The sequence below is a fragment of the Engystomops pustulosus genome, chromosome 6 (assembly GCF_040894005.1).
Source record: "Engystomops pustulosus chromosome 6, aEngPut4.maternal, whole genome shotgun sequence".
Lineage (NCBI taxonomy): Eukaryota > Metazoa > Chordata > Amphibia > Anura > Leptodactylidae > Engystomops > Engystomops pustulosus.
The window spans coordinates 154,943,132-155,015,220 of NC_092416.1; the positions used below are offsets into that span (position 1 = coordinate 154,943,132).

General features: G+C 42.5%; 1 protein-coding gene, 2 long non-coding RNA genes and 3 other non-coding genes across 6 annotated transcripts in view; 4 read left to right on the forward strand and 2 right to left on the reverse strand.

Moving 5' to 3' along the window:
* Positions 1 to 4,770: 4,770 nt before the first annotated feature.
* Positions 4,771 to 11,653, reverse strand: LOC140066140 (uncharacterized). The gene is made up of 3 exons (XR_011848129.1): positions 11,273 to 11,653; positions 5,864 to 5,927; positions 4,771 to 5,601 (listed from the first exon to the last, which is right to left on the reverse strand). It is a non-coding gene; the product is annotated as an uncharacterized lncRNA (long non-coding RNA).
* Positions 11,654 to 22,333: 10,680 nt separating this feature from the next.
* On the forward strand, positions 22,334 to 29,323 carry LOC140064754 (uncharacterized). Its single transcript, XR_011847804.1, has 9 exons — positions 22,334 to 22,348; positions 22,438 to 22,514; positions 22,604 to 24,092; positions 25,136 to 25,192; positions 26,781 to 26,842; positions 27,030 to 27,080; positions 27,615 to 27,638; positions 27,957 to 28,019; positions 29,019 to 29,323. It is a non-coding gene; the product is annotated as an uncharacterized lncRNA (long non-coding RNA).
* LOC140066607 (small nucleolar RNA SNORD65) lies at positions 26,886 to 26,957 on the forward strand. Its single transcript, XR_011848446.1, has one exon. It is a non-coding gene; the product is annotated as a small nucleolar RNA SNORD65 (small nucleolar RNA).
* LOC140066609 (small nucleolar RNA SNORD65) lies at positions 27,430 to 27,500 on the forward strand. Its single transcript, XR_011848448.1, has one exon. It is a non-coding gene; the product is annotated as a small nucleolar RNA SNORD65 (small nucleolar RNA).
* Positions 27,812 to 27,886, forward strand: LOC140066587 (small nucleolar RNA SNORD49). Its single transcript, XR_011848427.1, has one exon. It is a non-coding gene; the product is annotated as a small nucleolar RNA SNORD49 (small nucleolar RNA).
* A 20,524-nt stretch (positions 29,324 to 49,847) lies between the features above and the next one.
* ST6GALNAC2 (ST6 N-acetylgalactosaminide alpha-2,6-sialyltransferase 2) overlaps positions 49,848 to 72,089 on the reverse strand; it is a 29,036-nt gene continuing 6,794 nt past the window's right edge. Inside the window, exons 2-11 of the mRNA XM_072111962.1 lie at positions 70,797 to 70,883; positions 63,076 to 63,159; positions 62,946 to 62,994; positions 61,501 to 61,684; positions 56,618 to 56,780; positions 55,557 to 55,695; positions 53,311 to 53,414; positions 52,240 to 52,323; positions 51,568 to 51,667; positions 49,848 to 50,666 (exon numbers count right to left, since the gene is read on the reverse strand). Coding sequence (XP_071968063.1) covers positions 50,499 to 50,666; positions 51,568 to 51,667; positions 52,240 to 52,323; positions 53,311 to 53,414; positions 55,557 to 55,695; positions 56,618 to 56,780; positions 61,501 to 61,684; positions 62,946 to 62,994; positions 63,076 to 63,159; positions 70,797 to 70,883 — 1,162 coding nt within the window. The 3' untranslated portion in view covers positions 49,848 to 50,498. The remainder of the gene's footprint in view (positions 50,667 to 51,567; positions 51,668 to 52,239; positions 52,324 to 53,310; positions 53,415 to 55,556; positions 55,696 to 56,617; positions 56,781 to 61,500; positions 61,685 to 62,945; positions 62,995 to 63,075; positions 63,160 to 70,796; positions 70,884 to 72,089) is intronic.

Below are 72,089 nucleotides of genomic sequence, written 5' to 3' on the forward strand. Positions count from 1 at the left end.
GGTAGCAAAAGGAGGTATTTCCATGTAACACCTTGGAAAACTTATTTGCATTCTTCCTATGATGTTTCCTGCACACAGAACACACACATAGAAGATAAACTTTCCAATTTCTCTGTAGCAAACTTGCAGAAGCAGCAGCATGGAGGACATTATACAGCAATAGGGAAAAATGTAACTGTGAACATCCAGATGCAAAGTCTTGTAGAAAGCCTGATGATATGATAAATCTTCATATTTTAGTTATGTTTATGTGTTCTTTATCTAAAGTGCAGGTGGAAAGGACAGTCCATTGGGAACTTTTTTGTTTCACATTTCATGTGCATAAGCAGTTTTGTTTCTTCCATAGCTCACTTTCCCTGAACTCAGCTACAGAATCGGCATAGACCACTTCCTATGATGTCTCCTGTACATAACATACACACAGAAATTAAAAGTCCCGTTTTTCTATCTCTCTTTAGCACAACCATAGTAGGAGAAGCAATAGCAGCATGGGGGACATCATACTTCATTACTGAACAATGTGGCTGTGAATCAAGCAGTGGTGTGAGGCAGTATCTGTAACTGCAGTAATGTAACTTGCAGATCATTATTTTAGCAGTGATTTCAGAGTGATTGATCAGAGTAGGAGGACTGTGACTCTTCTGGGGGGTTATGTAATTTATGTTTCAGTCATCTGCCTCCTACTAAGTTACTCCATATTACAGTGTAATAGTCATTGGCTACTTTCTATTAAGTTGCTGTCTCCAAGGGGACACTTGGATTTTCTCTTCTGCTAATGGCTGTGTACAAGAGGTGTGATCCGTGGCTAATCCCATTTGACCTTTTTCACTTTGATACTTTTAGCCATTACGTTTCGAGTTTGTGTTCCAAGAGGTTTTGATGTCCGGATGAATCAGTGTTGAACTGGTCTAATTCAATGTTTCCAGGCAGATAAAACGAGTCTAGTCACTGAATATTAATGGATGAGTACATACTGTCGTCAGGAAGACCATGTTTTTGGTTTTCACTTTAGAGTTTTTTATGGTTTTTTTTTATTATTTATTAAAAGGAACCTGTCACCAAGGACCTCATTTTCACTATAGACAGGTTGCAGAAGCTCATTACACCAGCAGTGCACATCTGCCTTTCTGCCTTTTCTAAGCATTTGCATTACAATATAATTGTGTGTTATAACTTACCTTGCACCCTGACGAAATCCTGGGGTAGTCACAGGGGCTGGGCTTTGGTTTGGATGCATTTCAAAAAACAACATGTGACTTGTCTGTGTTACTCACTCCTCAGAGCTTGGCCCCCACCTTTGTGCTCCTGTACAGCCCCAACAGTTTGGGCAGCTGGATTCCCTGGTACCTCAGTGTCTTATAGCATGGCCTAGCGCCAGTATTGTGTCCCGGGTGGCTCATTCTAGGTGAACAGGTCTTATCCACTCTTATCAGGGGCCAGTGAGGGGATGTAAGAAGAAAGAGCGACCGCAATATAGTGGAGGGTTCCCCCTGCGGCAGGCAGATAGTGAAGGGGATGCACTAGATGTTAGCAGCAGCAGCCAGCTACAATTATCTAGTATAGCTTAACAGAGTTGGCCAGACTCCATTAGCTCACCAGGAGGCCAACTAGAGAGAATTCATTTGTAATGCTCCATCCTGCGGGCCATCACAAGCATACCTGCTTCCATTGCTTCATTCACCTCCACCATAACTTCTATCCTAAAATGCCTGTTTACAAAAGCTTTTTGTAAGTTACCAACAGGCACTGCAACACCCTTGCCCCCAATGGGGACATTGGATGGGGTGTATCTGTGACATACATACAACTTTCCTGCAGATATCAGCTTTCTTTTTAGGAGAGACCCAACAAAGGAGATGGAGAAAGCAACAGTAGAATCCAGGGTTGAATAAATATCATCAAATATGTTGACTCCTATATTACATACACAAGCGTTACACTTATAATGGTTTTCAAAGAATTCTGGAAAACCTTGTGGTGTCCTGGGCAAGGATGGCAAAATAAAATAAAGCATATGTACTCTGCTCTATCAGTTTTCATACCTGCATCAGGCCATAAGTGCGGCAGGGAGGGATCTGACAGGACACGCTTCAGCTAATGTGTAGCCAAAGACCTTGGACAACAAAGGAAGTGATGTCTGAAGGTCCAAGGAGACCACTACCCAAAGCCTGTCCCTTTAACCCTCAACCGGAATTACCAGAACGACATGGGAATGGGGGGGCCAGAGCAGGGTACTTTGATGATTTTATTTGCCCCACCCACCACCACCACCACTGGAATCTCCGGAAAACCCCAAAAAAGTTTCCTTACATATGTCTTATAGAAGGAACCTATTTGGGATATAACAGTGTCTTCAGAAGACGAATGGGTAGATGTCAACTTGACTTGACCAATTGCCCAATTACCTCCAATAAGGAAGCAGGTAGAGGGGTGACATAGTCTGCCAATGGCCCTTATACTTCTCAGGGAGGTAAAGAGAATTTAGATCCCATGCTTCCATATCCTAGTCACAATTTACTCCAATGTTGCCCCTAAAATCATACCATATATCTAGGATGATGGGCAGTGTTTCCAATGCAAAATGTGTTCCAACATATGGGTGTGACCGCTACCTGTGGCCGCTATACAGTAAGTAGCTAATAGTATCAATACCACGTACTATTGATTTTCTGTGTTTCTCACATCTCTGGTTACAGAATATAGTAGTAATAGTAATAATTCACATGATATTGTTATGGTGATGGAGGCTTGTTATTTCAGCTTGTTCTCTTTCTTTGAAAGCTCGGATACGTAGAGTATTTATAGAGCAGCTAAAAACAGAATTCATCATCACAGGGTAATATGTTAATTGAGATGTTATTTTTACCAGCTACTTCCCCATCGCCATGAGCTGTTTTAGTGCTCGGCTGGAAAAATCAATTTGATGGGAATCTCTTCATCATAAGGCTGAGACCAATACAGAGCAGTCAATGCAGTCTGTATGTATTCCGCTGGTATTAATAATCAGTTTTATTCTTACAGGAATAGAAAGACCTGAGCAAGTGGTGGGCTTGTGCTATTACACAGAAGCCAATCGGAATAAGCAGGAATGCAGCTGGCAAAATTAAGTAACTGGGGTTCTTGAAAGGGGTTTTACAGACAATGGGGCACATTTACTTACCCGGTCCCTGCGCGATCCCCGATCCGGACTGTCCGACGCTGAAGAACTCTGCCGCGATTCATAAAGAATCCTGCATGTGTCGCTTCCCCGCTCAGGTCCACCGGAGTTCACCATCTTCCTCCTGGTGTATGTAAGTGCATGGCATGCAACACAATTTTTAAGTTAAACCCCACAATTTGTCCGAATCCGTCGGATCGTCCAACAGCCCCCCCCCCCCCATTTTGTGTCGCATGGAAGCCAGTGCGATTGCACTAAAATACGATCACGTGCACCAAAAACCCCTTTTAAATCCCTGTCCCAGCGGCGCAAAACGGAAATTGCCGGGATGTCCGACTGAAAGTGCGGTCCGTGGGGCCCTTAATAAATGAGCCCCATTAAGTTTTTCTTGAAATACACGCACAGCATAAAAAGAGCATCCTCTCAATACCATGCAAAACACAGAAATAGAAAAATAAGTACAGCTGCAAAACTTAGTCATACGACTCCACCCTTCTCTGACATCACTTCCTGCTCTGCAGCTGTTGGTGGAAGCTAAACTTCATAGACTTCCTGCTCCACCCACCGTATGCAACATTCATGAGTAATGGTAGCTTTTTTAACTAATTCTGCATATTTGGACCAGAGAACGATAAATGATTACTATACTCGTAGCATTGAGCAGCCCTGCAAGCCCGGAGGCGTATAGCCGTTGGGCTAATGACTGCACAAAGGGTGTCTTGGTTAACGGGGTTATAATTACAGAAATAGGCCCTCTTTGACTGAGGTGGTTTTTCCTTTCCTTTCTGTTTCCCTGCATATGCCAGGCTGGTGGGGGCTACGTGACTAGGGGCGGGCTTGAGTCGTGGGTGGTACAGGAAGTGAGCATAGCTTAAATAGAAGCTGCAGACGTCACTCACCCTCTTTCTGGATTGCGTTTCCCACCCGCCCTCCCTTGTAAAAGGTATTTTCGGCGTTACGATTGTCACAGCTGGCGGTTAGTTGGGTTATTTGGCCTACATGCCCATTGGCTGGCCGGCATACAGGTGGGAGGGGTTTGTTGCACTTTGTTTTTTGTTATTTAAATTTGTTTACCTGTTTGTTTAAAACAAATTATGTTTTAAGATAATACAAAAAATATTATAAAAAAAAATAAGAAATGTTTATAAAATGGTATAACCTATATAAAGCTGTGGCCGACCCTCACGTCAACCCACATGTTCAACTTTAATACAAGTCTCTGTGTCTTTTATAACAGCGAATATCGGTTCAGGGTTAAAGGGGCCCGTGCTCCCGGTGGTTTGTGGCTTAACTTTATTTGGGCAGTCTGAATTAGCAGGATTATATTATTATGTTTTTGGAGATATCACAGTTTACTTAGGGTATGTGTTTGTTATTAAATAGCTAAATACAGGCGGTCCCCTACTTAAGAACACCCGACTTACAGACGACCCCTAGTTACAAACGGACCTCTGGATATTGGTAATTTACTGTATTTTAGCCTTGGGCTACAATAAACAGCTATAACAGCTATTAAAGGCATATGTAATGAAGCTTTATTCCTAATTGTGGTTCTTATGAGAAAAAAATTTAAAATCCAATTGTCGCAGAGACAAAAAATGTTTTATCTGGAGTTACAATTATAAAATATACAGTTCTGACTTACATACAAATTCAACAAACCCACAGAACCCATCTTGTACGAACCCAGGGACTGCCTGTATCCCAACCCATTGTAAAATTTTACACCGTGTAAGATCACTATGGTCATACAGGAGGTTCAGTATGTTGGAATAGTTTTTTTCCTCATAGCTTAGGAATCTGCATTCTGTTACATATCTCTACATATGTTACTGGTTTAGCATTTTCTAACATTATTTAAGGAATGTTGTGAATCATTAGTTTCAGAGTTGCTTATTAAGCATAATGGGAATACAGTAATCTCTGGAGAAGATAGAAAAAACCCCAGTCCAAGAGGAAGAAGGAATCTGATCAAAGATCATCATAGATCAAACCACTCCACACATAGAACCAATTACCAATCATGGACACATCCAAGAACAATGTTTCCGGATATATGCAGTTAGATTTTTTCTATTGTCCTAAAACACAAATTCACAAAATCAACATCTAATGGATCTTAGGGTAATGTGTCCACCTTGGCAGTTACAGAAGAATTGCATGAGGTCATGATGGTATGCTATGTTATAGACGTGGCAAACTTAAAACATACAGTCGTTTTTCATGATGTGAAGATTCTTGTATATCCTCTAGCCACAAGTATGATTTCCTTTTGTGCAGATTGCAAAAGAGTCCTACAGATGAATCTGAAATGTCCAGAAGTTCTTTGACCTGCTCCGTACCAGAAGGACTTCCTTTTTTCTGCTGTCCAGGAAGCTGATCCAGAACCCTCATAGTAGTCAATGAAAGGCAGGATGGGTCAAGGGATTTCGGGGCTCTTTATTCTGCGGATTTCAAGAGTTCTAAGTTGTCAGAATCATACATGTATGTATTGTATTTGATACAACCCTATAAGTCCTATTCCAAAGGCTGTTTAATGACTGATTTATCTGTTATTGAATAGGCTTACCCAATAATAACTTTATCACGATACCCATAAAGCAGTGATGCCCAAGCTCAACCATTAATCTATTCACTTACATTGGACTTCACCAGCAGTTCCATACAGGTAAATAGAGTGGTGACCAAGCCCACACGCCATCATACCTTTCATGTGGAATTCTCTTGATCGATGGGGGTTCCAGCAGTCAGATCCAGTGTTTGGAGCTTTCTGTGCATAGAGAGAAAGCTGTCAATTGATGGTGTTTGGGGAGCACTGAGTCAGTGTATACTAAGTGCATGCGCCAAATATATTCCGAAAACTATATAATGTGACTATTTTGCCTAGTCATTAATACACCCCTTATATCTGTCAACCTTTACCTTTCGGTTAGGACTGTTACCTTTAGGCCAGAAATCAACTTTGCTTGTGTTATATGGCCAGGTCTTTCTTTGATCAACGTGAATGGGGTTTTATTGTAACTAAATGCAGTCTATGAGCCATTTTTGGATGAAATTCATTCACTTTCAGTTGGAGAGAATTTCATAAAAGGAAATACATTCCCATTAAAGTCATTGGGGTCCATAAAGGAAAACACTAGTGAAATACAGAATATCTAATTACAAGAACTCATTAGGGAGTTCACTTTTCAGTGAATGTTATTGACAGAACCAGGCTTCCTAAGTAACATCTGGATAGGTTTGGGAAATTGTCCTGCATAAGGCCAGAGGAGACAGCACTATTGGTTATTCCACTTATTTTTTTTACATTGGGGGTATATAAACCCCTCCTGCTAAGCAGTTATATCTAGAGGCTCTGGGCTGGTGATATATCAGGCGGACAGTGTGTGGTGGAGCAGTTTGATGCCATGGGAAAATTTACTAAAGGAAACCTACCACTACGGATCCATCAGGTATTAAGGTAGATCCGGTGGCAGTTTCCCCTAATCTATAGTAGGATAGCCCTTTTTAGGGCTAATGCTTTAGTCTCCAAAATATGTTAGAATTTTTAATGGCCCTTATATGCAAATTTACTAAAGAGGTACTGGAGTGTGGAGTAGCTGGAGCTGAGGCTACTCCAAACCACGCCCCAGTAGCCTCTGGCTGCGCAGTCTTGGCTCTGAATCCGGAGCTACTGGGCATATTCAGAACTCGGCTTTGCGGACAAGTGCATGCAGCTCCTCATAGCTGTGCGCTGAATATATATTGGTAGGCATAACATAAGAGGATACTGGGGCCTGGAGAGGCTACTGAGGCTACCGTCAAGAGGCTACTGGGGCTTCGGACCCAAGACCACGCAGCTGCCGGCTGCACGGACAAGTGTGCACAGCTCCTCATAGCTGTGCGCTGAATATATATTGGTAGGCACAACGTAAGAGGATACTGGGGCCTGGGGAGGGTACTGAGACTGCCGGGAAGAGGCTACTGGGACTTCGGAGCCGAGACCACACAGCCGCCAGCTGCATGGACAAGTGTGCACAGCTCCTAATAGCTGCGCGCTGAAGCTGAAATGGTAGGTGGGCCTCAGTAGCCTCAGCTTTGGCTACTCCATGCCACAGTAGCCTCTTTAGTAAATATGTATATTGGGGCCATTAAAAATTCTAAAAGATTCGGTGTTCCTAAAAAGGGCTATCCTACCATACATTAGAGGAACCTGCAACCGGATCTGCCTTATTAGGTAGATCCGTGGTGGTAGGTTTCCTTTAAGACTGACATTTTGAATTACCCTCTGTTGGTGCACTGTACACTGGATTTCCTAAGAGGCTCCGACTTTTTAGGAGAGGTCTCCATCAAGTAGACCAGGTTATAACTAGTATAGATTTTAGTTTTAGTCTCCGCTGGTTTTCCTTTGGAGATTATAGTAAATAAGGCAGACCGGGTTTTTCACGTCACTCATCTGCTCCCGTTAGCTTTTTTACATTCAGTTTACAGGTGGATATTGAGTATCTAGAGATACACCCATTCAGTAGATTCATACATTTCTCTAATTCATAAAGAATGTATCTATAAATTTATTTGTATATAGGGGATCGGATCTCTGGATGAAAAGAAATGTAACGTTATTATATTATTATAATGCAAACATATTTAGATAAAAAAAAAAAACAACATAGTAGACATTCCCTTTAATGTTGGGATAAGAAAAAGCAATCTGCTAGTACGCAGGTTTTCACTAAGTCTCTGTACTCGTTCCTGCCTCAGTAATCAAAAAAGTGAAAACCTCACTTGCATTTCTGCTTTCAAAGCGTTGCGATTTCCACTTCAAGAGCGTCCATGCTGTGTTAACTGGAACGAAGGGATTTCTAATGTAGAACTTGGATGCTGATCACAATTCTTTACGTTCATGAAAGGTTTTGATTTTATTTTGAAAGGAGTTAAAGGAATTGGTAGGCGGGGCGGTATTGATAAGAAAACGATTTCTCATTTGGTCATTCCATGAATTGATGTGGAAAAAAAACATGGGATATGAAAGGAAAATAAGATTTTGGAAATGATGAGGTCTACATAAAAAAAAATTCAAAGGGAAGCGGCACCTGTTAAAGGAGGTAAACTGTTGGAAAGATGGTAAAAAATCCTGTTTAAAGGGAGTCGACCACCTCCACCAAGCGTTAGAATTTGATTTTGAAGGCAATGGGGCAGATTTACTTACCCGGTCCATTCGCGATCCAGTGGCGCGTTCTCTGCGCTGGATTCGGGTCCGGTCGGGATTTATTAAGGCAGTTCCTCCGCCGTCCACCAGGTGGCGCTGCTGCGCTGAAAAGCATCGGAACGCGCTGGAGTTCACCCAGCCGGGCTGAGTGAAGGTAAGTGCAAGCTCCGCAACAGATTTGTTTTTAAAAATACGGCGGTTTTTCCGAATCCGTCGGGTTTTCATTCGGCCACGCCCCCCGATTTCCGTCGTGTGCATGCCAGCGCCGATGCGCCACAATCCGATCGCGTGCGCCAAAATCCCAGGGCAATTCAGAGGAAATCGGCGCAAATCGGAAATATTCGGGTAACACGTCGGGAAAACGCGAATCCAAGATTTCCCAGTTTATTCCGTATGCTAATAAGGCCGTTGGCGCCACCGGGGCACGTCCTAAGAACTCATAGCACTGCTATACACACCTGAAACACTTACCTCTTCTTCCAGTGTCGCCTCATGCTTCCCACAAGGCAAATCTCTCTCTTATTTGATGAAGAATCTAGAACTCGAGGCATGGATAGCAGTTCTCTGGGTGCTAAGGACAAGCCCTGGGTGCACCATCTGACTCATTAGCATATGGATTTAATTGGGAATTTCTCAGAAACTATATAATGGACAGAAATAACAATTAATTTTTTTTTAATATTATACAGCATATTGCCAGCATATTATAACACTTGGGGGAAATGGTAGACTTCCATTAAGAGGGTTTTCCATTTTGATGGATAATGAAAGTGGGAATGTAAGTCAGAGCTGCAAAAATCATACATTCTTTTCCTGACTTGAACCTTTTGTAATTATTCCATCTATTTGGTGAGATATATTTTATCAGCTATATTATGTATGAGTAACTCACCCACACACATGTATGGACAGAAGTATAAATCATCACATTGCTGGTAAACTCCTTTACTGGAGGGAAGTCTAAAAATGGAAATCTACCATTTGTTTTTATGCATTATGAACCCAATATACCTTGAAATTGCTGTAACTACACTGAGGCAGAGACATATAGGGGCAGATTTACTTACCCGGTCTGTTCGCGATCCAGCAGCGCGTTCTCTGCGGTGGATTCGGGTCCGGCCGGGCTTCACTAAGGTAGTTCCTCCGCCCGTCCACCAGGTGGCGCTGCTGCGCTGAAGTTCCCCGAAGGCGCGCTGGAATGCCCTGAAATTCACCGGCCTATACCTGGTGAAGGTAAGTGTAATTTTCGCAACACATTTTTTTTCTTAAATGCGGCGGTTTTTCCGAATCCGTCGGGTTTTAGTTCGGCCGCGCCCCCCGATTTCCGTCGCATGCATGCCAGCGCCGATGCGCCACAATCCGATCGCGTGCGCCAAAATCCCGGGGCAATTCAGGTACAATCGGCGCAAATCAGAAATATTCTGGTAACACGTCGGGAAAACGCGAATCGGGCCCTTAGTAAATGACCCCCATATTGTTTAATCCCCGATTCAAATGGTTTTGCTCAAAAAACAATTATAAAATTTGGAAAGCTGGGTGCCGACATAAACAAATTACACACAGAGCTTTCTGAACTGTCCAGACAGGACTTATCAACCTGAGCTGGATGACACATTCACAACAGCTGGGGGATGGTGCAGCGATTGATTACTTCTGCCTGTCAGGGACAACACGGTGATTACATAATTCTCTGAAGTAGTGCATAATTAGGGTAAGGGGAGAAGCGCTGGGGAAACCATAGGAACGACAGAGCCACATTATCATAATTTTATAATAGTTTTTTCATCAAAACCACTCAATTCAGGGATTAAACAAGATATGATCCTGTATCAGTGTAGCTACAGCATTATAAAGGTATGTTTGCTTCATAATGCATCAAATGGCAGATTTCCTTTAACATCTCTAAGAAATTCAAGCCATGTAGGTTCTGCAGGTATAGATATTTATCCGTACATATCCATACATATACACTGCCACCACCGCTCGCTATACAGACTAAGGCTATATTCACACTGCCGTTGCCCGCCCGTACCGTACCGTAGCGGGCAACGGCAGTGTACGGGGAGAGGAGGAGGAGGTGAGCGCAGCTCACCCCCGCCCCTCTCCATAGCAACCTATGGCGCACGGCGCCGTATTACGGGAAAAGATAGGACAGGTCCTATCTTTTTCCCGGGTACGGAACGGTACGGTGCCGCACGTGTGCTGCACCGTACCGCTCCCGTAGGGCGCCGTGCGCCCATAGAAGTGTATGGGGGACGTATATCGGCCGTATATACGTCGGCCGTATATACGTCCCCCATACGTTAGTGTGAATGTAGCCTTAGGGCTATTACATTACTAAACAACAGAATATAAAAATGATTAACAAAATTCTGTAAAATATATCCTCACATTATTAAGAAACATTAAAATATGATATATGATACAATCCTTAAGGTAATCAACCAAACTTGACAATTCCTTTACCCTCTTCCTGAAGCACAATGTACGACATACAAGCTCTATTATCCATTGTCAGTTTTTATCCCCTTAGATTTGGTGGTCAGTATTGACTATGACATCTAATGGATTCCAAAAAGTGTAAGTGGCCTCATCATCCCTTTGTGCTACTATCACAGGGTGTCAATGAGTTGTCATAGAAGCTGAGGGCCTGATGAAGGCAACTTTACCTGAACCCACCATATGTCCTTCAATAGATAAGTGCATCATATCTGAGATTAAATAAATTAAAAAATCTATAAAATAAAACTAAGATTTTCTCCATCAAATAAAAGAAATCATAGAAAAGTCTCAAGAATACAAGAATGTAAGTCACTCCCACAAACAAAGACTTCTCAAAGAGGTTGGCCAACTTTAGGAAAATTTAACAGGGGTAAGTGGTCGACCCATATAGGTCACTATGTCATATTTAACCTGTTAAACCTTACCAGAAGCCGCAGGGAGGGCCGGGTGCCGGCCAGCAGCATTCAGGATTCCTGTTACATTCTGTTTCCTGTTGGATTCCAGTGGTTGGAGGGGGCTATACAATTATTGCTATCTGCATGGTAAACCATATCATATATATCCAGTTAAACCTTCCTTGGACCTGCCTGGTGACTCTGAGAGCGGCAGGTCATGTGACCATCAGCCTGCAGATTTTGGGACTTCCTGTCCCGTCTCTTATGGCTTCCAGCAGATGATGGAGCTGTGTAGTCATTATTGTCGGCGTACCCTTCTGTCATAACCTCTACCCTATGACATCTGCACACCCTTCCATCCATTCTTAGGGCAGTAGTTTTGAGAGAGGGGCGTACAGACAGTAATGACTCCACAGTCCCCTCTGTCCCCCAGAAGCCAGCAGGACACAAGACGTCACTGGAAGTCACGAAATCTGCAGGCCAATGGGATCAGGTGACCCGATGCACTCGGGGCTTCCAGGTGGCTTTCCAAAAGGTTTAATAGGGTAAGTATAATACAACTGACCCTATTTGGGTCATCTTCTTAGTCTGTTAAACTTTCCTTCAAGGTGACTAACCCCTTTAACTAGCTTGATTGTTAAAACTTTTATAAGATATTTATGCCATTTGGTAATGGCCCAAAATCATTATATTAAAAAAAATGTCAGAATTTGGGTTAATAAAATTGAGTCAGAAAGCTCTAGGCAAATAGGCACAAAACCATAACTCTTTTAGTAAAATCTATAACCAGGATACTGAATTGACAGCAAAAACTGAAAAATAATCCGTGAGGTTAGGATATTGTATGGTATGACAATGGGGGTAATTTACTAAGGGCCCGATTCACGTTTTCCCGACGTGTTACCCGAATATTTCCGATTTGCGCCGATTGTACCTGAATTGCCCCGGGATTTTGGCGCACACGATCGGATTGTGGCGCATCGGCACCGGCATGCACGCGACGGAAATTGGGGGGCGTGGCCGAACGAAAACCTGACGGATTCGGAAAAACCGCCGCCTTTAAAAAAGGAAATTGTGTCACGGAGCTTGCACTCCCCTTCATCCAGGATAGGATCGTGAACTTCAGTGCATATCAGGGAACTTCAGCGCAGCAGCGCCACCTGGTGGACGTTGGAGGAACTGCCTTGATGAATCCCAGCCGGACCCGAATCCAGCACAGAGAACGCGCCGCTGGATCGCGAACAGACCGGGTAAGTAAATCTGCCCCACTGTATTGTTTTCTGTTTACGCTAAGTTGGGGGAAATGTAAACTATTACATGTGTGTCCTTTTCAGTCCATTATAATATCCTGTTCTGAAAAGGACAAACATGTTTTTACAATTAGTAAGTGACCCCAGACCGTTCAATATTTTCCTAATAAACACCCTTTGGCAGAGAAAAAAAAACATCCTCATGGTTTATTTCTTAAGATTATATCAATTGCCAACAAAAATTATTTTAAACAACTGTCTGAAACCAATTCAATCAAATTCTTGTCCAAGATAAATGCTTGGCAACGGGGACGTAACTAGAAATATTTAGGACCTCCGGCCAAAATGTGATAATGATCTCGGAGCTGCAAACACCACTTAGAAGTCATAGTTGCTATTAGGAAATAGGAACTTGTTGCGTGACTAATATGTGATTCTAATATATGAGTTTAATCATGGCCATTGAGATAATCATTGTTAGAAAAATATATGGAAAGGCTGGGACGTCAAGTGGAGTAGTGAAACCCCACTGAGATTTGTAATTGCACTGATTATGGGACACTATGGTCATGTGACTGCTATAGCTAATCAAATCTTGGGTTTCATAGCACTAGATTACTTAATTTTGTGAAAGGTAAAATAAAACTCATAAAAAGCCAATTTGACTACTGTATATTCATGTGAATGTGCCGATATGGGGCTCATTTATCTCACTGACCCATTCACTTCAAAGGGTAAATCAGGTCTCAGAGGTTTGGAGATTGAAGAACAACGTTTGTTGATCAGAAGAATAAAATCTTATTTGTTTCTATCTTGTTTCTCCGATCCAGCAGTGGTAATCCGTTCACTACAACTTCCTGTCTCTTCCTGCCAATCCGAGAGTGATGACTTCCTACGCGTGTCATTGGACAACTCCAATCATTTACCACAGTGATGAATGAACAAAATTTGACTGACTGGTCTCACCAGTCATGTGCCAGCAGGAAACACATTTTAGCTGGCCACAAACATTAGACGACGGTCAACCAAATCTGCATTACATCAACTGTTATCTTGCCTTGTTCTCACGTACATTCATGTTCAGCTTGACCAATGCAAATTTCTTTTGAATGGAGAGGGGGGAACATATCTGCTGTACCAACCTCTAGTAGTGGCCTGTCTTTCAGAGAACAATCTTAAAAAAATTTGAACACAATAATTAACAAATTTGCCTTTGAGGGATACTTAGGAGGATCTCATATTTATAAAATGATTGTCCAATGGTGACAAAATGAGCTGGTTTGCCCAACAATGATCTAAAATCTGCCATAACAACCTCCTGAGGCAGAGAGTTCCATAGTCTCACTGCTCTTACAGTAAAAAATCCACGTCTATGGTGATGGTAGAAACGCCTTCCCTTTAGACATAGAGGATGCCCCCTGTCTATAGTGATGGCAGAAGCAATCTCTTCTAAACGTAGAGAATGCCCCCAGTCTATGGTGATGGTAGAACCTCCTCTCCTCTAGGTGTAGAGGATGCCCCCAGTTTGTGTTGATGGAAGAACTAATCGCCTCTAGATGTAGAGGATGCCCCCTGTCTATGGTGATGGCAGAAGCAATCTCCTCTAGATGTAGAGAATGCCCCCAGTCTATGGCGATGGTAGAACCAATCTTCTATAGATGTAGAGGACGCCCCCTGTCTATGGCGATGGTAGAACTGTTTCCCTTTTAGACGTAGAGGATGCCTCCTGTCTATGGTGATAGTAGAACCGCCTCTACACTAGGTGTAGAGGATGCCCCCTGTCTATGGTAATTGTACCATCACTGATCCTATAGGCGTAGAAGATGCCCCTGTCTATGGTGATGGCAGAACCTTCTCTTCTCTATGCATAGAGGATACCCCCTGTCTATGGTGATGGCAGAACCATCTCTCCTCTTTGTGTAGAAGATGCACCCTGTCTATAGTGAAGGTAGAACCACCTCTCCTCTAGGTGTAGAGGAAACACCCTGTCTATGGTGATGGTAGAACCGTCTCCCCTTTAGACATAGAAGATGCCCGCTGTCTATGGTGATGGCAGAAGCAATGTCCTCTGGGCATAGAGGATGCCCCCTGTCTATGGTGTTGACAGAACAAATCTCCTCTAGATGTAGAGGATACCCCCTGTATATGGTGATGGCAGAACCAACTCTCCTCCAGAAGTAGAGGATGCCCCTTTTTATAGTGGTACAACGTCCTCTCCTCTAGGTCTAGAGGATTCCCCCTGTCTATAGTGAAGGTAGAACCACCTCTCCTCCAGTTGTAGAGGATGCCCCCTGTCTATAGTGAAGGTAGAACAGCCTCTCCTCTAGGTGTAGAGGATGCCCCCTGTCTATGCTGATGGCAGAACCTCCTCTCCTCTAGGTGTAGAGGATGCCCCCTGTCTATGGTGATGGTAGAACCTCCTCTCCTTTAGGTGTAGAGGATGCCCCCTGTCTATGGTGATGGTATAACCTCCTCTCCTCTAGGTGTAGAGGATGCCCCCTGTCTATGGTGATCATAGAACATCCTCTCCTCTAGGCGTAGAGGATGCCCCTTGTCTATAGTGAAGGTAGAACAGCTTCTCCTCTAGGTGTAGAGGATGTCCCTTGTCTATGGTGATGGTAGAACCTCCTCTCCTCTAGATGTAGAGGATGCCCGTTGTCTATAGTGAAGGTAGAACAGCTTCTCCTCTAGGTGTAGAGGATGTCCCTTGTCTATGGTGATGGTAGAACCTCCTCTTCTCTAGGTGTAGAGGATGCCCCCTGTCTATAGTGATGGTAGAACCACCTCTCCTCTAGGTGTAGAGGATGCCCCCTGTCTATGGTGATGATAGAACCTCATCTCCTCTAGATGTAGAGGATGGCCCCTGTCTATGGTGATGGTAGAACCGCCTCTCCTCTAGGTGTAGAGGATGCCCCCTGTCTATGGTGATGATAGAACCGCCTCTCCTCTAGGTGTAAAGGATGTTCCTTGTCTATGGTGATGGTAGATCCTCCTCTCCTCTAGGTGTAGAGGATGCCTCCTGTCTATGGTGATGGTAGAACCGCCTCTCCTCTAGGTGTAGAGGATGTCCCTTGTCTATGGTGATGGTAGATCCTCCTCTCCTCTAGTTGTAGAGGATGCCCCATGTCTATAGTGATGGTAGAACCATCTCTCCTCTAGGTGTAGAGGATGCCTCCTGTCTATGGTGATGGTAGAACCGCCTCTCCTCTAGGTGTAGAGGATGCCCCCTGTCTATGGTGATGCTATAACTCCCTCTCCTCTAGGTGTAGAGGATGTCCCCTGTCTATGGTGATGGTAGAACCATCTCTCCTCTAGGTGTAGAGGATGCCCCTTGTCTATGGTGATGGTAGATCCTCCTCTCCTCTAGGTGTAGAGGATGCCTCCTGTCTATGGTGATGGTAGAACCACCTCTCCTCTAGGTGTAGAGGATGCCTCCTGTCTATGGTGATGGTAAAATCACCTCTCCTCTAGGTGTAGAGGATGCCCCCTGTCTATGGTGATGGTAGAACTTCCTCTCCTCTAGGTGTAGAGGATGTCCCCTGTCTATGGTGATGGTAAAATCACCTCTCCTCTAGGTGTAGAGGATGCCCCTGTCTATGGTGATGGTAGAACCGCCTCTCCTCTAGGTGTAGAGGATGTCCCTTGTCTATGGTGATGGTAGAACCGCCTCTCCTCTAGGTGTGGAGGATGTCTCCTGTCTATGGTGATGGTAGAACCACCTCTCCTCTAGGTGTAGAGCAGTGATGGCGGACCTTTTATGTATCGAGTGCCGAAACTACAAGCCAAAGCCACTTATTTTTCACAACGGGCCAAATGTCAATTTAAAGTAATAGGTTTCAAACGTATTGACCCCCTGAGGACACTAATACAGGAGAAAGAAGGAGAAATTCATATTATTATTGTAGTTTCCCTCTAAAGTCCCCTTAACAGGATGAATCACAGGTACAGAGAAAGGGCTACAATGATAATCAAGCTCAGTCCACACCTACTTGATTCAGGTCTTGAGTCCTGAATGGAGACCTTTGTTCTGGGTGATGGCCTTGGTGCCCAAAGAGAGGACTCTGAGTGCCACCTCTGGCACCCGTGCCATAGGTTCGCCACCACTGGTGTAGAGGATACCCCCTGTCTATGGTGATGGTAGAACCCCCTCTCCTCTAGGTGTAGAGGATACCCACTGTCTATGGTGATGGTATGACTGCCTCTCCTCTAGGTGTAGAGGATGCCCCCTGTCTATGGTGATGATAGAACCCCCTCTCCTCTAGGTGTAGAGGATACCCACTGTCTATGGTCATGGTAGAACCTCCTCTCCTCTAGGTGTAGAGGATGTCCCCTGTCTATGGTGATGGTAGAACCTCCTCTCCTCTAGGTGTAGAGGATGCCTCCTGTCTATGGCGATGGTAGAACCACCTCTCCTCTAGGTGTAGAGGATGCCCCTTGTCTATGGTGATGGTAGATCCTCCTCTCCTCTAGGTGTAGAGGAGGCCCCCTGTCTATGGTGATGATAGAACCTCCTCTCCTCTAGGTGTAGAGGATGCCCCCTGTCTATGGTGATGGTAGAACCTCCTCTTCTCTAGTTGTAGAGGATGCCCCCTGTCTATGGTGATGGTAGTACCTCCTCTCCTCCAGGTGTATAGGATGTCCCTTGTCTATAGTCATGGTAGATCCTCCTCTCCTCTAGGTGTAGAGGATGCCTCCTGTCTATGTTGATGGTAAAATCGCCGCTCCTCTAGGTGTAGAGGATGCTCCCTTCTCCTGGCCACAGGCCTAAGTATAAAAAGATCTTTGGAGAGATCCTCGTACTGCCTGTTCAGATATTTGTACATTTTAATTAAGGTTTCCCCTTAGCCGCTTTTTTTCTAAACTAAATAACCCCAACTTCAGTAATCTATTTCATGTATTATAATCCCCCATCGCCCTAATAATCTTGGTTGCTTTCTGCCCTGATTTTAGTTCAACTTTGTCCTTTATATACACTGGTATCCAAAACTGTACACAATATCATCTATTGTGCATGGGACCTCCCAACTCTCTGCAGATGTTAAGAAGGATAGGGATCGGCCATGTTGGAATTTAACTGCCTGATCCTTTTGTTCCTTGTAGATAAGCCACTATCAGGCTGCGTCTCTTTCCATTAAAGGGATTTTCCAGTTATAATTTGAATCAGGAAAAAGTTGACAAATTGTCCTTTTCATCTATCCAAAAAAGTCAAGAAAAGTCTAGCCACAAGTCTGGTGCGCTCCCTTGATGCATATTAGTTACAGCTTTTGTTTTTTGGATGCAGAATGTTCTCAGATGGAGAGTTTACAACAACACAGTACTGACCTGTCATATCAATCACATCAGGTGAAAAAGGTCCTTCCTACTTGACAGTCACACACTGGGCTGCTCAATTTCAGACAGGACATTTCAGCACTGAAGCAGAAGATCAATCCAAAAAGTCTATTTGTGATCACTGTGCATAAAATATACATTGTGCCCCCGGCATGGCAGGAAATCTCAGCCAAAAGGGTGGAGGGGGCAGTGCAGACATCCTGGGGCAAATGACTGCAAACATCTATTACCATTACATTGCAGATATTATATCTTGCTGATCAATGGGATTCCAAACCCTGTAACCCCCACCCCCCAATAATATGAATAAGGGTTGTGTCTTTTTGCTGTTGATACCTGCATATAATAAAAGCTGATAACCTGGTCCTAATAAAAGAAACACCCTAATAGCTTCAAAATTACATAAAAAGAAATGTACAGCTAAAGGGAACCTGTCACCATATTTTACCACAATAAACTACTAGCCCCCTCAGGTAGAGTATGAAATGACCTATATAGAATCCATCTTTTATGTAAAATATTCCCCATTTATATATATATTAAAAAAAATATCCTCCAAAGTCATGTGAAGACGAGCAGAGAAGTGTCAAGTGTAGCCTGAGATGAGTCACTCTTAGAAGCTGGAGACAAGAGTCACTACAGACTCCCTAACTTCAATCTGATTTTGGTGCCATATTAAAGATATGAATCTCATCTTTCAGATCACATCAGGCTTGTGGTTCTATGAGTTACAGAACCAGAGCAACAGATAAAGGCCACAACTGGATTTCTTATCCAGAAATCCTTATCCTTAGCTCACATTTCCTACTATTTCTATATTTGCCTGTATCTCCAATTCTGTTCTGTCTACAGAACCACAAACTTAAAGTGATCTGAAGGATGAGATTCTTATTTTAATATGACTTCATATACGACACAATCTAAAATAGAAAATAGGGGCTTCTGAAGTGACATTTCCTCTCCAGCTTTTGAAAGTGACTCATCTCAGGCAACAAATGACTCTTTTCAGACTCTTTTTCACATGACTTTGAAGGACATTTTTTCACAGGTAAAAGGGAGAGATTTCCCATAAAAGAGCAAATACCTGAAAGGATATTTCATAACCTACCTGAGCGGGCATGTAGTTTAGTTGGGACAAGCTGGTGACAGGTTCTAATTTAGGACCCTTAGGCCTAATAGTTATTACCTGAGGAGGATTTGGACTCTGTCTATGCATTGTATGGACTTTTGATTTAATTGAAAAGGTGTAATGCTTTATTTGCCCTGCGGGGGTGCTGCAGTGAGATGGAACACTCATTGTTGGATTCCTCCATTGAATGTAGTTGATTCCTTTGATCATTTCATCAGAAGGGGATCATTCAAAATGTGATATTATAGCCTGGAAGATAATTTTCACTGTATTGACGCATTAAAGTGATTCAACATCTGCCCCATTTATCCAGACTCATTTAAAGCACGCGTTGAGATATGACACTTTCCTCCATTGTGGATGCCCTGTAGTCTGAGCTCCTGCTCCACCTATTATTTCTGGGATCTAAAGATGTTAGATCAGCAGAGTTAGTCGAATGTGTTGCCCTCTAGGGAGACTGAATCATTTGTCTGTGCCAAACCTGTGGCTCATTGTCTTCTTAACAAAGCCAAAAACTTATCAGCATCATTCATATTTTCCATGATTCCCTCTGGGGTAGGACCTCCGCCTTTTTCCAGGCTCCATGGTAGACACGCACACTGTTATTGCCCTATGAAGGGCTGATGACCCGAGATGAACAAAATGGAATAACAGAATTGGGGGTATAATATGGGGGCCGAATAGGGGCGGGTTCTTCTTCTTCTTCGCTTTTGTATTCTAAACTTGTACATTTACTAGAGATTATCCAAACTGATTCTTGCTTGTGTAAATGGGTTGTCTAGATGTAGTGTAGATGTCTTGTGTCATTTACCTGACACTATTAACCCTTATAGGATGTTGTCAGCATTCGCCACTTTAGCCCAACACCTCAGTGTACGTCAGACTCTATCACAATAGCTCAAGAACATATCAACATATCGGTGTCACCATGGTGTCCCCACTGTCTGATGACATTCAGTTTGCTCAATTCTTCCATCCATGGATATTTTGGCCAGGGAAAGCAATAACAATGTAGTAATACAGTCATGTTCTGAAGGTGTCCATACCTGATGTAATGGGTCAGTGTCTGTTCATGGATTTTTTTGGACTAAACATGGACAGACATCACTGATTTTAGTGAACAAGGCCTGAAGCTTAGATGTACAACTAGTCAGGATTAGTGTTTTCCATTTACGCTACATTCACATTGGGGCACATTTACTTATCCTGTCCGCGTCGTTCACCGAAAGTGCATTGTCTGATGATAATGCACTGTGCCAATTCACTAAGATTGTTCGCCCGATATCCTACTTGTGTCGCTTCCCTGCTCAGGTCCAACAGAGTTCACCTTCTTCTTCCTGGTGCGTGTACAGTAAGTGTAGCTGCGCCAAAATTTGATCGCATGCGACATTAAATACCTGTCAAAGCCGTCAAAACCAGAAAATATTGGATAATCCGAGGAAAGTGACGCTGCGGACTCTTAGTAAGTAAGCCCCATTGTGTTTTTTTTTTTCATTTGAGCATATTCAAGCATATACCCCATATTTCCTTGTGTCCCTCTAACAATCTTTAGTCTGAACCATACAGAAGGTGAAAGCATTTTGTTAGTTTGCTGTGTGAAAGCCATGCTCATAGAGTTTTTAAGCCAACAACCTAAGGCCGGCGGCACACGTGGCGTTTTGAACTGGTTTTTGGGCCGTTTTTAAGCAGTCCGTTAAAACTGGTCAAAAATGGATGCGTTTTGTTAACGCTGTAACACATTTCCTTTTGTGGAACATTAGGTCCCCAAAACACCTACTGTTCTGTTTTTATTTTTTTTAAGATGATATTAGTGTTTCAAGGTGAAAAATCAGGTGGTCTATTCCAGTGATTTTCAACCTTTTTTGAGCCGCGGCACACTTTTTATACTTTTTATAGAAAATCCTGGGGCACACCACCAACCAAAATAGCCCAAAATGATACTAAAACAGTCATATTATACATATAGTTAATAATATAGATTCTAAATTTATTTTACTCACTCAGTGTGAAACCTGGGCCTGTTTCGATAAACACAAAAGGGATATCCTGGCAGGAATGGTGGAAAGACATGACTATAGTATTTCTCATTTTACATTTCTCATTGTTATATGCAGTATACTGCTAAAAGTACCAGCCCATATGCTGAGTATTCTGCCAACAGTTCATATACTCAGGTAAAAGCTCATATAGTCAGCATTATTGGTGGGCATTACCTTGGCAGTGGGCAAATGCGAGAGTCTCTCCGCTCTCAGGATGATGCGCTGGCCTCGGAGACGTCATTTTGTCGCACGAGGTTCAAAGCTTGCGCATGTGTTATTGTACACGTCTCCTAAATTGTAAGAAGCCGAGACTGCGCATCGCTGCACATTGCCGGGAAACAAAACACAGGGGGCACCATAGTTTGGGGAACTTTCCCCGCGGCACACCCGACCATGTGTCGCGGCACACTAGTGTGCCACGGCACACTGGTTGAAAATCACTGGTCTATTCCATGGCCAAGGAATAAATCTACCTGATTTTTCATCCTTTTTTAGCTTTATTTTGAGGAAAATACAAAATATAGGATATACTGTATATACATATGTACACAATTTCTTTACATCAACTTTTATGGACAATTCATCAAAAATGTATCATTTACCCACCCTATCTCTCCCACCCCTCTCTTTATTATCTCTATAGGTCAGTAACACACTTGGTAGGTGTTTTGGGTGGTCTTCTAGCAGCCTTGGACCTGGGTTGGCCTCCCAAACCGCCCTGGTATTGATAGAAGACCCACAATCTTTGCCAGCAAGTAGGGCACAAGTATGATGTCAATACACCCAAGTCGTCTGTATACGTGGCAGAAAAGAGGATTTTTAAAAAAAATTTGATTAGGAAAATTTACCAAAATATGCCATATGCACATGCCCTAAGGACTCAGGGGGATCTATTTGGCGCAGTCCTGGTGTATTTCATGATGCGACACTACCACCAAGTGTGCGCCCGGCTAATAGCCACCATAACATCAACGTCTTGTACTATGTGCTGGTGCCGCATTGTTTGGACAGGCTTCCAGTGTTACTCTGCTCGCTTACGTCTTCTCTATGTTTAGTAGTAAAAATTATTTATTATTGGAAAATTACACCCTAAGGCCCAGATATCAGGGGGATGGCATCATAGTGTTCTAGAGAAGGATTTCTCAAGGGCATGGCAGCCGTCCAGCAGCCAAACCCAAACTGCTACAAATTCCAAGTTACTCTTCACAAACAAACTAGCGATGGAGGAAGTCAGCGCCGGCACTGGGATATCCATTACCATTAATAACGGGCTGGGGAGAGATATCACAGCGGTGAGGAGGACGTACACCATGTTACAGATGCAGGACTTGATGATGCCTTTATCTCTAGATAGGAGGTTAATCTTCCATTTAATTTCTAATTAACTGTCTGCTTAATGGCCCAGCAATATGCAAAGCCTGAAATCTCATTATCTCTCCATATCAGCGCTTCAGCATTGAGGCCCCTAATGTACCATCATGCCACCAGCAAGATCCCTCTGCATGCCAACCTCCCTTATACAGGTGCCACTTGGTAGCATTTCACGTTGCTTTGTGTATATTGTCCTTTCTGTTGCTACTGACAACCTAATCTCCGGATATTTTATCCGCAGGAGTCTGACGAAGATGCTGCTGTGTGGGAACTGCATCTGCCTCCCATGTAGGGGCTATGCTTCCCCCCCCCCCCCCTTCACTGTACATTGTAGTGTACTAATCTGCCTGCCACCACCGTGTACAGTTGCCCCTTCATCAGTATTTATTTAGTGCCATAACCCATCCCCCTAAGATGCTTCTTTTTGTGGCATCTATTTATAATTCACCCTTTTCTTTGGCCACCCTATAACATTCCCCAATTTTAGTATCCCCCCTTCCCACACATAATACTCCCACTTTGTTGTTGGCCTGCACTTAAAATTTCCTCCTTTTAGTACCCACCCACCTTATGCCTCCCTTTCTGTAGCCCCCACATTTTGGCTCTCTTTCTATAGACCCCTAAACTTTTGTCCCCTTTCGGTAGCTCCCACCTTATGCCTCTCTTTCTGTAGCCCCCCACCTTTTGACTCTATTTCTGTAGGCCCTCCACCAAATGCCTACCTTTCTGTATCTCCCACCTTATTCCTCCCTCTCTGTAGATTCCACTTTATGCCCCCCTTTCCATAGACCCAACCTTATGCTTCCCTTTCTGTAGCCCCCCACCTTTTTGGCTGTCTTTCTGTAGGCCATATACGCCATATATTATATAGTGGTCATGTCAGGTATTGCAGTTTACAGCAATATACCGTACTGGAATGGAAATGATGAAGGTGACATTGTCCACATCACACCCCCTACAGTGGTGACAACGTGGTTACATAAAAAGACCTAGGTGGATTGTGAGTAAATTGGGGGAACATTTGAGTGGACTGACCTACCCATGGAAGTGTACATCCATGCAGGAGGCCTCTGCTCCTGAATTTCCATCATTCAGTGGAGGATTCATGCCGAAAATGGGATTTGCTGTAGTTTTCCCAGTATTTTTCAAAGCCCTGTTTAATAAAGATACATCAATAATCTTTGTGAATATTGCGTCATCATATTCTGTAACACTTTTAAATCTGTGTCATTATAGTCCATGCTGTGGGGTTTCAACCATCTTCATGACAATTCAATGGTGTCAGGTGGGTGAAATTTGGTAAAACATTCTAAAAACTGTCCTATGATTAGTTGCTACGGGCAACTTTACGACACCTTTACAATTCTCCTAAATCTTTCTGGGCCAACACTGTGCATGGGACATAAATAGCTAAATAGCGCCACTGAGTGGTCACACTGCAGCATTACATGTATGTAGATTGTACAAACGTAAAACGGTTAAGTTTTTTCTACATTTTGATCAACAGATTATAAGGTAGAAGGACTGAAGTTTGTTTCTTTATCTATAAGAACGGTAATTAATCGTCGAGGTCGGTAACTGAAGTGGGCATGCGCCAGAGGCCTTAGGAACTACATTTCCCGACAGGCTCCTGGTGGTATCGCGATAACTGTTGCAGTGATTTGCGTGGTATAAAAGCTCGCTTTGCGTCTTGCTTAGGTCTCTATCATGGCAGCGGCAGAAGGAGAGAGGTAGGTGTTGTAATCCGATGCCATCCTCTGTAGCCGGGTGGCGGTGGGCTCAGGGGTAAGCTCAGGTAACCTTTGTATTAGATGTTTGTAGCTCTCCTGTGGTTACATGGCGCTGGGGTGTATGTATAATACCGGTCCTACACGTGTCTCCTGTTGGTCCTGGAGTACAACTCCCAGCATGCTATGGGAAGAGGAGCTGTAGCCTAGTAATTGCAGGGGGATATGGGGCTGGAGTACATCTGATCGGTCTGTGAGTGGCACAATCTGATCATTGGATTTTTGGAATGTTAGGGTTGTATATGGGGGAACATGGCTAGAGCTGGGGCTGCCCCAAGTCTTTTATTTTTTTTGCCTTGTATATATGGACTTTACAATCTTGAGACCCAAAGTTGAGTTATTATAGGGTTATTCACAGCAACAAGCTATGGTAGTCTTTTTTTAAGTGGGATCTTCAGTCCTCTAGGTTGGTTTGCTGTACCCCCTAATGCAGTGGTGGCGAACCTATGGCACTGGTGCCAGAGGCGGCACTCGGAGCCCTCTCTGTGGGCACCCAGTCCATCACCCCAGCATGAAGTTCACCAGACAGGACTCAAAGAATCTTCCTACAGAATCTTCCTACAATGATAGGCGAATTTGCCCTCCTCCTTTCAACTGCGTTGGTGTCCTAAGAAGACTGAACGATTGAAAGTTGTTAAAGAACAAGGAGAAATAAATTACTGCTTAAATTGCTGTGCTGGCACTTTGCAATAAATAAGTGGCTTTTGGTTGAAGTTTGGGCATTCAGGCTCTAAAAGGTTCGCCATCACTGCCCTAATGCATGGAGTGGTAGGTTAATAAGTGAATGTCCCACCCTTGGATTTGAGCTCCTGGCAGCTGTGCTATCCATTTGTAGGTATGATGACCTGACCTAATTGGCAAGCTGTTCTTTATCCTGGGAATTACTTGGTTAGATCCGTCATCCCCTTTAAGTGTGACAACGTCTGATGGGAAACCTTCCTGGTGCAGGTTTAGATTTCTAGTAACTTGTATCTTTGCTATTCCAGGCCTCTGGTGCAGATGCCGATCATGGAGGGTTTGGATGTTGGCTGACACTCAAGCAGGTGAGTTCCTGTGGAAATTGTATTGGATCTGATCTATTCTCTTGTATTGGGCTTGAGTTTCTTCGTGTAAGGCTGCATTCACACTACCGCAAGGAGGACGTATATACGGCTGATATACGTCCCCCATAGACGGCAAAGGGCACACTGAGCCCTGCGCGAGCGCTATGCGGCACCGTACTGCTCCGTACCCCGTGAAAAAAATAGGACATGTCCTACTTTTTTCAGGGCATATGGCGCCGAGCGCCATATATCCCTATGGAGAGGGGCGGGGGTGAGCAGCGTGCTACGCTACGGCGGGCACCGGTCGTGTGAATCCAACATAAATATACCAATGGCTCCTACAACCTTCCTCCCTACCCAACACATGTACTGGTGTCCATGATGCAGCATGTCCCTATGGGAAGGGAGAGTGCTGCTTAGCATTTGTTCTAAGTCTCATGGCTGATATCTCCTGGGCTGTAGGGGTACTCCATATTTGTTCCTATTAACTTTTTCAGTGGTTGTGCCAACTTTGCAAGATATCGCTTATCTACAGGTTGGTTGGATAACCAGCTTATCATTGAGGGTCTGAGTGCTGGACCCCAACTATCTGCACACTAGGGTCCCGTTTACACTAGGGGTCTATTCAAACATTCAGTTTTTCAAATGCAGTTTTTGAACAGGTGAGAACAGATCATTGAGAGAAGCTGCCACTCCTGTGTTTTCACTCCACTCCTGGTTCAGACTTCAAAAAACTAAACACGTGGATGCACCTTTAGTGTGTGGAGATTGCTGAGGATGCATGTCCAGGCTGTTTCCCACAGTTGTAAGAACACGCTCTGTATTCTGATTGTTTAGGCTCTTGTGATCAGTAGTTGTCACAGCAGTTGTGGTCCCCGCTGATTATTTTTGGATCACGTATCCTGTAGTGTCAAGTTAATATAGCCTATAGAATATGTTCCTTCCAAAGCAGTGATGGCGAAGCTTTTAGATAGTGCCCAAACTACAACCAAAACCCACTGTCGCAAAGTGCCAACATGACAATTTGAGCGGTACCCTATTGATCTCTGCTGTATCACAAGTTTTAATCGTATTGGCGTCCTTAGGACGCCAATACAAAAGAAAGCAGGAGCCATTTGGATTGTAGCCTTTCTCCAGGGTCCCCTGAAGAGGAAACTGTAGCTCCAACGATAATCCATCTCTGTCCACAATTTCTAGCTCCTTTTGTAGTCCTGGCAGCCAAGTAGGTGTCACTTTAAAATAGCACTGAGTGGGGGGCACCCTGGGCAGTCTTGGACTGGAGGTGGTAAATTCTGTGCTGGGTGCCCACAGAAAGGGCTCTGAGTGCCACCTCTGGCACCCATGCCATAGGTTTGCCACCACTGCTCTAAAGGTTAAGTGAGTCTTTGGCTATGCATTGTTTACCACACTCTACAATATTTTTAGCTCTGTTTGTAGGACTTCTGAGTGATTTTTCCTTACCCTCTGTGTATGAGAAGCCGATGATGCTTTGTTATCCCTGTCTGAACTAATGAGGGACACAGTACAAACTGAGGCTTCTCCATGCTCTCCAATATTTGGACATGTCTGATTCTTGTTTCTTTTACAGGCGCTGCAATGCATTGTGGGATGACTCCAGGATAACCCAAGCTTATCCTAATGCTGCCAGAGGTAAGAATCTGGAGTGTTGTTTGTGACTGCTGCTTATCGATGGCAATGATGAGATTAACCTGTAAAATAGCTGGAATTACCGACAGATTGTTGGTGGTGACACAGGTCTCTGAGCACATTATGAATGTCATGTTGGATGATATGGAGGGGATGTGCAGTGTATTCATCATGCTTTTGTATTTTCTAGGCATGGCATCTGCACTCTGGACAAAGGACAGTGACACCAATGACTAGTAAGGTAAGTGCATTGCTGAGAAATCTCTGCTGCCAGCATGGCAATACTATAGATGTAATACAGAACCCATTATTTGGGATTCATGCGATTTTACAGTGGTAATTGTGACCCAGTTCTACTTGGATGCCCAGTGACTGGACCATAGTTCTCGGGACACATCTGCAATTCTTTCCCATCCTGACATGCGTCTTGGTAGATTTTTGCTATCCTTTCATTTTCAGGAGGGATAACTGGTATTGGCATTGCTGAGCTCCTTATCCTAAAGAATCCTTTCATGGTGCCCACATTTAAAGGATACTAGTTAACATATATATAGTGTCCTAGATGAAGTGTGTTCTGGTCTTGGTTTGCGCAGTGATGATGCCAACCCTAAAAGCTGGAATTACCGGCAGATTGTAGGTGGTGATGTAGGTTAATCTGAGCGCTCTAGATGACCTTATGAGATGTATGCATTTACCATAGTCCTGGATTGTATAGTATATACAGTTTTACACTTGTCCTATGTTACAAATCTAACTGAACTTTTTTGTATTCCAGGTGTGATGCTGATCCTGTACTATGGTAAGTACTAGCCTAATGCTTTACCTAATGTACAGCCGCTAGTCATACCCTAAAGTAGAGCAGTGGTGGACACTGGAGCCCATGACTGTACATCCTTCAGTTTTCTGCTGGAGCAGTCCACTGGCAGACATTGCATGTTATAATGGTTACATTGCCCCAGATCCCCATTGGTGACACATGATGAGACCAGGATTATAGGAAGTGCCGTCTGATGCGAAAGCTGACGAGGTTTTGTTCCAGTTCTGACTGTCACAGTAATCTTTCCAGAGGATGAATCTTCATCTGCTGCCTCTCTGATGCATTATATTTGCCTTTTAGGTGCCTTACACTTGGCTTCCTTGATGTCATTTGGATATAGCAAGAAGTTGTGTGGATGATCAGGTAAGCATATAGATTGTATACTGCTGTGTGGAGAGCCTGTGATGCTTGTTATCCCTGTCTGACATGTTATACATGGAGACACATTTACTACTGAGGCCTCCACACACTTGTTTTATATAGAATTGAAGTTCATACGGTCAAACTGCCTCTCCTGGTTTAAGAAACTGCCCTGAGAAGCGCTAAGTATCTCAGACTTGGCACATGGCCTGCCTCAACATGTGAATATGTTCACAAACACTGATCCAACAACTATAACCCTTAAGGTTCATTTTTAAATGCAGCCACAATGTTCATGGTTCAGACCAGATGTTTGCCCTTGTGAAATCTTATAAAACATTTCCCTCAGTTAGCACAAACATAGCATTGTGCCGACTAATATCTGTCATTCGACACTTCTGTTTAGTGGTAGATCACATGAGCAGATGCAAAATTTAGAGTTTAGAAGGTGAAAAGGAACCTGTCACCACCTGTCTTACAAATGCAGCTAGTGGCAGGTTTGCATAAAGCCCTATTAACTGGCACCCTGCTTTTAGATAAAAATAGTTTCCCTCCAGCATCTAACAATCCTAGCATTTGCACACTGTACCCCATGCATTTAGTTGATCAACCTACATGGACAGCAAACTTCAATTCCTCCTCTCCATGCAGGCTGATCATAAATATGCATGGGGTACAGTTTGCTAACATTTGGAGGCCAAAGGACCTGAGATGTCATCCTTGTCACATGATGTTGCTGGATTTGGCCTGAGACTATGATCCCTCTTGACTATAAATATCCCTGGATACCATGTAAAATTATAAACCCATTTTACCTAGAAAGCTGTCATGAGCTAGTAATTGTGAAAAATGTGGCCATGGGTTCCCTTTAAATCATCCTTGCTAGGCTGACAGTCCATCCACCTTTTAAAAGTGGCTCTAAGACAACACCTTCATAGGGATGTATCAGCAATAGAACATTATCTATCATTTGATTAACACAACTTTTTTTTTTCCTCCTAGAAGAGAATTTCTTGGCAGTGTCCATATGAAGTAGATGGTCTACAAGCAGAAAAGATGAATCCTGATGGCCCAATATTTCCACCTGAACAACTTTGTTAAACCTGCGTGTTAGATTTGTGCAAAGGAAATGTAAAAAATTTCCATAGAATTGCAATAGATCAGGTGTTTGCATACTTGTATAACGTTGTCAGTGTGATACATGGAGACTTTGGATGCCCAGTACATGTGATTACAACTTGTTTGGGAAAATTTGATTATAGGTGACCTGAAGGCTGGATTAATAAAACAACTTGTTTCAACATAAACCTTGCTGTAATTCTTTTAGACAATGCAAACTTGAATTGTATTTATGCCATAGACTTTCTATGGAAAGTACTAGAGGATGCAAACAGCATTTGCTTGAGGGGTATTCCCACAAATTTAATTCAAGATGACCTCCGTCACAAGAGCTCAGATACTGCCTGCAAGAAGTGTGCAGATTTGCTCTACAAGCTACAGAGAAGATATTTACAGCAGGGAAAAGGGTTAGCAGAGCTGATTCTGTGTAGCTGTGGTGTAGCATCCTACCTTGTAGAGCTAATCTTTGAGCTGTAATTTTTTTCCGTCAGATGTTGGTAGAAGGGAAGCTAAAGTGTAGATAAACCTTGCACCCTGATAATCTAAGCAAATTGTCAGCACAGAATCTAATATCACAGGAATCAGTCTACTCAGTACCTACCCACTCCAGAATCCTGCACTGACATCCCCTGAGGTGATGGGAGCTAAAACTGCAATTGTAAAGTTGGGGTTAAAAATGATCCTTGTGTAAATTTTAGAAGTTCTTTTAATGGGCAAATGTATTTGCTTTTTTAAAGCCTCTCCAATGCATAGTGTTTCCACTAGGGGAGATTAATTTTAAGTTTTGTCCTGGGTAACAAGTTGTATGCAAACCCTACTTGGTAGTGGGTAGTTCTGCAGGCAGGGGTCAAATTGTTTTGGTTTTCACAACAAATGTTACTTGTTGTAAAATGAGATTGAGGCTAAAGTGATGTCTAAACCAGATCAACACTTGTATATAAAAGCTGCTACTAGCAATGTATGTGCTCCCTGGTATACTGGTAGTGCGGAGTGTAATATACTGTTGCCTTAGATTAGTCTTTAGTCCACTTGTATTAAAGGGGTTGTCCAGTATTTTTTATTTAGACCCCCAAGCCATATATAGTTCTTACTTATGCTATCACTCCCATTCTAGAGTGCCAAGCACTGCCTACAGTTTGAGTATCATGCACGACTGCAGCTGTATAGTCTCCCCAGCCTCTGTATACAGTAGTTGGTGGCAGTGCACATCTACAGCTTGTTTTCAAGCAAACGTGAGGTCTATAATGTGGAGCTCCTTGAGATGTGACCTGAACCTTATCTACCTAGTTGGCCCCTTGGGTCACACCCTCAGTGGGCCCCTTTGCAGTCAACTCACATTGCTGAATTAAAAATTCAGATGCCAAGTCTCCTGTTCCCTAAAATCAAGTTTTATCATCCCAAACAGCCCCTCACATACATCCTTATGTGGGCCCTGGCACTAGATGTATATGCCAAATTAGATGCTGGTTGGGCTGTGGGTAAGGAATGGTCACAAAATATTTATGGCGGTATGTTTTGAAGGAGTTTGACATACTGTGTTAAGATTTAAAATTTTATTGCAAAAAAAAAGTGTATGTTGCATGTAGTCACCACTAGGGAGCAGCACTTTCCTATGAAATCAAACTATAGCAGAGCCAAGGCTTGATTTTGGCAAATCTGCAGTGTTCCATCTCTGAACATTTTGATATGAATTTTACCCACTGCTTTGACAAAAATGTACAGAAAAATCCCTAGGCAAATATTTAGCAGTAACTTGTTGTGATTTCAAATTGCCTAAAGGGCAGTGCCCAAGTAGCGGGTATAGCTCTGTATATTGAGTCATATATGAAAGATGAGGCCCATGTGCGCTGTCTACACTTTTGACGTTCTATTTTGTAGGACCCATAAAATGTATACAGCATTCCCTGTACAGATGCACTTGATCAGCTTTGTCTGTTTTAGGATGGAAATAACAGGTAATTCTAACACTTCCATCCATTTCCATATTTTACTTCCCATTTTCCAAAAGCCACAACTTAACTTTCTGTACATAGAAAAATAAAAAAAATTATGTCCTAGTGTCATAATATTCCATGAAATGTACTGTACCCACAAAAAAAAAACACATTTGTCATTTTCTAGAGAAATTTTGCCAACTAACTTCTGTGTATGGTGTCTTTTTTTGTGGGACTAATACTATTTTGGGGATTGTACAACCTCTTGATCACTTTCTATTCATTTTACCTTCTATTCAGAGGTAAAATGGAAAAAGAAGTTGTGAGTTGGAGACTTTTTTTTTCTGTTAGTATTCACTATATGGGATACATATTTTTATATTTTGATAGGGCAGAGTATATAAGTATATGATTATGCTTATATAAAGGGGATGAGGCCGGTTATTCTAGTGATCACTGACTCCCAAAGGCTCCCGACTGTTACAGAAACTCCTCAGCACCCCTGATGACATCACAAGGAGGTGACAATTGTTGCCAAGTTGGCACCACCCATGTTCCCACTCAAAACACTGTACAGGCGGTCCCCTACTTAAGGACACCCAACTTACAGACAACCCATAGTTACAGACAGACCCCTCTGACCTCTGGTGAAGCTCCCTGAATGCTTTATCATAGTCCCAGGCTGCACTGATCAGCTGTAATGTGTCTAATGAAGCTTTATTGATAATCCTCGGTCCTATTACAGCAAAAAATGTTTAAACTCCAATTGTCACTGGGGCCAAGATTTTTTGTCTGGATCTACAATTATAAAATATACAGTTTCGACTTACATACAAATTCAACTTGAGAACAAACCTTCGGACCCTATCTTGTACGTAACCCGGGGACTGCCTGTACATGTATGTACTTTGTGTTAAGACTTTGGCTGCATTCACACTGACATGTGCCTTTACCGTAGCATGGCAGGCACACGGCACCAGGTGGGCACTGCTCACCCCCACCCCCCTCCATGGAGGAACATGACGCACGGTGCGTATTCCGCGGAAAGATAGTACATGTCCTATCTTTTCACAGGGTACACTGCCACACTTGTGGGGGACGTATATAAGTCCCCCATACGGCAGTGTGAATGCAGCCTTATACAGTATATGAGTGATGAGAGGAAATTTACCAAGAGGGAAATGTAGATTTATACTGAATTCTGTCTTGTTAGAACAGAAACTAGATAAGTTGTCCAGGGGTTTTCCAGCCACATTAAATTTTCCCCTTTCCTAACTGATCAGTCAGATCAGTCCCACAGATCACTAAAATGGGGTCTGTTGTACCACTAAATTGAACAGAGCAGACGGGTGCGCATGTGCCTGCAGACAAAGCAAGTGGAGCATCAATGGCTATAAGTCTCCTTACATTTGGCTGAGGCTACAATTATAAAATATACAGTTCCGACTTACATACAAATTCAACTTAAGAACAAACCTCCAGAACCTATCTTGTATGTAACACGGGGACTGCCTGCACATATAAAAGTGACATTTAAATAATTTTTTTGATTTTGCCATCTTCTGGTACTAATAATTTTTTCATACTTCAGTATACAGAACTGTGGGTGGTGTCATTTTTTGCGAATTTCGATGATATTTTCAATGCTGCCATGTTTAGAACTGTACAACCTTTTGATCACTTTTTATAGAATTTTTTCTATTTTTTTTTAAATGGCAAAAAAGTGCTATTTTCGGGCGCAGTGTAAAAACTTTATTATATTTTGATAGAAAGGGTATTTTTAGACATGGCGATAACTAATGTGTTTATGATTTTTACTGTTTATTTATATTTATATCAGTTCTAGGGAAAGGGGGGTGATTTGAATTTGATTTGTTTTTTTTATTATAATTTTTTTTTTAAACTTTTTTATTTTTACTATTTTTCAGACTCCCTAAGGTACTTTAACCCTAGGTTGTCTGATTGATCCTATCATATACTGCCATACTACAATATATGGGGATTTTCTTCATAGCACATTGTAATGAAAGGGTTAATACGAGACAGATTTGGGACTTCAGAAGACCCGAAGCTGTCATGGCGGCCCATGCGCCGCCATCTTTTTGAAGCTGCCGGCGGCGATTGATTACTTAGGACCCGCAAACGGTGGCAGCATTGATCGCTGGTGTTACCAGTAAGTCTTTGTTGCAATATGCAGCAAAGACTTACCTGCTATGGAGAGCACTCAGCCCGTGAGCCCTCTCCATGTACCGGGACCCGACGTGTGCTGTACTACTACAGGGTTAAAGGACATCTATCACCAGATCAAGGATTGTAAACCAAGCACACTAACATACTGGTGTGCTCCCTCGGGCAGGATCTGCTCTACTTTTAGCTTCTTATGCCCAGGATTTTACAAAAAAAGGCTTTTAAAATTATTCAAATGACCTGGAGGGGCTCTTTAGGAGTTAATGGAGTCTGGAGCCCCTCTGGCTCATTTGCATAACATTTAAAGCCCTTTTTTCTTAAAAACAAGGGCATAAGAAGCTAAAAGAACAGCACACACCAGTATGTCTGTATATTTGGTTTACCATCCTTGATCTGGTGATACAGTAGATGTCTTTTAAGCTGCGTCCCGAATGGGTTAAAATATGTATTTTAACTTGAACTTTTGAACTGTTCCTGTTTAGTTTACTCAGAAAACTACTCTGTATATTCTGTGGTAAAGCTCACCGCACTCTGCCACACTACATGTATACACAAGACACCTGCCCTGCGCACAGTGATGTCATACACACGGTAATGCACACAGCAAAGTGACAGGAAAAATAAATAGGCTATCATCAAACAGGCAGAGAGTTCTGATGTAGTCTAGATACAGGATCAAAGTACAGAGAGGTAAAAGGAGAGAAATATGGATACAGTAAATTACAGCTAAAACTAATACTCAGGATTGTCATAGACAGGGATAATACACACAGTGATGTCACAGTACAGGGATAATACACACAGTGATGTCACAGTACAGGGATAATACACACAGTGATGTCACAGTACAGGGATAATACACATAGTGATGTCACAGTACAGGGATAATACACACAGTGATGTCACAGTACAGAGATAATACACACAGTGATGCCACAGTACAGGGATAATACACACAGTGATGTCATAGTGCAGGGATAATACACACAGTGATGTCACAGTACAGGGATAATATACACAGTGATGTCATAGTACAGGGATAATACACACAGTGATGTCACAGTACAGGGATAATACACACAGTGATGTCATAAAACAGGGATAATACACATAGTGATGTCACAGTACAGGGATAATACACACAGTGATGTCATAGTACAGGGATAATACACATAGTGATGTCACAGTACAGGGATAATACACACTGTGATGTCACAGTACAGGGATAATACACACAGTGATGTCACAGTACAGAGATAATACACACAGTGATGTCATAGTACAGGGCTAATACACACAGTGATGTCACAGTACATGGACAATACACACAGTGATGTCACAGTACAGGGATAATACACACAGTGATGTCACAGTACATGGACAATACACACAGTGATGTCACAGTATGGGGATAATACACACAGTGATGTCACAGTACAGGGATAATACACATAATGATGTCACAGTACAGAGATAATACACACAGTGATGTCACAGTACAGCGATAATACACACAGTGATGTCACATGACAGTGATAATACACAGAGTGATGTCACAGTACAGGGATAATACACACATTAATGTCACAATACAGGGATAATAGACACAGTGATGCCACAGTACAGGGATAATACACACAGTGATGTCACAGTACAGGGCTAATACACACAGTGATGTCACAGTACAGGGATAATACACACAGTGATGTCACTGTCACGGTAGGCTGTGACGTATACTTGATGTGCTGTGACGTATGCTTGAGATGTGTCACTATATGGGGTTTGTATTGTGTTACATGTGTATTCGTATATAATCATGTGTGTAACATGGACCTCTGGAAGTTTGTATTCCTGGAATATTCTACCCTCCTCCAGAGGTCTCAGTGACCCCACAGCTCCAGTGGGGGATGCTGTACTAGGGTAATAAATTCCCACCATCCCTAGTAGGTGATAACCAGATAGCAAAGGAGGTGGGGGTGGATTTAGGTGTGGAGATTGTTTTGAAACTGGTTTAGAGGGGGTTGTTGATGAACCTTTTGTGAGGAGAGCAAGCTGCGGCTCTACCTGAGGACATAGCTGATATGTAACTTGTGATTATACTGGAATAAAACCTGAAGAAATATCGCTCAGTGCTTGTCTTCTCTGATCACGAGGGCCTTTCGTGACAGTCACAGTACAGGGCTAATACACACAGTGATGTCACAGTACAGGGATAATACACACAGTGATGTCACAGTACAGAGATAATACACACAGTGATGTCACAGTACAGGGATGATACACACAGTGATGTCACAGTACAGGGAGAATACACACAGTGATGTCACAGTACAGGGATAATACACAGAGTGATGCCAGAGTACAGGGATAATACACACAGTGATGTCACAGTACAGGGATAATACATACAGTGATGTCACAGTACAGGGATAATACACACAGTGATGTCACAGTACATAGATAATACACACAGTGATGTCACAGTACAGGGATAATTACTGGAATAATACACACAGTGATGTCACAGTACAGGGATAATATACACAGTGGGGCAGATTTACTTACCCGGTCCATTCGCGATCCAGCGGCGCGTTCTCTGTGGAGGATTCGGGTCTTCCGGCGATTCACTAAGGCAGTTCCCCCGATGTCCACCGGGTGTCGCTGCTGCGCTGAATTCCGTCGGAGTGCACTGAAGTTCACCAAGCCAGGCCGGGTGCAGGTAAGCGCGTGTCAAGCTACACATTTTTTTTTAAAAATACGGCGGTTTCTCCGAATCCAACAGGTTTTCCGACGGCCACGCCCCCCGATTTCCCTCGCGCGCATGCTTCATGGAAAATCGTCGCAAAACGGTAAAATTCGGGTAACCCGACGGAAAAACGCGATTCGGGCCCTTAGTAAATGACCCCCAGTGAGTCACAGTACGGAGAATACACACAGTGATGTCACATTACAGAGATAATACGCAGAGTGATGTCACAGTACAGGATAATACACACAGTGATGTCACAGTACGGGATAATACACACAGTGATGTCACATTACAGGGATAATGCACACAGTGATGTCACAGTACATGGATAATACACACAGTGATGTCACAGTACAGGGATAATACACACAGTGATGTCACAGTACAGGGATAATACACACAGTGATGTCACAGTACAGAGAAAAAATACACACAGTGATGACACAGTACAGGGATAATACACACAGTTATGTCACAGTACAGAGATAATATACACAGTGATTTCACAGTACAAAGATAATACACACAGTGATGTCACAGTACAGGGATAATACACACAGTGATGTCACAGTACAGGGATAATACACATAGTGGTATCACAGTAAAGGGATAATACACACAGTGATGTCACAGTAAAGGGATAATACACACAGTGATGTCACAGTACAGGGATAATACACACAGTTATGTCACAGTACAGGGATAATACACACAGTGATGAATCAGTGCAGGGGTAATACACACAGTGATATCACAGTACAGAGATAATACACACAGTGATGTCACAGTACAGGGATAATACACACAGTGATGTCACAGTACAGGGATAATACACACAGCGATGTCACAGCACAGGGATAATACACATAGTGATATCACAGTAAAGGGATAATACACACAGTGATGTCACAGTACAGGGATAATACACAGTGATGTCACAGTAAAGGGATAATACACACAGTGATGTCACAGTACAGGGATAATACACAGTGATGTCACAGTACAGGGATAATACACACAGTGATGAATCAGTGCATGGGTAATACACACAGTGATATCACAGTACAGAGATAAAACACACAGTGATGTCACAGTACAGGGATAATACACACAGTGATGTCACAGTACAGGGATAATACACACAGTGATGTCACAGTACAGGGATAATACACACAGTGATGTCACAGTACAGAGATAATACACACAGTGATGTCACAGTACAGGGATAATACACACAGTGATGTCACAGTACAGGGATAATACACACAGTGATGTCACAGTACAGGGATAATACACACAGTGATGTCACAATACAGGGATAATACACACAGTGATGTCACAGTACAGGGATAATACACAGTGATGTCACAGTACAGGAATAATACACACAGTGATGTCACAGTACATGGACAATACACACAGTGATGTCACAGTACAGGGATAATACACAGTGATGTCACAATACAGCGCTCCGCACCCCTCTCCTCTTTATTGAAAGACGAGCAGCTGTGGCTGTTGGCTCAGTGCGGTTAGACACAGTGGGGGTCATTTACTAAGGGCCCGAATCTCGTTTTTTCGTCGGGTTGCCCGAAAATTACCGATTTGTGCTGAATTGCCCCTAGTTTTTGCCGCACGCGATCGGATTGTGGCACATCGACGCCGGCATGCACGCAACGGAAATCGGGGGCGTGGCCGTCGGAAAACCGCCGTATTTTTTTAAAAAATAGTGTCGCTCGACACCCGCTTACCTGCACCCAGGATAGCTTGGTGAACTCCAGTGAACTCCAATGGACTTCAGCGCAGCAGCGACACCTGGTGGACATCGGGCGTACTACCTTAGTGAATTGCCGGAAGACCCGAATCAGCGTCGGAGAACCCGCCGCTGGATCGTGAATGGACCGGGTAAGTAAATCTGCCCCAGTGTGCTCTTCACATTGTGATCGGGTGCCATAGACCTCAATGGCCACCGTGATATGGCCGCGAATGTGGCCTTACGCAGGTTGTTTTACAGTTTCCTAAAAGATCTGGGAGCCTTTGAAACGTGAGGCTACCAGGCACCAAACCCGCCCCCTTGGCACTTAACAGGGTAACATGTGCTGTTAATCCAGACAGCCCTCTCCATACACCCCTGCCATAATAGTACAGTGTGTGTGTGGGTAAGGGGTGAAAGGATAGTATTTGATTGTGTAAACCGTAAACCATAAACCACTACACAATTGTCAATGGGTCTTCAGAATAGCATCTTAGTTTTATTGAAGTGAATTGAGCTGAACCTCTGTACTACATAAAATCTATGGGGGAGATTTATCAGAAGTGTCTGAGATCACGACTGTTCTAGTTGTCCATGTCAACCAATCAGAGCTCAGCTTTTATTTTCCCACAGCTGTTTATAAAATGAAAACTGAACTCTGATTGGTTTCCATGGGCAAATAGTACAGTTTTACCTTCTGATAAATCTCCCCATATGAACAGGAATTTCACTGTTTTTGATAGTGACTAGTGATGTTTTTTTTTTTGCAGGATCAAGTTATTTGTATAACTTGATATAGAAAGCAGGGAGTTTGTTTTTATGGGCCCCAGAGGTTTGGGTATTGGCAGATGTAGGGGATGGATCCTCGAGGTTGGTGAATTAGTAATGGTTTTGGTAGAGGAGGGCCCTGGGATGGAGTGCGGATGGGCTCCTCTGGTTCAGTTATCTGGTGTGGGCACAATTGCTGCCCAATCTGATGCCCCTGAGCCAGTGCTTAGTAGCAAGAGTAAACACGCACATGCAGTTGCCTGGGACCATAGGAGATGATTGGTCAAAGCCCATGCAATCCATAACACAGAATACAAGACTGTACAGTATATAGAATACATTATTATGCGTCTGAGTACTGTAAATGTGGATATATGTCACCTGTATAAACCCCCACTAATGAACCATGAACAAGAACCATTGTGCTCCCACAGAGGAGAGTAGGCTTTTATTAGGGTCCCCGGTGTACTGTTACTGCTATAATGGTTGGATGTCCATAGCAGTTGGGTTTTCCCACAAAGGAAAGTTCACGGGATACGGCCTAACTTGCTGATCAGTGGGGGTCTCAGTGCTGAGACCCCACAGATCGTGAAAACGATGGGTCAGTCGGACTGTCAGATTAATGGAGCAGACGGCCGCGCATGACCATTCTGCTCCATTATTCTCTATGGAGCTGACAGAAATTGGCAAGCGCCGCACTCATCTCTATAGAGATTAATGGAGCAGAACTGTGGTGCGTGGCCGCCTGCTCCATTAATCTCTATAGAGACGATAGACCCCTTGTTTTCGCAATCTGCGGGGGTCTCAGCACTGAGATCTCCACTGAACAAACTAAATTTCCTTTGTGGGAAAACCCCTTTAACTAAATAGTAGTTTCCTCTAAAATCAAGTTTTAAAATTATGGTGCAATTCCCCCTCCCACTGTGCGAGATTACAACAGGCAGAGGAAGGGGGAAGTGCTGAGGGAGCAGGGGGTGGGGGAGACAGTGTAGCAGCCTATATAGCTAAAGCACTATAGGATCTGTGAACCACCCAAGTAGCCTTGCAGGCTCATTAGCGTAATTGTACAAGTTGATTTTCGAAGGAAATAACAAATATAAGATTACCCCGATCCCTGGATCTATGAGCAATGTCCCTGGTCTATCACAATGGATTGTGATGGTAGATTTCTTGTAAGTTGAAATGTTCCATTAATCCACATTGTTTATGTGCAGTGACCCGCGGTTGTCTGCCTCATGTGAATACATGTATCTACTGAACATCTACGCTATTTATATACCTGTAAACAGATCTGGTAAGGGGTTTTCTTTGTTTCTGCTATTTTTAGCTTGGTAAAACATAAAGAAAATACACATACTAGCAGTGCATGAAAAACATGTATGAGCACCTGCGCTCTGCCTGGCCCTCGCCGAAGACATAGAATTGTAGGGCTGCACTTGAGCACCACCATATATACAGCTCAGGCTGCACAAACCTGAATACACCCCTTCAAAGGTCAATTATTGTCAGAATTCATATAATTCTTCTTAAAGGGATTTTCCCACCAATCAAGTTAGGCCCCGCGACAAGACATGGGTCCTATCCACAGCTTCATTCACGTGGGGGAGTGATAAGGGGTCCGACAGAGCTACCCAGTCAGATCCCCATTCTCTTGATCTGTGTGGGTCTCATCATTAAGACCCCCACTGATCAGCAAGTTAGGCGCTATCCTGTGGGAAAACCCCTTTAATGATCTTTTAGTCAGTGGCATGAACGTAGTAACACCGTACTACTGCTGAACTCAACAGACACTGGGATTTCTGATAATCGCTTATCTGCTGAACACATACAATATGACCCCCTACTACTCATATAGAATCATCTGTCTCTTCTATATACTATGACTCCTCTGTATTATTTGTATTCCTCTTTTTTTCCCCACGTTTCTGTTCCGCACGTTTCTGTTGGGTGGATGCCATTTGATTCTAGTGGCCAGAGACATAAGATCTACCAATATAATCCATCAAGATAAACAAGGGGCACTTCCCCATAGATCCCATGTGGTAATCTTCTTATATTTGTAATCCCTGGCTTCCTTCCTTCTAAAATCCATGTTTAAAATTATGCTTATGAGCCTGAAGGGCTCATGGGGGTGTTACCAGAGCCCCTCTGTGCTGTAGATTTACAGGCTGTTACCTGTAGGAGCACTTCCCTCTCCACTGTGTGCTGGAACTTCCTCTACTGCAGTGAAACTACATCAGGCAGAGGGAGGGGGAAATGCTGAGGGAGCAGATGGGGAGGGGGAGACAGTGTAACAGTCTTTAAAACTGCAACACGCAGGGGCTCTGTTTAACACACCCTGGAGCCCTTCTGGATCATTTGTATAATTATAAAAGTTGATTCTAGAAAGAAGGAGATCTTGGCTAACAAATATAAGAAGATGACCACAGTCTCGGTGCCTGGATCTATGAGTAATGTCCCTGGTTTATCATGATGGGTTTTGATGTTAATAATTGCTGTTTTTTCATGCTTTATAGGGCTATAAGGTTTTATAGCCAATGGAAGACTCTGTCTTTAAATGGGTGTGTTAAAATCATCCAAAAATGAGCAGTAGTGGTCGGTTTGTGGGATCTGGGGGCAGGTTCCATCACCAGGTTCATCACCCAATGTAGGACGTATTAAACAGTGTCCTGCTCTCTATGCACTGTCTATATCAAGTTGATTCTTATAATTTTTTGGACTGGTTTTCTTTTTAGTACAGACCATTGAAGTCTTTCATGGATGAGATCCTCGCACACAATAAAGTGGTACGTGCCGCTGCTCACTGGGGAGAATTATGACTTTAATCCAGGATGGGATGAAAAAACTTATGTGAAGTCCGGGGACAAGACTTTTGTGTTAACATCAAAGCTCTCTGTTTGTTGGAGATTTCTTTTAGATGTTTTATAGATAGTTACGCTCACAATATCCGTGAATGTATAAGACTCCACTCAATGCTTCAATTCTCCTGTGACATGACCTTATAAATTACTTGTGTGACAACCGCATTTCATATACTCATAAGCCAAGGACAATAAATAAAACCCGAATGTCTTCCACTCCAATTCTGCTGTTTCAGTGGTTACAACTGGTCAGGTTGACTTGTCGTGAAGAGATGATGTGCCAGGCCTCCACGTCGTCACTGACGCCAATCATCGCAGAAAAACATGAATATATGGTATCGAGCAAGCTATATAAAAGTAGTGATCACTTTGGGTCGACTGAAGTGTGGATTAACCCATGTATTTGTTAAGACAGCCCCACACAGGGGTGGGATGCAGCCGATTCTCCTGTCTTTAAAAAACATAGGAAGCAGAGTCAAAACAAGCAGTAATAGACTTCCTGCTCTGCTAATCAGAATGGAGAGATGCATTGTGGGCCCACAAACCTAACATTGTAATCCCCCCCACCCCCCAAAATACAGAGTAAGGTACTGGAGTAAGGCGGGCACACGTCGGGGAGAGGAGGAGGGGATGAGCGCTCACCCCGAGCCCCTCTCCATAGAGAAACATGGGGCACAGAGCCGTATTCCGGGGAAAGATAGGACAAGTCCTATCTTTCTCCTGGCTTCGGAACTGTACGGGGCCGCATGTGTGCTGCAGCGTACCGCTCCCGTACAGCGCTGTGCGCCTATTGCCGTCTATGGGGGACATATATATGCCGTGGATGCGGTATGAGGATAATAACATAATTTTATTGAATAACGGGTCTTAACGCATTTCGGGGAAAAGTACCCCTTTCTCGAGTGTAAAAAGACTGAAAGAATAAATGAATTAAAATAAAAATAGCATAATCCAAACTAACATAAAAGGGAAATTCAGACAAAAGAAATCGTAATTGTTAGGGTAACATGAAATGGCCACTATACCATGTGCAATATCAACTACTTCTGGCTCCATACACTGTATTGCAGCAGGAGCTGATGAAGGTTGGTATAGAGGCCAGGTGTTGTTCCAATATAGTGATATGCAGGGCCCGGGTTAGGCGGAAGACACATTTCAATACTCGGACCCCAGCCACTGCCGAGGTGTCATCACGTGTTGCTTATCTCAGGCTGGGATGGTAAGGTGTGGGAAACAAGTCCAGATTCAGGTACAGAGTAATACAAGCAAATCAAAGGGCTGACTTCTCCAATCTCCTCCCTGACAGGACAAGAGTACTATGCTGAGAAAAGATTTAGGATAGCTGTCCCGGCTTGTTCTGATCTGTTCCCTTACTGCAAGACTCTAGGGACGGGGACCGTTCTCTTTACAGTCTCTTACCTGTCTCTTCCCATAATATTCTATGGCAGAAAAGTTCTAAAGTGTTAAACAACTTTCCAGACAGCACCTGTCACTCCAAAGGTCAGACTGTTTACTTTTCTGGTAAACAAGTCTGTTTTTCTACTGAAAACAAAATATGTTTTCTAAAGCTGTGGAAAATTACTAGCTTCTCTTTAGTTAGAGACACACAGTCAGAAATGTCTCTCAGACCCAACCCTGACCTCACCATCTTGGTCTGTGGGATCACTATAGCACAGAGGCAGAAGACCCGGTCTTGGGGTTGTGCTGGACTCTCCTTTGCACCGTATATTCAATCTCTTGTTTGGTCTTGCTGCATACATCTCAGAAATATCTGCAGAATCCGCCTATTTCTTACAATTGAAACCTCTAAAATGCTAATTGTTGCTCTGATTCATTCATTACTCCTTACTAATCAGTCTTTCACTCACTAAACTCTCTCCTCTCCAATCTATTCTTAATGCAGCAGCCAGGCTTGTCTTTCAGACCAAACGCTACACGGATGTCTCCAGCTTGTGCCAATCACTGCACTGATTGCCTTCTCCTTCCCATTACAGTTTAAAATAATAACCCTCATCCACAAAGCTCTGCATAATGCTGCACCTCTCAATCTCTCCTCTCTCATCTCAGTCTATTACCCAACCCGTGCTCTTCAATCTGCTAGTGATATTAGATTAATCTCTACCTTAATTGAAATCCCTCATGCACATCTCCAGGACTTCACCCGAGCTGCACCAATTCTCTGGAATGACCTTCCCCAGACTATGAGACTATAATACCCAACCTCCAGAGTTTCAAACATACTCTTAAAACCAATCTCTATAGGAAAGACCATCAGACTCACTAACTGCATGAAATGTCAACTCTCTTTTTACTAATCCATCCTATGTCCTATCTCCCGTCTCTTATTCGGCAAACACCAGATAGATACCCATCTCAAGGCTTCTCCACAGTCACTTTGACCTTAGATGCCGTACCTTAGATAGACTATGTATACAAGATGGCAGCTGATGGCTGGTTCAAGCAGCAATATTTTTTATTTATTACATTATTTTACGATTATATTATATTCTTTATCACCTCCTATTTTATCACCCCTTCATCCTCATAGACTGTAAGCTCTTGTGTCACCCCTTCATCCTCATAGACTGTAAGCTCTTTTGTCACCCCCTTCATCCTCATAGACTGTAAGCTCTTGTGTCATCACCTTCATCCTCATAGACAGTAAGCTCTTGTGTCACCCCCTCATCCTCATAGACTGTAAGCTCATGTGTCACCCCTCATCCTCATAGACTGTAAGCTCTCGTGTCACCCTCTCATCCTCATAGACTGTAAGCTCTTGTGTCACCCCCTCATCCTCATAGACTGTAAGCTCTTGTGTCACCCCCTCATCCTCATACTGTAAGCTCATGTGTCACCCCCTCATCCTCATAGACTGTAAGCTCTTGTGTCACCCCCTCATCCTCATAGACTGTAACCTCTTGTGTCACCTTCTCATCCTCATAGACTGTAAGCTCTTGTGTCATACCCTCATCCTCATAGACTGTAAGCTCTTGTGTCACCCCCTCATCCTCATAGACTGTAAGCTCTTGTGTCACCCCCTCATCCTCATAGACTGCAAGCTCTTGTGTCACCCCCTCATCCTCATAGACTGTAAGCTCTTGTGTCACTCCCTCATCCTCAGACTGTAAGCTCTTGTGTCACCTTCTCATCCTCATAGACTGTAAGCTCTTGTGTCACCCCCTCATCCTTATAGACCGTAAGCTCTTGTGTCACCCCCTCATCCTCATAGACTGTAAGCTCTTGTGTCACCCCCTCATCCTCATAGACTGTAAGCTCTTGTAAACAGGGCCCTCACTCCTAATGTTCCATATGACTGTTTGTACGTAAGTCAGGAACTATTGAAGTTCAATATCATGTCAACCATGGGGAGGAACCCCAAGAGTGTTATTGGAATTTAGGGCGTAGAGCAACACCAGGGAGGGGGTGTCCATTGGACCCCTTGGAAGTCATCACTATAATGTTTGTCTCGTGGTAGTTGGGCAGCAATGAAATTGGGCTTAGGCCTTTCTAGTTACATTTCCATTCTCCATCTTATGTTTTGTGTAGGACCTGGAGAATTGAGCTTGGCTGAAGTTTCATACCCAGGGTACATTGCATACGTCACATAATTTTTATTATTTCGGGCTCATTTCCCGTACACCACATGCTTTACACTCATCTTCCTATGTCAGTGTATTGTCTTCTCGTCACAAAGCTTGCGATTACTTGAAGATTCCAGGATGGAAACAAGTGTGATGATGTGTCGCACGTGACTCCCCTCCCCATCCTTGTGTGCGTGGCCTCCCCTGACCTGGTGAAGAATCACACAACTTGAGGCAGTAATTAGGCTAAGTGCTGGCTGGTTTCAGGTTCCTGTGCATTGTACTTTTTGCCATCTGTCCCACTGAACAAGAGGATGGAAAGGGTCAATGCCTTAATGACCTTGTCTGGGACCCTGTGGACTTGTTCTAACACAGACAGTACTTAGATGGGCTGCTCTAGTTACACATGGTAACAATGACATCCTCTGACCTGTGTCTGAACAGTGCTTAAACACTATCCTGAGAAGCTGACACTTTAACGAAGAAGGGCAATGAATATTGACCTGTGTGACCAAGAATACAAGACACAAAAATGTGGAGCTTCATGCAAAAAACAAAGGATAACATTACAGTATATTAAAGGGGTTGTCCAGGATTTCTAAAAAAAATTCTACATACTGCTTGGGGTGGCTCTAAAAGCAATAAAAACCACTTATATTCACCTCCTGCGTCACTCCCATTCAGTGGCTGTGCAGTACAGGTGGTCCCCTACTTAAAGGGAACCTGTCACCAGTGACCTTATTTTCCATAAAGATAGATTGTAAAAGCCCATGACACCTGCAGTGCAAATCTGCCTCTCTGCCTTTTGTACGCATTTGCATTACAATATAATGCATCCTGTCAAAATCCTGGGGTAGTCACAGGGGTTGGGCTTTGGTTTGGATGCATTTCAAAAATTAACATGTGACTTGTCTAAACTGTAGGCTGCTCCATGTTTGTGCTCCTGTACAGCTATGTCCCTCTCCCACTGATGTCAGGCTCACAAGGCTGTGACCTCTGAGAAGGAGCAGGAGGAGGAGCTGTACAGAAGCACAAAGGTGGTTGCTAAGATCTGAGGAGTGAGTAACACAGACAAGTCACATGATGTTTGAAATGCATCCAAACCAAAGTCCAGCCCCTGTGACTACCCCAGGATTTTGTCAGGATGCATTATATTGTAATTTTGTCAGGGTGCAAGAGTAAGTTATAACACACAATTATATTGTAATGCAAATGCTTAGAAAAGGCAGAAAGGCATATGTGCACTGCTGGTGTAATAAGCTTCTCTTTAGTGAAAATGAGGTCCCTGGGGACAGGTTCCCTTTCAAGGGAACCTGTCCCCAACGCACTATTTTACACTAATAACATGTGCCAAAAGCCCATAGCATGACAAATGCATATGTGCTTTTGTCATGTTTGTGGCATGTGTACATCAGCTAATATCGTCATTATACCAATGTACCTGGCTCCCTGCCAAGGTGCCCCTGAAGTCCGAGGGGCTGGGATTCAAATTCAAACCATTGTCTACTCATCATCCTTTAGCGGTAGCCACACACTGAACCCCCCTCCAAATCACGTCACGGACGGGCGCCCGAATCGCCCTCACTTTGTGGGGGCCCTTTTGAGGGAAAAGTGATGGGGGCCCTGTGGCGCTCCCCCCTATAATCCAGCCCTGCCTTCCATGTTTTATGGTCTACAATCATATCTAGTAGCCATGAATATTGTATATATCCCTCATGACCTTTTCTAGATGTCCACAATAACAACCAGTGTCCTAACAGATGATGATATATTTTTTATGGCATTCAATACTTCCACCATTTCCACATCAAATCATGTATACAGCTTTTTACTGCAACAGGAAGGTTCCGAAAATCACCAGCTGAAGAGTTCTGTGATTTCTTGACTGAGCCTGTAAGTAAAGCTGGCATCTGAACATATGGCCAACATGGATTACCAGGTTCTCTAACGAGAAAAGCTCCACGCTGGGAACCTCTAATCCTTATCTGTTCATCTGGTTTATACCACTTTGTAAAGATCTTAGGCTGGATTCACACTGCCTTGCCCGCCGTACCGTAGCCCGGCAGGCACACGGCAGCGTGTGGGGAGAGGAGGAGAAGGTGAGCGCTGCCCATAACCACCCCTCTCCATAGGGATATATGGCGCACAGCGCTGTATGCCGTGGGAAGATAGGACATATCCTATCTTTTTACGGGGTACGGAGAAGTACGGTGCTGCACATGTGCTGCACTTTACCGCTCCCGTAGGGCGCCGTGCACCCATTGCCGTCTATGGGGGGCGTATATCGGCCGTGATAACCATGTGGGAATACTCCTCTTTGACAAGAGGAATAGTAATACCCAGTTGTCATAGCAGATGTCAGAAGTTGGAACAGTTGGAAAAGTATATTTATTTCCAGGGGGAGATTTATCAGAAGTGTCTGAGGTAAAACCGTTCTGGTTGCCCATGAAAACCAATCAGAGCTCAGCTTTACTTTTATAAACAATGGCGGAGAGATCATATGGCGGTGCACAAGTGCCACGCCTCCCACTGCCATGGCAGATACATCATGAGGCTTAGACCACATATTGGGGCACATTTACTTACCCATCCATGAGCGTTTCCCGAGGTGGGTTCCCCGACAGGAATGCACAGCTGCCGCGATTCACTTAGATTGTGCGCCCGATTTCCTGCATGTGTCGCTCCCCCCTCAGGTCTGCCGGAGTTCTTCTTCCCGGTGTATGTAAGTGCTTGGCTCGACACACAATTTTAAAGTTAAACCTGCGGTTTGTTGGAATCCGGCGGATCGTCCAACGGCCCGCTCCATGATTTGTGTCGCATGGAAGCCGGCACGATCGCACCAAAATCCAATCGCGTGCGACACAATGCCCTGTAAAATCCTTGTCCCAGCGGTGCGATCCCCGAAAAGTCGAAAAACCTCATGGAAATGCGGCCGCAGGACCCTTAGTAAATAAGCCCCAATGTGTCTGCTGGCCGGCGATGAAAACTACCCCAAGTCTAACTTGATGTCGTTTTCAGTAAAAATCTGCAAAAATTCACCGGTGATCGTTTTGGTGTTTTTAAAATTAGCGCAAGCATTCCATTTCACCGTCCATTCCACCAGCAGCTGCGCCCCTCCACACCCACATGGAGTGGAGTTGGCGTAGTCGCCAGAAAAGTCACAATTTCTTGATGTAGAATCATTGATAAATCTCTATTTGTTTATATGCTTTATATTCACTGCTGGTATTTATTTATGTGTGCAGCCTATTCACTGTAGGTATTTATTTATGTGTGTGGTATAATTATTGCTGGTATATTTGTCTTATATTCACTGCAGGTACATATTTATGTAAATATTTATAAAATATATGTAGTATATATGAGTATATATACACTCACCGGCCACTTTATTAGGTACACCTGTCCAACTGCTCGTTAACACTTAATTTCTAATCAGCCAATCACATGGCGGCAACTCAGTGCATTTAGGCATGTAGACATGGTCAAGACAATCTCTTGCAGTTCAAACTGAGCATCAGTATGGGGAAGAAAGGTGATTTGAGTGCCTTTGAACGTGGCATGGTTGTTGGTGCCAGAAGGGCTGGTCTGAGTATTTCAGAAACTGCTGATCTACTGGGATTTTCACGCTCAACCATCTCTAGGGTTTACAGAGAATGGTCCAAAAAAGAAAAAACATCCAGTGAGCGGCAGTTCTGTGGGCGGAAATGCCTTGTTGGTGCCAGAGGTCAGAGGAGAATGGGCAGACTGGTTCGAGCTGATAGAAAGGCAACAGTGACTCAAATCGCCACCTGTTACAACCAAGGTAGGCAGAAGAGCATCTCTGAATGCACAGTACATCGAACTTTGACTCAGATGGGCTACAGCAGCAGAAGTCCACACCGGGTGCCACTCCTTTCAGCTAAGAACAGGAAACTGAGGCTACAATTTGCACAAGCTCATCGAAATTGGACAGTAGAAGATTGGAAAAACGTTGCCTGGTCTGATGAGTCTCGATTTCTGCTGCGACATTTGGATGGTAGGGTCAGAATTTGGCGTCAACAACATGAAAGCATGGATCCATCCTGCCTTGTATCAACGGTTCAGGCTGGTGGTGGTGGTGTCATGGTGTGGGGAATATTTTCTTGGCACTCTTTGGGCCCCTTGGTACCAATTGAGCATCGTTGCAACGCCACAGCCTACCTGAGTATTGTTGCTGACCATGTCCATCCCTTTATGACCACAATGTACCCAACATCTGATGGCTACTTTCAGCAGGATAATGCGCCATGTCATAAAGCTGGAATCATCTCAGACTGGTTTCTTGAACATGACAATGAGTTCACTGTACTCAAATGGCCTCCACAGTCTCCAGATCTCAATCCAATAGAGCATCTTTGGGATGTGGTGGAACGGGAGATTCGCATCATGGATGTGCAGCCGACAAATCTGCGGCAACTGTGTGATGCCATCATGTCAATATGGACCAAAATCTCTGAGGAATGCTTCCAGCACCTTGTTGTATCTATGCCACGAAGAATTGAGGCAGTTCTGAAGGCAAAAGGGGGTCCAACCCGTTACTAGCATGGTGTACCTAATAAAGTGGCCGGTGAGTGTATATGATCAGCATAAATGTTTTATGTATATATATCTATGTGTTGCAAATATATGGTGTATTTGTAGAGAATATATGATGCATGTATGGATAAATTGTGTATGTGTAGTGTACATATGGTGTAGTTAGCGTAGTGTAGTTAGCATTGAAGGTTTAGGTATATGGAGCCGCAATCCAAAGTTTACATTGGGCCCCACTGGATTCTTATTATGCCACTGCTTAATATTCTTTATATACATTTTTATTAAAAAAATATTTTTTTTTACAAAAACAGTGAAAGCAACATAGTCAAAATTTAAAATATATTCAGTCCCTTTTTAGCTTCCAAAAAACCTTCATTGTAACATTAGCCAAGGTATTCGGTTTTACTTTTGCTCACAATGGTAAGAAGACATAGAAATAAGGCACAAGCCTTCCTTACACTCCAGTATTATGATAGCGTGACACCATTGTAGCTAAAGTCTAAACCCCAGCTTTGAGGTGTTCTTCATAATGCTGACTGTTAGTGATTAATCCAATTGTAATCTCAAGTTCCTTAGATCTGAAAACCATGTCTAGTAGATTAGTGACCATGAAATTGCTTAGTTAATATAAACACACCCTGTTATCAAGTAGAAAAAAGAGGAAAGGCCTGTTTGGCAGCTCCGAGACCCTCGGAGATTGTGACAGTCCTCATGGAAACACAGTTTAACTTATTTAATACCCATCTTAAGATGGTTAATAATTAATCCAAATGATGGGAACTTATATGATAAGTTCTCCATGCAGAAATCATGAATTCCTTTTGTATTGATATTGTAACATTTATGACAAGGCCGGCTGTAATGTCGTCAAAATATCCTGCTCCACATTCAGTCCTTTGAGGATATAGAGACCGACCCCATTATTATAGTTATTCGGAGCTCTGGAGGAATACTGCCTGCAGAAACGTCCTTGTCCTCATCGTCTGTACAAAGTCATGATCCTACTCCGGTGCAGTTTGCTCCACAAGTGCATCTCCATCATCATGTCATGGTTGGCGTAGAACTCAAGTTCTTTCCTCTTTATATCAAAGTAGTGGTCAGAGAACTGCTTGTAATTTTCCGTGATGAATCCATAGGCGCTGACCTGTAAATAAACAGACTTTTATCAAGAATGAAGCTACGTTTAAACGAAACCTACCATCTCGGATCTACCTATTAAGGTAGATCTGGTGGCAGGTTCAACTAATGAATGACATGGGAGCCCTTTTTAGGGCTAATCCTTGAGTGGCCTGTAACTTTAAAAATCTGCAAATATCTGAAAGAGGCTACTGGAGCGTGGAGTAGCAGGAGCTGAAGCTATACAGCGCGACTACTCCACGCCCTAGTAACCTCTTTGGATCCTGCTACTACGAGGCCACTCAAGGATTAGCCCTAAAAAGGGCTCCAATGTAATTCATTAGTTGAACCTGCCACCGGATCTACCTTAATTGGTACATCCGAGATGATAGGTTTCCTTTAAATATTCACAATTTTGCCTTGTCCACACAAAGCAATACAAAAATGTAGGGGTTTGCTCTAATAATGTAGGTTCTCCACAATCTAATAATTATCAATACTCAGGACATATAGATGTAAGAGCTATCCAGTGTCGGACTGGGGTTCCTTGGGCCCACCACATAAGTTATGCTCGGCGCTCACCCTCCATCAACTTCTAGAAAACAGACTCCAAATTGGGTAGTCTTCTGCTGTACCTCTGGGGTCCAGTACTGGGTTAGAGCCTGGGCCCAACGGAGGAGGGCCAGTCTGATACTGCATCCATCCCTGTTTTTATTGATGCTCCAGCTTAGAGTGGTCAAGATCATACGCGTTGGATGAAGGTCAGACAAGCCTGTCTATGTTGGTGGCCAACTATCGAGCGTGTTTATTGGTGCCCTGACTTTCCCATAATGCTATATATTGGCCAAAAAGTTACATTTTAACATGTATGAGGGTTTTATCCTCAAAGGGGCTTTAGCCCTTTGGCAACCATGAGGGAGCTCCCTTACCTCATCACAGGTGTGTAACGCAGTCAGTAACATCAGACCCCCAGTACTGGGCATATACAGGTGTGCATATTCTGTCTTCAATATCTTGGACTTTAAGAATCTGAAAAATAAGAATGAAATAGAATCTGGGTTAAAGACACTCAGGGTCTTTTTAGAGCAGAATTCCCCTGCACATTTGGTGACAGAGCTCCTGGCATGTACCTACAGTCTCCCACTATAGCAAGGACTGAGCTGTATACATTGTGGATACTATTCATTTTACTTTGTTTTACTGTTATTCCATACATGCAATAAAAACAATAAAAATAATGTAGCGTCATGCTACATTACATGTACATGCTACATTGAATATAAACTTAGTAAATAAAGGTAATCTTTTAAGACCAAATTTAAATTATTCATACTGATCGGTGGAGACTCAAAACCCAGAAACCAGGATGATAAACTGTTCTAAGCATTTGAGCGCTAGATATAAACAGTGGAAGCAATTTAATCCACCGCGTGGTGGTCATGCTGAGGTACTGCAGCTTAGCCCCTATTAATCTCAGTGAGAGTTTATCTAGACTGCAACTACATAGTTGGATGTTATCTGCTCTCCACCTCACTCTACTGTATAGTTCTGGTGCTAGTGACAGTCAGATGGCCAAAACTCATCAAGAAATATTTTTTCACCTGTCTCTACTGTATATCAGAAAGTCAGGATGGAGAAGCTTAAATTTCTTTGGAGTTGCCTCAGGTCCAAAATATGTAGAAGGCCTAATGAAGAAATAAAAAAAATACTTAATTCGTTTTTAAGATCACTTAGACATCCCACAATTTTAGTTTGCTTTTCTTTTTACAAAATGACATATCAATAGCACAGATGATAATAGTAAACCTTGTAATATACCTTATTTTTGGTGTATAAGATACTCCAAATTATAGAAGATGCACTCCAGGTTTAGTAATCAAAAAAAGTATAAATTTATTGAACACCAATAAATCCATTCATGCTACATCCATTTACTCTCACACACAGCTTGCTACATCCATCAGTATTAAGAAAACATTTCCTCTCATCCCATAGCTCTGTCTTGTCTGGTAGCATGAACATTAGAGTGATGAAGCATGTAATATGGTCATATGACTCTGATATCACTCTAAAGTCCTGCAGGTATTAATCATGTCAGGACAGGCAGATAGAAGGAGAGAGCAGACAGATGCCCGGCTCTCCTACATATTGGGTGAAATGCTCTGTCAGCGCTTCATCCGATTTCCAGAGGTCAGGAGGGTCTGGCAGTCCTGGATCCTCCTGACTTCTGACTATAAGATGCAGGTCGTTTTTAGCAAGACTTTTTCTTTCTAAAAATTGTGTCTTATAGTTAGAAAAAATATGATACTTTATCAAAGAAAAGTGTTTATGCGTCCTTCTTTTTTCTCTGCCTTTCTTTAACTTATCTTTCTTTCCTGTATCCCTTGACAAGTGAGAGGAAACCGATAAAATCTAATGACAGTCCATGGATAGTCTCAGAGAGCTGAATCATGAAGGTAAATATTATGTCGGTATGGAAAGAGTTAATCATTAGTCTTCCTATCTGTCTGAAGTGGACAAAGCTCATAAGCCTTTTCGATACACTGCTCACTGTAGGAGAATGAAGGACCAGAAAAAAAGCACAGAGAAGCTGCTTTACACAATGAAGTATATTACACAGTTTACTATCACCTGCTTGGTACACTTCTGAAAATAAAGGAAATGTCACTTACTTATCTTCTTTGTCAGCACCACTTGGCACAGGAACTCCTAAAATACTGGAATGCAACATAACATAGTCCCGTATATCTGATGGTATAAATATATATCGAAGTCCCTGTAATAACATGGATAAAGTATATAAGACACAACAATGATGTCATCTGTCAAGAAATATAAACATCATGAAATAGGATCTTTCCTGCCTCTTATACAGTTTCTCTGCAATGTAATAGCCTATATAGGTTACTTAGAGGGGTTTAAGCCTATATAGGTCCTTATAGGGGTTTTCCAGCCCCATTAATTTTTCAAGCTGATGAACTACCCATGAGATTTGTTATCAAACTAAGTTTGATACAGTAATCTTGCACCAAACAGCTCTTCTAGTTGCCTATAGATGCCTTACCATATAGAGTCGATGGTGCTGTAAGCAAAAGGCGCTGTCCACTGCATTTAATCCAGTTGTTAGAGGGTGCCCAAACAATTGATTGGTGTGAGGTATGGGTTGTGGCCTCTCATTAACTAAATACTAATGGCCTATTCCAATGATAAGTCATTGGGGGGGGGGGGGGGGGAGCGGTCTATAACCCCTTTTAGAGACCCATATTGCGCATTTAGCTTACGGTATGTTAATCAGTATGTTAACACAAATTCTGTCTCTCTTATAGGGGTAGGTAAGCAGACTCTATGCATATATAAGACACAATACAGTGCATGTATACCCAGATCACTATGTGTGATTACCAGTAGATCATGGCAGATGCCCAGGTTTCCCAGGCAATAAGTCCAGGCTTGGAGAGTAACATATCACATTCACTATACATTACATTGTCTTACATTGTACATTGTTTTTGAAATCCAACCACAAATGTAGACAAACATAATATGACTATATTACACACACCCCTAGTCCTACTCGTTGCAATCTGTTTGAATATAGTTTTCTATTTTTGTACTTAGTGATCATGAAAGATCATAACACTCAGTTTAGGTTGATGTGTTGGAAAGCATGGAAATGGTCATATCTGAGGTCCTTGACAACAGACAAATTCTGATGGCTCGATGACTTGGCTATATCCAGGGTTTGGATGGTCCACCAGAGAACCAGATGATCCTATGGTGGGTCCAGGCCCTAACACAATGATGGGCTGCAGAGGTCAAGAGGAAGACTACCCAAGTTGGAGGTACAATTTTTTTTTTAATCTAGTGAATAATGAGTGGTAGGTCACCAGTAAAACTTAATTTGGTGGACTCAAGAAACCCCATGTTGCTTGTGGCCACATAATCTCCAAAATGGTTGTAGGGTGTTCCCAATGTGCAATAATTAGAGCTGTCAAATGTGAACAAAGGTGAGAATTGAAAGTGGCAAAGTCTAGCCGCGCTGGTCTGATCCTACAGAAAACACAAACAAATCAGAGTGACCATATTGACCGCTTTCCACCGAGGCATCAGAACTGAACCATGGAGCAAAAGAAATGGTTCATGTTTGTCTTTACAATATGTGTATTACTGGATGTGTGTGCTGGAAGAGATAGGACCAGGATACACTATGGGAAGAGGCACTATGATCCTCCGAGCAGTGTTTGTAGGTCCTGGCATCATGTGGATGTTACTGTGATTAGTCCATAATACAGATAACTCCAATGTAGTTGTTAGCAGGGTCCCTTTAGCAGAATAATACTTCTGTTACACTGCAAAAAGTGTTCCAAAAGGTTTCAAGAAGTCGCCAAAGAATCAAAGGTTTGAGAATCCCATCACAATAATTTGTGTATAATCAGTAGTCTAATATTAGTATATGAGGAATAAAAGTGTTAATTCATCAGTTTTTATTTGCTGTTTTCACTGTCTCCCCCTCGTCTCTGCAAGAGCATGTCTGTCTCTTTTTTGCTAGCAAGATGGAATTCAGCAATGATTTCATAGTGATAAAAAGATAAGGAAGGAAGGAGGATAAGAGTTAAAGTAATTGTGAATAAGGGCACTATTGGCTAATACGATATATAACAAAATGTCTTGTAGTCACATGTACTGTTCATTTATGCTGAGTTTGCTGAAAATTCAGTGACCATTTGCTGCTATGTTCTTAATGCCAGAAATCAGAGGTCCACATATGAGGTCCTGTGGAGTCCATGTCTTGATGGGTCAGATTTGTCTGGCACCATAATTGTGATCTACACAATATTAGATTATGGCTGATCATTGTATTTCTCAATCTAACTTTACATTGCCTATAACATTATCCGTAGTTAGTGACATCTTTTACCTCCCCTTTGGGTGTTTCTGTGAAGCCCTCTCCATAATAAGCAAGGAGAGAATTCTTCATGGTGTTGACCGTAAAACCATAAAATGAAGTTTTTGTACCGACATCCTCCTCGAATCCTTTAGTGATTGCTCCATTTAACCTGAAAGTACAATGTAAATAGAATAGATTGTGGTGAGACTTAGCTTAGCTATACTACATGAATAATAATACTACTAATGAATAATGATACTACAATAATCTCAATTGTCATGGACCATCATCCTTTATATAGCAAAACATTTTTTCACTTGTTCGTGTTATTAAAAGTGTCAGGAAACCCTCAAATATAGGTGATTGAGATACATGCTGAGCTGTAGGTCTGCTCATAACTTTACAAAATCAGCAATTTTTGAGGAAACATCAGTGACCCAACACAGGTTTCTTATGTGGTAAAGTCTTTAGTCTTTAGTTTCTATAATTTTTTTTTGGTTGTTCCCAATGGGGGTTATTTACTAAGGGCCCGATTTGCGGTTTCCCGACGTGTTACCCGAATATTTCCGATTTGCGCCGATTGTACCTGAATTGCCTCGGGATTTTGGCCCACGCAATCGGATTGTGGCGCATCGGCGCTGGCATGCACGGGACGGAAATCGGGGGGCGTGGCCGAACGAAAACTTGATGTATTCGGAAAAACCGACACATTTAAAAACCGAAAATGTGTCGCTTGGGAAGCGCTTACCTTCACCTGGTCCAGCTCGGTGTATTCTGGTGCGTTCAGATGATTTTCAGCGCAGCAACTACCTTCATAAATCCCGTCCGGACCCGAATCCTGTTCAGAGAACGCGCCGCTGGATCGCGAATGAGCCGGGTAAGTAAATCTGTCCCAATGTGTCTTAATTATACTCATATGATCATGAGGCTGGGATGGTCAGTGCAGAACCTTAGCCTTCTTATGTGACAGCCCACGAAGGGTTGACTTATCCTTCAGTCTTGGAAAGACAGAGAGGACATGTAAATGGTTTAGGAGCCCCAAATCTGGTCACAGTCATCTAGTTACATCCCTTATCCCTTTATTTCCATACCTGAACACATAGTCATGCCCATCAATCTCTTTCCCCTTACGGGAACCATTCAAGATCCCCCCGTTTCCCACCACAGCACAGCGGACACATCCCTTAGGAGGCTTCCAGTCAAACAGGTTCCTGTTTGCAGAGTCGTTGAGTAGCTGTAAAGTGGAGGCAATATCTAATGATGGAAAAAAACAAAGATGAGACAGATAATAAGAGAGCTTCTCCTTACAATGGAGGAACAAAATAGTATTTTTAAAAATGCTTTATTTTCTTTGCCCACCATTAAACTATGGGACGAAGGAATAGCATTACATACAGTCATACAGTGAAGAAGACATGCGTTAGTAACCTGAAACGCAGCCGCTCTGCTTTGCATCTTTGATGTACTCTATGGCAATAGCCTTTGTTGTTTGCCATGTGTTTGTGTAGTTAAGTTAGCGAGGGGTGGAGAAATGAGAGGCATAAAAAGTCAGAATCATTTATTATTTAAGATATACTGTAAACTAGGGGAAGAGGTTGCTAGACAATAAAATATAGGAATCCATCTTGTTCTATGCAACAATACGAATGTAAAGGAGAAACGAGGAGATCTCTGAATGGTCAACCAGGGTTCCCAGGTGGATGGGTGATGCTCCATTGCTTGAGATGGGCCTATTGTAATCCCCTCCTCCCAACATGGAGAAACTCTTTGGAACCAATATGTTATAGCTGGGGACAGCTTAGTCTTCCATAATGTTGGGACTACAGTATGGGCTGTATGAGCATATAGCCCAGTAGAGATCGGTTGGTCTTGAAGAATGCTGGACAGTAGAGAGTATCATGTATGGACTCTTCTGTAAGGTCTTGAATGCGTTCTATCACCTTAAGCCACGAAGGTGTGGGGAGGCCTGCCAGAAATGCGACATTGTGCCTCCAGCCTCACCACAACCCCAGAAAGTGGACAGGTAGGGAACATGAGGTGTAGCGTTGAAGGTACTCTGTACCACTTGGTCAGGAGCTCAGGATTAGTTTCTTGTATCTAGCAGAAAATAGAGAGTTTATGACACAATGCAAAGTCTTTAGAGCAGTCGTCGGATTGGTGGGACTAACTCTCTTTCCCAGCTGTCTAAATAAGGTAGGGGCCTCACCACTTTTGTGCAAGAGGAGAGAATATATAGCAGGAATGACAACAGCGGAGCCATAGGCGAAGCAGGAACATGACGGTGGTAAGGGGGGACCTATAACAACTGAATTTAGATGATAGTATTGATGTAAGATGATGGTCCTTGTTAAAAGTACAGAGTGGGTGGGATAGTGTAGTGATGTAAGAGGGGAGGGGCTCAGGGGTAGATGTCACTCCCTGTCCTGTATCTCTCTTTCTCTTTCTCTCTCTAGAAGCACAGAAAGAAACATGTCCCTCCCACCCGCCCTTTACTATCATTAATTTACAACTGGTTATTTACCAATTACATGTATAATTCTATGAAAATGATTGTCCGTTTGTTTTTTGAACTTTGACACTGTTTATCTTGTATCATGTAAATTTCTTAATTGACTGTTGATGAGATGAAGTTGGTGTTATCCTCCTAAGCCCAGAGGAAGGGTGATCCTTCAGCCATGGTTCCCTAGAGGTTTCCTCCACAGGGGGTTTTTCCTCTCCTGAGCGCTGTGGGATGACTCTTTGTGAGTCGGAGGTTGCACATATTTAAAGTTTCTGCCTGGAGATTAAAAATTCTCAATGTTATGCTCCTGGCTTTAAAATGGAAGAAGAAAGAAATATCTAAATAAAAATGTAGATATAAAATTAAAAACAAATAAATAAAAGAATATGTATTTAAAAAAAAAATAGAATGGGAGTCAAAGTATGGCATTTTGTTATCTGTCGCAGCTTTTATTTTGCGGTGGAGGAGTCAGGTGGAAGGTGCAGGCAAGTTATTGGTGGACTAATTTAACTTATAGAGGATGTAAAAGCTCATGGTGGTCAACAGCCTGAGCTTTGGAAGTGGCCAGCCTCAAGGCTCTGGTAATGGTAAAAGCAGCCAGGGGCGGGCACGGTGGTGAAGCACACAATGGATAATCTTCACCAGGGTCATTGGTGCCCTTAAAGTGTACTGGCTCTGCTAGAATGGCAAGCCAGAGCGTGCCGCCCCCCTTTGTTGATGTCTGGCCGGGGGCTGTATGTCAGGCAACTTTAGATTGGGGTATTGGGGAATCCCACCCCTAGCATGTCACCTGACTCCTCCTCTGATTGTTTTATTCCTGTGATTCAAATAAAGCTGTGGCCATTTCACCCATTACGTTATGTGGTTGTGTATTTTTTCCATACACCGTGTTCCATACACTGTTTTAAAATAAAGTGGGGGTCCATCCCATATCCACACGTCATGGTTCTTGTAGTGGTTTATTATTTTTACAGCCCCCTAGGCATATATAAAAAAGTTTTTTATTCCCGGACAACCTCCTCAAGGCTGCACTACTGAAAGATTTTATTGAAAACATTTCATGCCCTGAATTCTGTCTGGTGTAATGTCCTCATGGATATCTACATACTGACAGGTAGGAATATGAGCAGTGTCCACTATGAGATTCTGTGATGTGAACATTTGTACTTTACGTGAACGGCGTTGCACATTCTTCTCACCTACGCTCCTGATTTTGATGAATATTTTGTCTCTTTATCTGCAAGTCCTGCCTTTATGTGTCGGCTTTCTATTCTTTCCCTTTCTTGGTCTGGCTTTGATTTCTATCTTGACCCTGTTACTTCATAGGAAAAGCTCTTTCTCTGTTTCTGGCATTGTCTATGGCCAGCACTAATTTGCAATTCTTGTCTGTGTCGCTAGTCCTTTTCTTCTTTCTTTGTTGCAGGATTTAACTGTTTATGTTACTTAGATTATTTTACACTCTCACATTTTTGGCCACTTTAATCTAATACCTTCATAAAACTATGGATATTACATATTTGTGGAATCTTGGATGAATGTGTGGTTACTGGGGATCCAATTGTCCGGATTTTCAGTGAACAAAAAAAAAAACAATGGAGAACTTCAGTGCCCCTAAGTGCTCCATGTGATCCGTACTCATGGAATGGTAATGTGCATACTTTTACTTGTATGGGACAGCTGGGATTAGCACCTACAGCAGTCCCATAAAAGATGTTGACAATGCAAACTACCTCTCCATTCACATGGGGCATCCTAAGGGAGTTAGTAAGCTCTCATTTTCCTAATTGAAAGAAATTACAGTGGTTGGGCCGACAACAATCCTACATTTATCTGCCGTTCTGAGGGACACATTTCAACAATGGGAGAAAATTCTAATAAAATTATGATGCATGAAGTGACCTAAAAGCCCTTCAGCCAGATAAGACATCAACACTACAAATGGCATTGGTTGGTGAGAGCCACCAAGAGATAAGCTTTCTCCAGAGGAGATAGCTGTTGACTGGTGTTCTTCCCAATAGGACTCTTTATGGGTCGTGAAAAACCTTTAGACAAATACAATAATTTTAAATTAAAAAAGAAATACCTAAAATTCATTGCATTTTCTTGAAATTTGGTGTGTATGGAGGTGGCCATATTTTATAGGATAACCATTGACCATAAAGGTAGCCATATCAAGAGATTGTGATGCTTATTGCCCTCTTTCGGATTAAGCACTCCTTATAATGCATTATGTAACATGGTAATGGACATCTAAGGAGCCAGAGATGTCTAAACAACTGATGGAGAGCTGTCTCATCAATCCTAAGTGAGAGAAAGACATCTTGTGTAGGTTGGCTTCAGTGAGTTGGTCAGTTTGGGTTCACCTGCGATTATGATTGACCTTCTGGCTTCTCCGTCTCTCTATGCCTGGATATACTAATGCTTTCTATTTCCGTTTCATAGTCTCCACTTAGTCTTTATTAGTGTGACATAAGGTACTTTTCTGTACATTCCTGTTATGGGATTCCTTTGTTCAGCTTACCTCACTATCCTATTAAGTATTTACTAAGCTGGCAGTCCTTCATATATAGAGGATGTATATTTTGGCTGGAGCGGAGTAGGAATTTCTTTAAAAAACAGCGTAGTATGTAATCTGCTTCTCTTGAATTTTTACTTATTAATTCTATACAAATACAGTAAATGGTGAATTATGATTGTGGAGTGCTCAGAATGATCTAGTCCTATAGTTTACAATATTATAGATTTATGACCGTTTACTGAAAAGGTTAATGCTCACACCCTCAGTTTTTTGGTGACCCTATCTCAGATCGGACATAATTACTCTGTGTGCGGCTATGGGGGTGGCCCTTTTATGAAGAACGACTCTCATTGTTTGAGAGATTTGATACAGACACTAAATGAAATGTCACAGTTGCTTGCATTACAGAAGTCTTTAGACATGTTGGCGTAAGGCGTGAGCGCATAGTGACTGCCATGGCTGGATAGAAGTGTGTAGGAAATAGCAGGCAAAGTATTCAGGACAAGTAGAGATTGTTTAGACAATGAAAGTAACACCATTTAAAGCAGCCTGTACTGACTGCACGAGTATTACCTAGTTACAATGCCCCAAAATGTATGTGCTTCTTACTTTACAAAAATGTTATAATCCAACTTTATAATAGTGCAGGAGAATAGTTCAGAGGAAAAGCAATGACTTACAGCGTCATAGAGGACTACAGAGGACTATGATGCTGGACAGAGTTTTGTCCAGAAGATATGGCTGACGTACGTTCTGTATTTAAAAGACTGAATATGTCCACCTAAAACTCACCTAAGGCTGGGTTTGCTCTACTATCAGAGGCTAGATTATCTAATTTTCTGTAGGATCACTAACTCAATGTTATTAATTTATTTATTAAAATTTGTAGTTCAATTTTGTATTTCAAATTTCAAATTTGAACATTTGATAAAATTACCCGTCAGGTCTCTTCTTACCTTTTGGGGGGAGATCCTTCCAGCCGTATGGCACTGGTCTCTGGCTAAGGTTTTTCTTGGTGCCCTCGGTGAGATGACTATCCCACATAAGCACTGGGACATGAAAACTGAACAGATTTCTAAAATAAGAGTCATTCTGCACAAGGAAACGTAAAGATGTTGGACAGGCAGGGATGGTGTGCACCTAGAAGGGAACAAGAGAAGTCGTTAGTATAGGATCAAATTGTTTTGGTGTTCATTTTCATGTTTATGATTCATTTGTAAGTTTGTAAGCTACAGATGCCACGGGTACAACAGTCCCCATGTTAAAGGGGTTGTCCGAGACCCTATGAAAAAAAGAATATGTGGCCTGGGGTGGCTGCTTAAAAAAATAAACTTGTACTGGTAGTTTACAGGGGCACGGAAGCTGTGGGACACCAGGAGGGAACACATAGGTAAGTACAGTATGAGTTTATTTTTTTAAGCAGCCCTACCGGCCATAGATTTATTTTTCATAGTGCGTAGTAAGGGGAAACTGTCAGCAGGGACCTCATATTCACTAAAGACAGATTGTAAAAGCCCATAACACCTGCAGTGCAAAAATGCCTTTCTGCCTTTTCTAAGCATTTGTATTACAATATAATTGTGTGTTATAACTTACCTTTCACCCTGACAAAATCCTGGGGTAGTCACAGAGGCTGGGCTTTGGTTTGGATGTATTTCAAAAATCAACATGTGACTTGTCTGAGCTGCAGGCTGCCTCCATCTTTGTGCTCCTGTAGAGCTTGTCCCTCCCCCACTGATGTCAGGCTGACCAGGCTGTGACCTCTGAGAAGCAGCAGGAGGGAGGAGCTGTACAGGAGCACAAAGGTGGGGGCTAAGATATGAGGAGTGAGTAACACAGACAAGGTGCATGTTGTGACTACCCCATGATTTTGTCAGGGTGCAAGCTAAGTTATAATACACAATTATAGTGTAATGCAAATGCTTAGAAAAGAATTATATACTTGCATATTTGCACTGCAGGTGTAATAAACCTCTGCAACCTGTGAAAATTAGGTCCCTGATGACAGGTTCCCTTTAATGAAGCTTTAGTATCCATTAGTAACTGAACTCCATCCACTTCTTTGGGGCTTCATGTGATCACAGTCAGGCAGCCCTCTAGAAGTGAATGTCTCTGGTTACACATATACACCAGAGCCCCTTTTTTATGGGATTTCCAGACTGCCCCCCCCCCGCCCCAGCAATCTGTTACTTCTTTTGGTGCAAAAAAAGTTGTGTAAAGTGGGGGGCAAATAAAAGGAAAACTGTCTATCCTCTAGCATGATGCCTACAGTGTGTTATAGCCTGGTCTCATCTCCTCCTTGGTTTAGGTTATTCTTCCTAACTATTAGACACCATTAGAAACTTCTCGCAATTATTCTAATTATAGCCCCTCACTATACATCCCCCACCAGCCTGTTTACCTTGATCCTGGGCTTCACAGTCGTAACCACAGTTGTCTTCTCGTCTTTCCTGCATTGAAGCAGTAAAATTAGATATTTTCATCTCCTGCTTTTTCCGAAGCCATAGAAATTGCGTCTTTCTAGCTCTTACCTTTTCCGATCTGTTTCTGCCTTAGGTTTGCTCTCATTTGACCTTTTAAATACGAACTGCAGACCAGTTTCTGGCTGTAGATTTCTACAAAAAGGCAAAAATGTAAAATACTGATGAATTGCAGCTTCGCAATTGGCAGAACGTGGACATTGTAGTTTATAGTACATTTGTCCTCATATGGGAAAGAGAAATCTTATAGGCCCTTAAGGTTTCCAGAGCTTCCATACATCTCAAACAGTTGATCTACCCTTCTAAAAATGGTGGATTTGGGTAACTTTTCTTTATACATAAACTTTTATTGAACTTTTACCTCAAATGTAGTTAAATTATTTATTTCAAGGAGTAGTCCCGTTGAAGTATCTCTTCACTTATCCACAGGACATGAGATAAATGTCAGATCTCTGGGGGTTCAAATGATGTGATAATGGATAATCATCACGTGAGTGAAGTGACATAGTGTATGTGCAACCACTGCACTATTCACTTCTGCGGAGCAGTTACCAAAAACAGCCACATAAAAGTGAATGTAGTATTGGTCATTTATGTGCACCAATGCTTTGGTACCCCCTTCTCAAATTTGTTGATGATCTCATTGGTCGGACCCCCATTGTTCTGACATTTATCTTCTTTCTGTGAATAAGTTACTTCCATCAGAAAACCCCTTTAAATTTTTTTTTAGTAAACAATACGATAAACACTTTAATAATTCCACGAGTGGGAAATAATTTTTCGGACCACAGCACAGAAAAATGAACATAAAAACATGAAAGACGTAAAAGGACATAACGGTACAAAAATACTTGTGAAGATATCTACATAAAATCATTAAAACTTTGTGGCATAAATCGCTAATGGTTTGATTGGTTAAGCCCCAATCAATCTAATGCTTACATTTGTTTTTCTTGTTAAGTACAGGCGGTCCCCTACTTAAGAACAACCGACTTACAGACGACCCCTAGTTACAAACGGGCCGCTGGATGTTGGTAATTTACTGTACTACAATAATCAGCTATAACAGTTATCACAGGTGTCAGCAATTAAGCTTCATTGTTAATCCTGGTTCTTATAAAAATCCAACAATATTAAAATCTTCACAGAGACCAAAAAAAATTGGTTGGGGTTACAATTATAAAATATACAGTTCCGACTTACATACAAATTCAATTTAAGAACAAACCTACAGAACCTATCTTGTATGTAACCCGGGGACTGCCTGTATATGTTTATATTGGAGGGATTCAGTGACAGTTTTCTGTGGTGAAAAATTTACAGACATACAGAATTTATAATATTATGGCTTTGGTTCGTCACAAAATTGTGGTGGAAATCCAGCGTCCTATATGACATATATGTTGTTTGATTTCTCATAACAACCAATCACAGCACAGCTTTCATTTTCCGAGAGCACTATTAGAGATGAAAGCTGAGTGGTAATTGGTCGCAATGGAAAACACACAGCTTTTAGACAGTTATATAGGATTCACAGTCATAATACTATGATTTCTTAAAGCTGTTTATCTACTTTTATTGGAAACTTTAAAATGTACAGATTATAAAAGCATAAATAATATTTCTGAGCATATGATGAGCTGAGCTATTAATAATCATCATCTCCCCACAGACATTCTCTTAATTTCTGACATTATTAGCCGCATATGTTTTGTTGGCGTCAGGCAAATGACAAGTCACTATATCTGTGTCCTATAAAGAGATAAAAGGTGGAGAACTTGGCCTGAGACAGCGAGCTGGCAGGCACATTGGGAGATTTGTGTCTGGGGGAAACTTAAGAGGGAACAGCAGGGTTTAGATCAGTGACATTTGGATCCCAGAGGAAATGAGTTGGATGCCATGACACCCATCTGTGTGGGATTCTGTTCTACTATGTGTCTGAGGAACAGGTGGGACCTCAAGCTTAGCGATCTGAGGGGATATAGTAATGGGGAAGGACGGGTGAGATCATGTGAGGAGAACTTGTCATCTCTGTATTAGTACCGTTTGCTATAGGTAACTATACTATGTAAACGTAGGTCCAGATATCACACTGTCAAGACAAACAATCCTAAAAAGTGCCCTTGGGGGGCTGAAATTTTCAGTGAAGAATTAATCATGGCATTTTACCATTTTACAGAAGTTAAAGGAAATCTACCACCAGGATGAAGGATTGTAAAATAAGCACACTTACATTCTGGTGTGTACCTCCTCTGGCAGGATCCATTCTTCTTTAACTCCTTATGACCTTGTTTTTACAGAAAAAAGGCTTTAATTTTTTTTTTTATAAAGGCTCATATTATTCAAATAAGATCTAGATGCTCTGGACTCCATAGTTGTTACTTGAGCTCAGAGCCCCTCAGGCTCATTTGGATAATTTTAAAGCCTTTAAAATGAGGGCATAAGAAACTAAAAGAAAAACAGATACCACACCAGCATGTTAGTGTACTTGGTTTACAATCCTTCATCCTGGTAGTAGATTTAGTTTAAGACAATGACACCTCTTGGGATGTGATACTTTTACGATAATATTCACCAGATACTTAATAATTTCTTTAAAGGACATCTACCACCAGGATGAAGGATTTTAAACCGAGCACAATAACATACTGGTGTGTGTCCCCTCTGGCAGGATTTGCTCTTCATTTAGCTTCTTATGCCCTTGTTTTTCCCAAAAAAATCTCTTAAAATTATCCAAATGTAGATTAGAGCCCCTCAGGCTCATTTGCATAATTGTTAAAGCCTTTTTATCTCAAATCAAGGACATAAAAAGCTAAATAAAGATTAGACCCTGCCAGATGGGGCACACACCTTTTTGGCCCTGTTTACAATCCTTCATCCTGGTGGTAGATGTCCTTTAATATATTAGACATCTCGCTCCTGCATAGAGGAGATTAGGACTGGTGTACCGAGGTACAGATTTGCTAATAACACCGTGGAGGCCATAACACCCCACACAGTGGTCAGATGCAAGTTTTCTCTTTTTATTAAAAAAAAATCCAGTTCAGGGATATTGACCTGTATCCTCAGGACACTGATACCGTAGGGCAGAGGGCAATAGACTCCCTTCTCTGTCATGCTGACTTATGTATTAGAGGGGTTTCAAAACTCAGAAGTGACCCCAAAATAGATGTATAATTAACTAATCCTAATAAAGTCCCTCCATTGTGTTGGAATGGATTTGGAGTGAACATTAGAGGAGCACTGTTGAACATACGCCCTAGATCTATACAGCTGTATGCCTATAAAGTTACATACATCACTCCCATTGCAAACACATGTTGCATAGTAGTCTGGAGCAACTGTATATCAATGTATAACTTATCCCAGAGTGAATATCAGATGTTTAAGATGGCTTTACTGTAGGTCATGTATATAGAATAAAATAGAGCAAATATTATGTTGTGATTATGACTATAACATAATATTGTATTTTTTTTTAGTTCTTATTGATAAACCTCATACGCCATATGACGCCTAATATATCCTGGTAGCTGCTTCCACATGTCAGAAGCAGTAGCAATATCAGCATGTAAGAGTAAATATACAGTAAGGCTACCTGCACACGTGTGCCGTATCGGGCCGCAAACATCAGACCCATGGTCTGTTATTTACGGCCCATATTTCATCCGCGTGTGAGGTCCGCTTATTCAACGATGGCAATAGGAAAAGACTGCCCGAACACGGCGGGAATAAGACCTGCTAGCATGTGGCCAAAAACAACATACGTGTGTATGTAGCCTAACACTGGGGTACAAAGTACTGAAGTACATGTTATAGGAGGTACAAAACCATGACATAATGGGACATGAGATATCCACAGAGTGGCTAAAGACAGCATGGCAGCAGGCAACGCATGTTATCATGTAAACACTGCGGGTATCACCATATCACATCTCAGTCGAATTCTGTATGCCAGCCTAATTTGATGGACGGGAAGGGCCATATATTCACAACACTATAGTCATCTATGGCGCATTAACATAGATATAGTTTTGAATATTTATATTTTATTTTTAGAAATCAGAACCCTGCAGTAAGCTGTGCATTGGAATGATATTGATAGGGAGAGGAGGCTAAAGATTAACTCCTTACAGAAGAGGACAACAATTCCCTTAATATGAATCAATTGACTTAAATTTGCATACATTTTCTATAAGGGAAGACAATTTGAATGTTTGTCAGATCTATCCCGCTCACAATATAACCTGGTAACCTACAATTTCCTTTCCCTCCCACTAAGTAAGCAAACCCTGGTAAATATACATTAACACTTGTGCATGTAGTTGTGTGTAACACTTATCATAGTAGTGTACTTTCCCATGTAATGTTTGCACAGCGATAGGAGACATTATAACACATTGTTCACCTATTCACATGCATTATACTTTAACCCCTGTTTTGCACCTTAGTGAATTCTTAAAGGTGCAAATAAGGTTTAACATGCAAGTTTAGTATTTCCTGACCAGTGTGATCTTCTGACCTTTGGACACACACATCAAAGGTAAAAATTAAAAAAGTTCATCTTTGATGTGATCATGGGTTGATTTCCTCTGGAGATGTTAAAGGACACCTGCCACCAGGATGAAGGACTTTACATGAAACACACTGACATACTGGTGTGTGCAGCTTCTGCCTGGATCTGCTCTTCCTTAAGCTTCTCCTGCCGTTTTTTACAATTATACAAATGATCCCGAGGGGCTCTGCGCTCCACAGGTGTTAATGGAACCTGGAGCCCCTCAGGTTCATTTGCATAATTTTAAAGTTTTTTTTTCTCAGAAATGCAAGGGCACATAAAAATTAAAGAAGAGCAGACACACCAGTGACAGTGTCATTGTCAGTGTGCTTGGTGTACAATTCCTGATCCTGGTGGTAGATTTCCTTTAAACTTAGGCCAATTTCCGAACACAATGGGGCACATTTACTTACTCGTCCCGTTGATGCCACCGTTCCGGAATGTCCAACGAGGATTCGGAGGTGCCGCTATTAACTAAGATCGTGCGTCCAATTTCCTGTGCGTGTCGCTTCCCCACTGAGGTCCGTCCGAGTTCACCTTCTTCTACCCGGTGTATGTGAGTGCTGATCTTGTGACACAATTTGATTTTTAAATTCCGCGGTTTGTCCGAATCAGTGGGGTTGTCCGACGGCCACGCCCCCGATTTGTGTCGCATGAAAGGAGGTACCGATGTGCCACAATCCGATCGCGTGCGCCAAAAACCCGGGGCAATTCAGCACAAAACGGAAACATTTGGGAAACAAGACAGAAATGCGTCTGATGAACCCTTAGTAAATGTGCCCCGGTATGTTGGTTCCTCTCCTTTACTCTATTTGTTCTGAATTATCAAACAGTAACTTGTAAGAACTAAAGATAATCTACCGTAATATATGTAGGTTTTGGGGACAAAGAGTTTGCTACCTAGAATGATAATCTACCCTTCCTTAGGTGTGAATCACTTTACAGGTGGTCCCCAATTTACAGCAGCTCCCAGTCACATACGGGACTTTTTTGCCGATGGTGAAGCTCTCTGGATGCTTGAAACAGAAGCTTACCTGTACTTACCCGGATTGAACAGAACATTGTTGTCAAAAAAACACTGATCTCCTATCAATTCAATTGATAGGTAACCAATATCAATAAGCTGAAAAGATGGGAAACCACGAAAGTGAACACAGTACACACTACTATATCTACTGAGACACAGCTGTATGGCAATGCCATGACGCTGAGGATAGTGAGAGTCTATGTTCAGAAGATATTTTGGGCAACATCCAAGGATGAAGCCTTTGTTCTGCATAGCTGAGGACACGTGGTCTTCTTTGTTCTAATAACAACCCCCTTTCGACTATCCTTTCTAGTTATGACACGACCACACAAAGCTTTCTAAAAATATCTCTGCACTGAAAAGTGAAATGATTGGAGGACATCAGACACACACTGGACATGGTGAAGCTTTACCTGCACTCCTATATACAAAAATATATAAGGCAATGATATGTATCACACGGTGGGCTACATCTGTACTGAGGATTGTGAATCCGAGTTCCACCTTTTCCTCATTTCCTTCTGTGCGCTTGTTATGACATGTTATTGCTTGGAGATATGTTCCAGAGGTGAATTATTATTATCCGTTGTATAAACTAATCTTCTAGGCCATGTGAGATTGTGATCGGGCCGGTAACTGGTAATCTGTGTATGTAATTATAAGATCAGCTCCCAGACATGTATGCCAACATTACTATGTGTGTATATAAACACCAGACGTAATAGTAACCCTGCAGTTTATAGAACATTATACATTAGCCAACTAAAGGCATAACAATGTATCATCTCCATGAAAGTAAAAGTGCTACTAGAAAACCTTCCAATTCAATTAGGGGTTCTGGAACACTTCCACAGCCTGAAGGTCCACATTTTACAAAATATTTCTGAAAGAATGATCCCAGAATTTTTTAATTTGCCAAAAATGTTATTGCCAAATCATTTTACTCATCTCTACATTATATACAATCCCAAGTTTGATTGTTATCCTCTAAGGGATGACAATATGATTGGCGGGGGTACAAGTGCTGAAACCCCCTTCTGATAGCAAGAAAAGTAGCCCTGTATCCTATAATTTTTGTAGTCATGGGTCAACCTGTGTCCTGCAACTCCATTAGATTTTTATGGGAGTGCTGGAAATAAGTAGTTGATTTTCATGGAAGATAACTGAGAGTGCTGGAGGTTACGTATAAGATAGGGTCTGTAGGTTTGTTCTTAAGTTGAATTTGTATGTAAGTCGGAACTGTATAATTTATAATTGTAACCCCAGCAAAAAATTTTTGGTCTCTGTAGCAATTGGATTTTAAAAATGTTGGATTGTCATAAGAACCAGGATTTACTATGAAACTAAATTACAAACACCTTTGATAACTGTTACAGCTGTTTATTGTAGCCCAAGGCTAAAGTACAGTAAGTTACCAACATCCAGAGTTCTGTTTGTAACTAGGGGTCGTCTGTAAGTCGGGTGTTCTTAAGTAGGGTTCTTAAGTAGGGGACTGCCGTACTTGCAAAAACAGTGCATAGAGTGGCAGGACTCATGTCGCTCCATCAGTTAGTAATAAGTGGACCCCCGTTCTGCTGATCAATGTGGGGGTCCTACTGGTGGACTTAAACTGATCGTTTCCCCTATAGTCCACAACAGTGAGTCCTAAATCTGTGCAGCCATTCATCTAGGTTTGGATAGTAAGATATTCGGATTGCGTCTTTTATGGGAACATTCCATTCCCGTGGTCAGTTTAATATGTTTTATCTATTGAGTATATTGTGTTCCTATCTCAAATCACAAATAGCTTTACTATTTCATAAGAGCAGTAATATGACTGGGCTCAGGTTAATCCGAGAATCTATGTTTATGGAGGAATGGCGCAGTAAATGTATCTGAGCTGTAGGGAATGCTATGCATTTAAACTGTTAGTAATAGGCTTTTCTCACACGCTCAGAAGCAAAGGAAAACCTTTAAACATTTCAAAGTGCCATTTCCCTTCAGATCTCAAAGGGTAAATCACCGCAATACCATAGAACTAAAACAGGGGCCCCAATTTATTTTTCATTTTATTTGCTTTTTGATATGCAAATGAGTCCATCTGATCAAAGAGAACCTGCTTTATTTAATCTGAGCATATAATTGGAGCCTTTTACTTCTGAGTGGATAATCTATACAACAGACCTGGCGGGGAGGAATAAAGTGACATACCCAGCATGTTCCCAGGCAGGTTTTCCTTTAGAATCTTTGGAAATTCTGTTTTTCTGGAACAACCGATCCTGCTCCTGGTCCATTGGTCTGCAAAATAGAAACTGCGATTTTTAATACTGAATAAAGCAGAAACAAATCTTCAGGGACAACTACTAGTCAGGTAGATGGACATAACTTGTAATTACAAAAACCTGCCACCAAGTATAACATGCTAAATGGCATATTTCATTTCATTGTCCCTGTGACCCTGATAGTTTTTCTAAAATTCATCCACCTCTTTAAAAGATATTTCCCCCAGAATTTTATATGTGAGTTACTTTCTGCTACCCAGGAGGTGGTTCCATTTTTTAATTTTATCTAGGGGGTACGTCGCTGTTAAAATAGGTTAGTGGTCCCGCCAGTCACCTGCACTATGTGCTATGTGTGTTTGTGTGTGGGGAGGGGGGAGAAGGGTCGGTAAAGGCCAGGGTAGTAGGTATAACTCTTGTATAACTCATATATATAATTTATATATAACTTTTATATCAGAACCTTCCGATAAAGCTAACGAACACTGCATAGCCAAAACGTCAGAACGTATTCATGAGTTGGCGGTCCGGGGCACTCCCCTCTCCTCTGCTTTTTCCCTGGACTTCCCCTCCCACACCATATGCTAGCGGTGACTGCCAGGCTTCATGCGCCAGTTTGCAGCTTGGTCCGGCATTCTGAGGGTAGGTATGGCAGTGCAGTGTTCGCTATCTTATCAATGCTAATACTGGGGTGGTGCTACAAGTTGCTTACTTTAGTAAGCAGCTCCTAGAGTGTTTTTTTTAGGGTGACAGGTCCTCTTTAAATCAGCTTTGTCCACACCTCCTTTATTCCTGTCTGGGGAGCTCTGTGCTGCAGTAATGGCCTGGGTGCCCACAGAGAGTGCTCTGAGTGCCACCTCTGGCACCCGTGCCATGGGTTCATTACCACTTCCATAAGGGCAACAGCAAAATTTGGCTTAGGGCCAGTTGATATAGTCCCCCAATTGTGGTCTCATTATGAGAAAGCATCAATCTCAGTGTCCATTTGTGACTATACCCCCTTCTATGTTCTGTATCCAGTATTTGCAAAGCAAGGCCAAACCCTTGGTAAACTTCACTGTCCTATAGTAATTACAGAGCATACATCCAAGCTATCATCATTATGTGACACCATGGAATGCAGAGAGGTGCTGGAGCGTCCCACCCCTATGTAACACATAGATCACTCTGCTTTGTAGTAAATGTTGGCTGGGGATATCACCATCATTGCCATTGTTGAAGGTCC